The 72,089-nt window shown below is 35.3% G+C and overlaps 6 protein-coding genes and 1 long non-coding RNA gene across 10 annotated transcripts in view; 4 read left to right on the top strand and 3 right to left on the bottom strand.

Moving 5' to 3' along the window:
* Positions 1 to 9,910: 9,910 nt before the first annotated feature.
* Positions 9,911 to 11,743, bottom strand: LOC132301331 (uncharacterized). The gene is made up of 2 exons (XM_059798594.1): positions 11,318 to 11,743; positions 9,911 to 9,970 (listed from the first exon to the last, which is right to left on the bottom strand). The coding sequence occupies exons 1-2, from the start codon at positions 11,741 to 11,743 to the stop codon at positions 9,911 to 9,913; spliced, it is 486 nt and encodes a 161-aa protein (XP_059654577.1).
* Positions 11,744 to 25,921: 14,178 nt separating this feature from the next.
* LOC132298713 (LYR motif-containing protein At3g19508) lies at positions 25,922 to 26,923 on the bottom strand. Its single transcript, XM_059795093.1, has 2 exons — positions 26,495 to 26,923; positions 25,922 to 26,208 (listed from the first exon to the last, which is right to left on the bottom strand). Exons 1-2 carry the CDS (start codon positions 26,702 to 26,704, stop codon positions 26,155 to 26,157), a joined length of 264 nt encoding a protein of 87 aa, XP_059651076.1. The 5' UTR covers positions 26,705 to 26,923; the 3' UTR covers positions 25,922 to 26,154.
* A 789-nt stretch (positions 26,924 to 27,712) lies between these two features.
* LOC132300043 (uncharacterized) lies at positions 27,713 to 35,325 on the top strand. Of its 4 annotated transcripts, none has more exons than XR_009480253.1 (4): positions 27,713 to 28,020; positions 28,199 to 28,350; positions 28,564 to 28,633; positions 34,960 to 35,325. XR_009480253.1 is itself a non-coding variant. In XM_059796971.1 (4 exons), the coding sequence occupies exons 1-3, from the start codon at positions 27,872 to 27,874 to the stop codon at positions 28,584 to 28,586; spliced, it is 282 nt and encodes a 93-aa protein (XP_059652954.1). In that variant the 5' UTR covers positions 27,716 to 27,871; the 3' UTR covers positions 28,587 to 28,633; positions 34,960 to 35,325. The 4 variants fall into 4 exon arrangements, 3 of the variants coding, with proteins under 3 accessions (XP_059652953.1, XP_059652954.1, XP_059652955.1); XM_059796971.1 differs by having other exon boundaries at positions 27,716 to 28,020; positions 28,199 to 28,308; XM_059796970.1 differs by lacking the exon at positions 28,564 to 28,633 and having other exon boundaries at positions 27,714 to 28,020.
* A 7,764-nt stretch (positions 35,326 to 43,089) lies between these two features.
* LOC132300045 (zinc finger protein 7-like) lies at positions 43,090 to 44,354 on the top strand. Its single transcript, XM_059796973.1, has one exon. It carries the CDS (start codon positions 43,395 to 43,397, stop codon positions 43,917 to 43,919), a length of 525 nt encoding a protein of 174 aa, XP_059652956.1. The 5' UTR covers positions 43,090 to 43,394; the 3' UTR covers positions 43,920 to 44,354.
* A 2,187-nt stretch (positions 44,355 to 46,541) lies between these two features.
* Positions 46,542 to 48,615, bottom strand: LOC132300046 (uncharacterized). The gene is made up of 2 exons (XR_009480254.1): positions 48,519 to 48,615; positions 46,542 to 46,738 (listed from the first exon to the last, which is right to left on the bottom strand). It is a non-coding gene; the product is annotated as an uncharacterized LOC132300046 (long non-coding RNA).
* A 7,560-nt stretch (positions 48,616 to 56,175) lies between these two features.
* Positions 56,176 to 58,479, top strand: LOC132300047 (probable indole-3-acetic acid-amido synthetase GH3.1). Its single transcript, XM_059796974.1, has 3 exons — positions 56,176 to 56,609; positions 56,708 to 56,809; positions 56,918 to 58,479. The coding sequence occupies exons 1-3, from the start codon at positions 56,290 to 56,292 to the stop codon at positions 58,290 to 58,292; spliced, it is 1,797 nt and encodes a 598-aa protein (XP_059652957.1). The 5' UTR covers positions 56,176 to 56,289; the 3' UTR covers positions 58,293 to 58,479.
* A 7,156-nt stretch (positions 58,480 to 65,635) lies between these two features.
* Positions 65,636 to 72,089, top strand: part of LOC132300048 (uncharacterized) — an 18,955-nt gene continuing 12,501 nt past the window's right edge. The window contains exons 1-4 of the mRNA XM_059796976.1: positions 65,636 to 65,936; positions 68,702 to 68,907; positions 69,443 to 69,719; positions 71,892 to 71,999. Coding sequence (XP_059652959.1) covers positions 65,730 to 65,936; positions 68,702 to 68,907; positions 69,443 to 69,719; positions 71,892 to 71,999 — 798 coding nt within the window. The 5' untranslated portion in view covers positions 65,636 to 65,729. The remainder of the gene's footprint in view (positions 65,937 to 68,701; positions 68,908 to 69,442; positions 69,720 to 71,891; positions 72,000 to 72,089) is intronic.

Below are 72,089 nucleotides of genomic sequence, written 5' to 3' on the forward strand. Positions count from 1 at the left end.
CAATTGAAATGGAAACATCTATTGACTGTCAAAATCATAATGGGTACACAACATAGAGCTCAAGTAGTCATAATGGAGCCATAGAAGTTTGATTGAACAAGTAGGGATGATTAGAGTTGCACAAGATTGAAGCCACATGAATTATCTGATTCAATTATTATGGGAAACGATGATTGATTAGATTAAAATTGATCCAAGGTGGACAATGTTAGGTTTGTGGTTAGGCAAGTGGTAAACGCTGAATATTGCATATTCGATCCCCTAAATATACGTATGTTAAGACCTAAAGTGATACTTCTATCTATTGTTATACTGATTTATGTTTATTTCATGTTTGTAGGTATTTTCCCAAAGAAACGGTTAAAACCGGGATTTTATGATGAACAGACTGATATCGAAGCTTATAGAGTCGTTGTTGATCATCTGAAGCAAGCTTGGAGTCAAAATGGTGATTTTTGAGAAGTTTAAGTACCACTGCTAGAGCACAAGTTCCATAACTCGAACCTAGAGTCAATTGAAGTAAGAAGGTCAATCAAGGCCAAATAACTCGAGCTGAGACACAAGGTGCTAGAGTCCTTGAAAAGTGCTCGAGCAAAATATCCCTCGGAATATGAAAAGACGCTTCAGAAGTTCCATGTTGCCAGATCTCGAGCCAAAGTCAAAAGGCTTGAGCCTTTTCCCAAAAAGCTCGAGCCGAAGTCCCAAGGCTCAAGCACCAAGTCAATGTGATCGAGCACTGTTAAAGAAGAATCCCAAAAATGTTCTGAGTGTTGATGAAAAAGACGCTTTGAAAATTAATTGAATAAATTTGGCTAAGTATAGAAGTTTGGCTCGAGCACCCTATTAAATAGCTCGATCCTATGCCCAGTAGCTCAAGCCAAAGCTTCTCTGCTCAAGCTATTGTTGTTAAGTCAGAATTTTAAGTTGCGGGATTTATTCTAATTATATCATAATTCATCCCAGACGGCCCTAGATGACCCCAAAAGACCTAAAGCCCATTCAAGCCTTATTAAAAGTCAATTCTTCTATAAAAAGAGGCACACGGCCACATAAAAACTCTGGATTCTCTCTCGTTTTTCTCTTATTTTGGTGGCAGCTTTTAAGGTTTTGAAGAAAAATATTCAAAGGAGTATTTGGTGGTCTATTGAGATGGCTGCTATAACATCAGTGAAGATAATTTTCCTCTCCATGAGTAGCTAAACTCCATCTTAGGGCATTGATGTAACCTAAATTTAATTACTATGGTTTGATTGTTCTATACTTTGGAATTTTCATTATTTATGTATTTTGATTATATGATTATGAGCAATTGACTTAGATTAATTGGGTTTTAATGAAGTACATAATTTTTGAATGATTAATACCTTGTCTTAGATTTAATTGTTCATCAATTATATTTAACCTATTCTTAGTGTACGAGATTGACGGCTAAGGGCTTCTCGGATAATAAGAATAGATATCATGCAATGGTGTTCAAACGTTTTTCGTGAATGAATGTTTTCATAAGCTATGCTTAGGGAAGACAAGTTATACTACAACATTAGTTAGAAGTAGGTAAGTAGATAATTCGTGTCAACCGAAGATAGGTTATTATTAATCGAAATTTATGAAACATCTTTCTTTAAATCTGAATTAAATGAATGTTATTGAGTTTAATTCCATATAATACATAATTGTTGAAATCCCAAGGTTGAACAGTTGATCATAGTATGAGGTTCGTGGTGAAGTCAATTCCTAAGTATTTTATCTCTTGATCTTAATCCTTTTATTTAGTTTATTTTTTGTTTATGTTATTGAATTGCATCATAACAAAACAAATCAAATCTTCATTCTAAATTAAAATAACAATTAATTGAAGACTCGATAAACCACCAAAGTCCTTGAGGTTCGACACCCTCAATATAGCCTTATCCTACAACAATTCGTACTATTGTGAATGGTATTTTATTATTGACAAATAAAAACACAAATCAGCAAGTCCTGGTCTTTAAGGAATTTTTTGTTAGGAAAATCTTGCCCTCTAAGGAATTGTAATCCTTGTCCACCAAAAAATTGAGTTTAGAGCTCTCTAAATAGATGTGATACCCCTCGGATCCGAGACACGGGTTGATCAGGCCCAAGCCCAAACCCGAGGGAATATCAAACAACTAATATTTTAAAAACGAATATAGATGACAAAATGAAATAAGAATAAATAATAAAAGCTGAAAGAGATTAAAATAAAATCCTTTAAAAATAAATACTTAAATCCCAGTAATCCAAAACTTCCAATAGTTTAAACAACTCAGGAATCTATCTCTAGTGGACCCCTAATAATAATCCAAACTGAAATATAAACACTGAAAGAACATCCAGAAATAAGCTATGGAGAGAAGTCCTACGTCTTCGGAAAAGTGAGTAGTAATCTCTACTCGGCACGATCAGGTTAAGTCTGGAACTGACAAGTACTTGAAAAATAGAAGTGGGTCAAGCCCACGAACAAGTTTTATCCTACTACAATCCAAGCAAAGACTCGATACGCATATACATTCTAACCAACTCAACAATATCTATATAGTTCGTATGTATTTATATATCAACACTATAGGACTCTCACTGGACTATGCAGGGGATCTTAACATGAGTAGAAGGCAACATGCAAAGCACACCTAAGTGGGCATAAGTACCTAAGCCTAACAGGGTACACCTCAACCTAGCATATCCAGCTACGCATCCTACTGCATATACGCACCCTAACCGTCGACTCTGAGACTCAAGCTTATATCGCGGTACCATAAAAATATATTTAAAGTCCTGTTCCATCCATCCATAAGAAATCTAGTTGGTCATTCAGCTTGTGTAGCTTCTTTGTCCAAACATAGATATCCAGCAATCCAGTTAGTCATTCAGCTTGTGCAGCTTCTTTGACTTAAGTATAAGTAGGATTTATTTTATAATCCATTCCCTTATTCCGTGTAGGTAGGATGTAGTATTTTGAAACTAATCCAAACCTAGACATGCCACCGTCCCATACCGGTGCATGTATTCCAACAACCAGCAGTTGATAATAAATGTAATTATCAACTATATAGTATATCCAGCAACCGACAGTCAAACATTTAATTGTAAACATCAACTGTTTCATATTAAGCATGCTAAAACTTTGTAATTTAACAGGCCTATTTAATACTACTCCACACAGTACCATGATTGATAATACAAATCATATATGTAACTTTCAATTAAATCCAAGTAAGCATATCAGATTTTACAAATTTACATGCTTAACTTATAATACCACGCAATTGTTCAGGAGTGAATAAAACAGTTAATGTATGTATACATTATTCATCCATTATAGGCATATAATCATTCTGTAGTCCTGCATACTTATAATCCACTACAGAAACATGAACAAAACATAACTCCATTCACAGATAAACTGCTACACATAAGTTGTGTAGTTTAAATCCTTAATCTCCAAGACAGTTTACTAATTTTCTTTAAAATTATGTATGTTCCAACAACAGACATTACTTGGTTTATTACAAATTGTCAAGGTCTCTGAAGATTGAATTTAATCATAGACCACAAGCAAAACTCCCAATTACAGCTCCTAAACACACCTGTAGCATCAGAAACCAGTCCGGAACCAACCCAGAGTGTCAAAAACACAACAGAGAAGGAAGGAGACGTCTCCCCATAAGGGGAGCCGCCTCCCCTTTGAGTGGAGTCCGCTCCACACCATGTGGATCCGCCTCCACCATTCATGGAGTCGGTTCCCCCTTGTGGGGAGCCGCCTCTTTGCCCCTCTGCTCCAAATCTTCTCTAACTTTGTCCCCTCCGGCGACGTCTAGTGCATTCATCCTAAATTTCTAATACTACAACTGGGTAACTTATGTCCCAATGTAATCCATAAATAGTTCAATGCCTTAGTCATTCACCGACAACAATCGGAACAAGAATTATGTAACAAGAAGTTAGAACGATCAGTTTATCCTTCAAGAACACACGCGGTTCTAACTAAATCCACCATGTGAACCAGAGTAATATTAAGGCTTCTCAGAGTGTTATAAACTAACTTAACACGGTATATACCAATTTACATGAATTATCAATCCAGTTACATGTATTATTTTATGCGTTACATATAAAAGATTTTAGAACAAGCAATATAACACAAGGCTACGTTCAGTTTAAAAATAACAGAGTCATGCAAACCAGTTTACTTTTAATCCTTATACATTCCTGGAGTTGTATTAGATATGCAAAGAACACAAGTCAACGGGCTAGAGTTAGGATTAGAACTTGCCTTACACCGACGTCTTCCTAACATCTCCGGCCAATTTTCTGTTTCTTCCCTCTCTATTGCTTCCCAGACTTCTCCAAATTACTCTTTGCCTTTACTATATCTTGAATATAGTTCTTAAACCCTAGGAAGATCATTATTGGTATATTTATAGGCCACGAATCCTAGGTCAATTAAACCCTAACTGACTTACCCGGTCCATAGACCAACCTATGTTGTATAAACATCGACTACTTAAGTTAATTTTATTATAAAGCTAAAATCCTAACCTAATTTAATAACCGAATTATTACAACAATGACCTTAAATGGAATTATACAATTAACAATTTAATTAGCACACAATAATTAGACAATTAAACAAGTCACATAATTCACACAAAACAATAAATCAAATAATTCACATAAAATAATGAAATCAATTTAAATTCAAATATAAAATAAAACTAAAACAAATAATCAATTAAACAACCCAAATTAACAATTAAACAAATAAAAATGCAATAAAAGAAAAATTAAAATGCCGAGACTATCCTTTTTAAAATTAGGAGTATTACCATAGATACCTAGGTTATTGTTGAAAAGTATGAGATTGAGATAGATGTGGCTTCGTGAGGGAAATGATGGTAGGGGTAAACACAAGTTTAGTGGAGTGAACACTGATGGTGAGAAAGAGTCTAGTGGAGTACACAAAGAATAACTCAATCAAGAGTTTGTGTACATGATTTGGGGTTGGAAATTCTCAACCTGTGTAATATTTTTTTGAAATTATAGTGAATCTATTCTCATCCGCGGACGTAACACTGATTTTGGATAAACCACCTAAAACTTGTTTGTGTATGCGTGAAATTATATATTTTGTCTTTTGTTGATTAATATGAACTGTAGGTTGATTGATTTCTCTAAGTTAGAGATTTAAGCTTAGTTAAAAAAAAATTCTTCGACTGACTTAGAAACGCAGTTGAGTAAATTTTCTAAAATGTGAAAATTGAAGCTTTAAAAGTTAAAGTATGCTTGAACATTTTTCAAATAAAATTTATGGCTTTGTAAAACTAAATAATGAATTACTGGCCTAAGTTTAAGAGTTTAAGGACCATCAAATGATATCGCTCAATTTATTGTGGACCTTATAGTTCACTTCACTTGGTCAAGATTGAGTTTTCAAACTTAAATCACTTCAGGAATAATTTTATAATGATTATTTAAAACATAGGAAGCATAGACACTTTTACGATAGCAATGTACCCGCGTATTGAATATGTGTCAGATATTGATATTCTTCAAATATTTGTGAATACGTATCTGATACTTCTTAAACGTATTTATAATTTAAAAATATATTTTTAAATTTCTAACACATATTTAATACTTCTCAAATACTTCAATTGCGTAGCTAATACATTTCAGATACTTCGTAACACATTTTAAACAAGCTTTTCCAACAACAATAACATAATATAATTTATTAAGAAAATTTTAAAACTTATTAAGGTGATGACTAAAAATACATGTTTTATGTATTTTGAAAGAATTCTTACGTTATATTAATGATTGCATTTAGATTCATAATATGACAGGAAATTGATTACAAACAAAATATATTTTTTTGAATATTAAAAATGTACAATCTTTTTTTTTTTTTTTTTCCTATCTCGCCGTGCCTATATTTTAATTTTTTAAAATTTATCGTATCATTCGTATCGTATCTACACTCCATATTCCTATATGTGTTCTTTAGTTTAAAACTCACACAAAGACCATTCTAGACTTTTAATCTTGATCTTCAATATTTGTGCTTCGTAGTTGAAGATGCAAGACATTTTCTTCCCCTTCTCTCTACTCGTACTGTCTATTTATAGACCATTACAAATATAGGGCTCTCATTCTTGGGCTTTCTTCTTTTTGGGCCTGACTTCATCATGTAAGTCCCAGACGTTAGGCCTAACTCACAGTATTGCATTATGGGCTAAGTTTAACTGTTCGGTCAGATCCTTCTTTCGTGGGTGTTGGGCTCATTATGCTACCCTTTTTGCTTGGGCTCGGATCTACCACTCAACCTGGTGCTCTACCCACGGGTCGGGTCTGGTCCAGTCCATCTTTGACATCCTCAATTGCCCCCATAATTACCCCCTAATAAATAAGGGGGTAATTATTATCGGCGGCCAATAATGACGTCGACGACTCAAGAAGATCTCGTGGGACAATGAACGGTCAAATCTAAAACCGATGCTTCGAGATTCCAAAGAAACTCCTCGTTTTCCTGATGCTTCGGCCTTCGGGCCCACTATGTCTTTATAAGTATCAGAGACATTCCTTCAATCTTTTTCTACCGTCGCTATCTTGTATCACTGTTTGCCAAATCTTCGCTTGCTTATTTTTTCAAATCAAATCAAATCTCCTCCGGCGAACCTCTGCGAAAGCTCTTTTTTCCAGCGATCTTGCAGTACTCTTTTGACGTTTTCTCCCTCTGAGGTTAGTTTTGTTTTCCTTTTTCTTTTGGAAGATCTCATTTTCTCCCTTAAAACCCTTATTCATTTTCGCCATGCCTGTAGATTTAGATGTTCTTCGCATGAAACTTCATCTCCCTGTCGATATAGAAATTAGGAACTGCCCTAAAGATGTGAACATCAGGACTGGTGCTGGCCTTCTTCCCAGCGAAGTCTTGTTTACCCTTCTTCAGTTGAATATCATTAGGTTCCCTTTGCATCCTTTCTTTAACTATGTTTTCAACAGACTAGGGATCTCCCCTCTGCAGGTAAATCCAAATTTTTTTAGGATCCTATCCGTTCTGCTACTGCTGACTCGTGACAGAGGTCTGGATCTTGATGTTATAAATCTTCTTCTCTGTTACAAGGTCAGTAAGATCTGACTTGAAGAACCGTTCTACTACCTCTACCCGATTGAAAAGATGTCCATATGTAAAGACACAATCAAGCTTGAAAAGGGTTGGAGAAACAACGTAATAGGGGTTAGGGGGGCCTGGTCTTCTCCAGCTGCAGAGGATTATCCAATCCCGAGCGCCTTTGGTGAGTGTTTTGTCTCTTTATATAAGAAATTCAAAACACATAAGAACGATTGTCCCTACGAAATTTGTGTTCCTCGCTTTTGTACTTTCTTGTGCCGTTCCTTAGGCATTCCTTGTGATGACTTGAGCTATAATGTTTGCAGGGATAGGGATAATTACTTGAAGAAGTACGTTCTGAACGACATTCCTTCTTGCTCAGACCTCCTTACTTCAGACAACCTTATCGCAATTTCAGCCCTCGGCAACACAATGAGCCAGCTCCAGATTCCCTCTTTCGGTAAGAGGAAAAACCCTCCCCGAGTAACTGTTGTTGCTGCTGCGGCAACCTTTTCTCCAGCCTCGGCCTCTTCTTCTGCCACTATTTCCGACACCATTCCGATCGCAGTGGCTGTTGATCCTGCCGCTAGCGTTCCTCCTACCAATCCGAGCACATCTCCTTAGGTTAATATTACTTCTGCTGTTATTGCGGGTGCTCGGATAAAGAGCGAGGCAAAAGGCCTTATCCCGACAGTGCAGCCAACGCTGATGATGCATCTCTTACAAGGAGGATCCGAATCTCTGGGCCGGGCACACTCTTGCATCGCCCAATCAGTTCTCCTGCCCCCTCTGGGCCTGTTACAGCTGTTGTTTCTGCTTCAACTTCTGCTTCTGCTTCTGCAACAGCACCATGGACTCCTCGATTCATCCGAACAGATGGGACATTCGTGAAGCCAAACGAGACCATGTTCAAGGATGGTCAAACCGCTATGGCATATTACAGGAACATGTAGACTCCCAAGGACATTGATGCTGCCAAAGGTCTATCTCAGAAGGAGGTATTCAGCCGTTTTCCCCTATCTGCCATGGAGGTAATTTTTATCTCTTAGTCTGCAAATCTTCACATAATCTTTATGCTTGAGCTCTTCTGACCATGCGATCGGTTTAACTAATGTTCATGTATATCTTTTCAGACCTTGTTCGGTATGATGGCTATGCAGAAGCAGGTGGAAATGGGTAACGCCAAGGTTCGTAAGTTCTCTGACAGCCTCGAGGTGGCCCATAAAGAAAATAACATCCTTGCCACCAAAAACACCGAACTGTTGGCCCAGCTTGGCAAAGTTGAAAAAGAGAGAGACGCTCTGAAAAGGGAAACTGACTTCCTTCAGGATGAAAAGGATGTTCTTCAACTTGAGAAGAGCGTTTGGCAGACCGAGCGCGATTCGCTCAAGGATGAGAAAGCAGAACACTAGCGCCTTCTGGCTGATGAGCAGTCCGCTCGGATGGCCTTCGAGAAGAGGGCCCTGGATGAGTGTGATGCTCTACTCAATACCATCAGCAAGGTGAATGGTGGCATGTTGGCTCTTCACGCTCGATTTTCAAGGGTTGGGGCTCTCAGGTATGCTCAGGGGTACCGAGAGGGTTTCTCCAACCGTGTTCCTACCGAAGGCCAGACCGGTTCCACTCCAGATGAAGTTGATAGGGATCTGGAAATTGACCCTCCAGGAGTCTATGTTGATCCAGACTCCACTCCTGCTGAACACATTTTTAAAGAGTGTCAGGAGATTGCTTCCTCCAGGGTCACTCCGGCTCCCTTTGTCGTTCAGCCTCTGGATGCTCTTCCTCTAACCGCTATGGTCCCTTCCTCAACCGCTACTGAGGTTGGGCTTTAACAGAGTGACTCAGTCATTCATCTCGACTCCCCTCCTCATGAAGATGGGACGACCAATGAAAGTGAAGAGACCCTTCAACGCAATCAGGAGGCTGACGGAACAGATGCAGCTAGCTAGGACTCTTCTTATACTTTAATTTCCTGCTTTTTTGTAATTATGTCATCTGTATATTTCATCTTTTATAACCTCAAAACATATCATGAATGAGATGACAAAAATATTGACTTTATCTGTGCATGGGTGGTAACAACCAGCTTCACATTTATCTATAGCAAATATTTGGCGTTCGGCTTATAGTGCCAGCTACCACTTACTTTGCTTAAGTGTCTGGCGCTCGGCTAGAATGCTACTTGGCTTTTTATTTTTTAGCAAGTGCTTGACGTTCGGCTCATAGTGCCAGTTACCACTTACTTTACTTAAGTGCCTGGCGCTCGGCTAGAATGCCACTTGCCACTTGCCACTTGGCTTTTTATTTTTTAGCAAGTGTTTGGCGTTCGGCTCATAGTGCCAGCTACCACTTACTTTGCTTAAGTGCCTGGCGCTCGGCTAGAATTCCACTTGCCACTTGGCTTTTTATTTTTTAGCAAGTGCTTGGCGTTCGGCTCATAGTGCCAGCTGCCACTTACTTTGCTTAAGCGCCTGGCGCTCGGCTAGAATGCCACTTGCCACTTGGCTTTTTATTTTTTAGCAAGTGCTTGGCGTTCGACTCATAATGCCAGCTGCCACTTAATTTGCTTAAGTGCCTGGCGCTCGGCTAGAATGCCACTTGCCACTTGGCTTTTTATTTTTTAACAAGTACTTGGCGTTGGGCTCATAATGCCAGCTGCCACTTACTTTGCTTAAGTACCTAGCGCTCGACTAGAATGCCACTTGCCACTTGGCTTTTTATTTAGCAAGTGTTTGGCGTTCGGCTCATAGTGCCAGCTGCCATTTACTTCCCTATTTTTACTTAATCAATCTCTTGAAGAGGAATATTACTTTTATAAATCTCAAAAACTTGTACACTCGCCTGTATTCAATTGAAAATGAACAGAATCCAAAATTGAAACTCAACTTTTTATTGATAATACCTCTCAGAGATGCAGCATTCCAAGGCTTGTTAACTAGCCTTCCGGCCATGGTCTCTAGGGTATATGCCCCCTTTTCTATAACTTCTGCAATTCTATATGGGCCTTCCCAAGGTGCCACCATTTTCTTAACCTTTCCTAGCTTCTTCTTTAGAACCAAATCACCTGGTGTAAAGTCTCTGTGCTTTACCTTTTTGTTATGGCTATTTATAAGCGTCTGCTGGTAGGATGCGAGCCTTACTGCCGTTGTATCTCTCTTTTCCTCCAACATATCGAGGTTAAACCTCAACATACTATCGTTATGCTCTCGGCTCCATGCCAAGCTTCGAACAGTCGGAACCAAGTGCTCGACCGGTATAACTGCCTCGGTACCATAAGCCATGGCGAATGGGCTTTCTCCGGTCGGTCACCTTGGGGTCATTCTATAAGCCCATAAGACGTTCGACAGTTCATCTAACCATTTTCCTTTCTTCTCTTCAAGCTTCTTCTTGATGCAAGCAAAGATTGTTCTATTCGTAATTTCTGCTTGTCCAATGGCCTGGGGGTGACTTACTGCCACCAGCTTTTGATTAATTCCATATTCCTCCAATAACTTTCTTACTTGCTTGCTGTCAAGGTTGGTCCCATTATCCATGACGATTGACCTTGGAACACCAAAACGACAAATAATATTACTCCAAATGAACCGTCTCACATGAGTTTGAGTTACGTTCGGGTATGGCTCTACTTCCACCCACTTAGTAAAGTAATTTGTAGTCAGTAGCACATACTTATTCTGAACTCTTGCAGTTGGCAGAGGACCAACCACATCCATCCCCCATTATAGCCATTACGTGCAAGTCCTCAGGTGGTTGGTGGATCAGTGGTCCGAACCTTTGGCACCTATCGCACCTTCTGGATAATTCTTCCGCATCTCACGACATGTTCGGCCAGAAATACCTTTGTGTCATTGCTTTGTGCGCTAAAGACCTTCCTCCTGAATGGTTTCCACATACACCTTCATGAATAGCTCGCAGTATCTGCCGAGCCTCTGTGGGGGTGAGACACTTTAAGTAGGGCCCAGAAAAAGATCTTTTGTATAACTAGTTATGCACTATGGCGTACTTTGCAGCATTCGATTTGATTTTCCTAGCCTCATCTCTTTGATCAGGCAGAGTACCATCCCGGATGTAAGTTATGATCGGATCAATCCAACTTGGCTCATATGGAATAACATTCACTTGCGAAGGATTTGAGCCCGAAGGTTCTTCAAAAATAGATGGCTGGTTTAATATTCCTACTGGAATCACCCTTGCCAATGTTACTCCAGAACCCAAGGCACTACATGCTAGCCGATCGACATCCTCGTTAAGCTCTCTCGGTATTTGGATGAATTCAATTTTTTCAAAGTTTTTGGCTTCCCACATAACAGCAGAATGATATGCTTCCATCGTTTCATCTTTGGTTTCATACTCGCCATTCACCTGCCGAACAATTAACTGTGAGTCACTAAAGACAGTCAAATTCCTAACCTTCAGCTCCTTGGCAAGCTTAAGTCCTGCCAGTAGTGCTTCATACTCCGCTTCATTGTTGGTGGCTCTGAATTCAAGCCAGAGCGCTTGACTTAGGGACGTACTTTTCGGTGTCTGCAGTTTGATCCCAATGCCCGCCCTCATCTGATTTAAGGATCCATCGACAAAAATTTTCCACAAGCAACCACGAAGATCTTCCTCCATGTCCTCTGAATCACATTCCAGTAAAAAATCTGCCACCGCTTGCCCTTTGACTGCCGTTCTGGGTTCATATGTTATATCAAATGAGCTTAACTCTACGGCCCACTTCGTCATCCTTCCTGAAAGGTCTGGTTTGTGCAGGATTATTCTGATAGGGAAAGTGGTTAGAACGATGATAGGATGGGATTCAAAATAATGCTTGAGCTTTCTTTTCGCATGCACTAGCGAGAGTATCACCCGCTCCGCTTTTGAATAACGTCGTTCAGCCTCAATCATCATTTTGATAACATAGAACACTGGATATTGCTTCCCCTCTGCACAATGGATCAAAACGCCACTTGTCACGATGCTGGATACACCGAGGTATAAAAATAGCTTTTCGCCTGGTTCTGGGGCTGACAAGACCAGAAGGTTCTGCATATATTCTTTCAGAGCAGTTAATGCCAGGCGTTGTTCATCCCCCCAAACTTGTCTACCATGGCTTCGTATTGTGTCAAAAAATGGTTTGCAGCGGTCTGACAATTTTGAAATGAACCGGCTCAATGCAGCTATCCGTCCCGTAAATGTTTGCACTTCTTTGACTGTCATCGGTTCGGCATTCTTAGTTAGAGCTCCTGCTTGGGCAGGGCTTGCCTCTATGCCTTTATGATTAACCACGTGTCCCAGGAATTGGCCAGAACTCACGCCGAATGAGCATTTGGTTGGATTGAGCTTCAATCCATATTGTCGCAACATATCAAATACGTCTCGTAGATGCTTCAGATAGTCAACTTTCTTCTTACTTTTTACCACCATGTCATCAATGTAAGCTTCCACGGTCTTCCCTATTTGGCCCTTGAAAATTTTGCTAATAAGTCTTTGGTAAGTTGCTCTGGCGTTCTTTAGTCCGAATGGCATGACTTTGTAGCAATAGGTCCCGCGTTTGGTAACAAAAGAAGTTTTCTCTTCATCAGCATAATCCATGGTGATCTGATTATAACCTGAATAAGCATCTAAAAAGGTTAAACGCTCATACCCAGTACTAGTATCCACCATTTGATCAATTTTCGGCAACGGAAAGCTATCCTTCGAACAGGCTTTGTTCAGATTGGTGAAATCAATGCACACTCGCCATTTCCCATTCTTCTTCTGCACCACAACAACGTTTGACAACCAGTCAGGATAATACACTTCTCTTATAAATCCTGCACTAAGCAGCCTGTCAACCTCCTCAGCTATGATCTGGTTGCGCTCGGGAGCGAACCTCGCTGCTTCTGCTTTACAGGTCTTGCATTGGGATTAACGTTCAAGGAGTGATAGGATACAGAAGGATCAATTCCAGGCATGTCTAGGTGGCTTCATGCAAATACATCGGCGTTTTGAGACAACAAATTAACTAACTCATGTTTCTCCTTCACGGCGAGTCATTCCCCTACTCTGGTTGTTCATTCTGGTCGGAACCGATCGTTCTGCACATCAACCAGGGGTTCTTCGGTCAAGTCCACTAGCTCCGCCTCCCTACTCTGCTTGGGGAGAGGCTCCGGTAATTGCTATCTCGGGCTTGCCGAACAGATGGGAGCTTTTCCTTTTCCAGCATAATTCAGCGTTACTGAATAACATTCCTTAGCTGCGACCTGGTCCCCATGAATGTCAATCACCTTGGCTCCGTCTGGCCCCAGGCACCTCATTATTTGATGCAGAGTGGATGGAACACCTTGAACCCTGTGGATCCAACCTCTGCCCATCAGAAGGTTGTAAGAGGCATGAATCTCGACAACTATAAAGGTCTCTATCAGAACCCTCTCTGCAGCGTGTACTGCTACCTCCACCGTACCGATGGGCTCCACTCGTTTTCCATCAAACCCTAACAAAGGATTTCCAATAGGCTTGAGCTGGTCCGGCTTGATCTCGAGCCGATCAAATGTGTCCCTCGGCATGACGTTTGCACTACTCCAAGGATCAATCAGAACTCTACGGACCAAACATTCGGCTGCTGTCAAACTGACGCCAACGGGTCCTCATGAGGGGTCTGGACACGTAATAGATCTGTTCTGTCAAACTTTATCTGTGCTGATGTGCTCTGTTGGTATAGATTGTTGACACTACCTATCCTCCTCTTCATCCGTGATTGGCGAAGGCGTGTTCAAAGCAGTTCATCCGACTCCTCAGTAGGCTCAGGCCGACCGTGAATTGCATTGATTATTCGAACTGGTTGCGTACTGTGAGAGTTCGACTTCTGATTCCTCTTCACGTGCTCCGTTGGTCGGTTCTGTTCCACCGCCGGGCCTTGAATATAACTTGTGAACTCCCCTCTGGCTATCAGCATCTCTACATGTCTCCTTAAGTTCCTGCATTCATTAGTCTGATGGCCAAAGTCAGAATGAAAGGCACAATGCTTAGACTGATCCCTCTATTTGAGGGGTTGTCTGATCGGTAAAGGAGATCAGAACTTATCTTTATTTTCTTAGTATAGCCTTGCTAAGGTGACTTTCAACGAAGTAACTAGCTCTTCCTCCCTGGGCCTCTTCTCAGATTTCCACGAGGTCTGACGCTGTGGCTGGACCTACTTTTGTCTGATCTTTGCTTTGGTTTTCTCCTCTGTGGATATGAAGGATGTCTTCCGAGCGTTAGCTGCCTCTTCTTCTTCCAAGCGCACAAATCCATCAGCTCTTTCATTAAGTTCATCCATAGTCTTCGGCGTATTCACGATCAAGCTTGTGTGGAATGGAGTGCCACGAGTCATGGCCAGTATAAACGCTTGAATCGCGGTAGAAGGATGACATTCAATCACCATACTCTTAGTTAGGTTAAACCTGGTTAAGAAAGCTTGGAGACGCTCATCCTCATGTTGCTTCATTGTGAATAGGCTCGAAATGTCCTTTGTTGGATGCTTATTTCCATAATATTGGCTTATGAACCGATCACACAAGCTTCGGAAACTATCCACTGAGCCCCTCGGCAGGTTCTTAAACCAATTGAGCGCTGGTCCAGCTAGACTTGTAGGGAAGCACTTGCACATCAAGGAATCATTCTCAGTGTTCAGAGCCATTTTCAACTGGATGTGATACACATGATCAATCGGATCGGTCGTTCCGTCGAACAGAATGAAAATGGGCATGGAAAATTTCCTCGGACTTGGGGCATTCAGAATTTCATCGGTGAACGGTGAATCAACCGTTCAAGCTACTGAACGGAGGGCTTCATTTTCCCTCTGGAACCCCGCGATCGCTCTCTGATCTATAGATCTCCTCTCTGAGCTGCGAAAGTCGAATGTCACTATGGAAGGCCGATAAGTCGGATCGAATGATCTGTCCTCAATAAGTTCCTTATGCCACGGCTGTATTTCTTTGTGACGATCAAACTCTATTGCTTCTCTTCGGCTGGTCGCTTCTTCATGTGGATCGAAAGTCATGGCTTCATTTCGCCTAATCTGCTCATGCCGTGGATCCACATGAGTTGATCCTTCGCGATCATCAACACGACGAGGATTTGGTGGCAAATCGTTTAGCCGGACCTCATCGCGGTGAAGATCTGTCTGATTGTTCCCTACCTCCTCGCCGTGTTGTGCCGCATCGGTACATGCAACTTCTTCTCCTACCGGGAGCGGTTGCGGAATCACCGGAACTTCTTGACGCTGCATTTCAGTCCTTAAATCTACATTCTCTCTCCTGAGAGCTTCGATCATGCTCATCAACTCATCAAGTTTCATCTGCTGGACATTCTCTACCGTATTGGAGTTCTAACCCCCTATCATGATTCCGAAGCGAAGTAAAGGCATGAATCACGAATTCCTAATCAGATCTGAGCATCACCGATGCGAATTCTGTCAGATCTGGACTCAACTTCACCGAATTGTGGTCACCGTTTGCTAGATCTGAGCTTTTCTAGCGTTGAACTCACCGGATCTAACTGCAATTGAACAAATCACAGTTACGTAATTCTGAAGCAAATGCCTCAAAATCAACAATACTCAAGAATCTTCTCTGAACAAACTACAATCTCGCTGATCTGGATTCAACTTCCAGAAATCAAACTCTTTGTTCGCGAATTTGCTTGAATCAACATGATATTGATCAAGCTTGAATCGATCGTCTTCGTCGTTCCCACAGACGGCGCCAATTAAAGATGCAAGAAATTTTCTTCCCCTTCTCTTTACTCGTACTGTCTATTTATAGACTATTACAAATGCTATAACTAACTTATTACATAGGGCTCTCATTCTTGGGTTTTCTTTGGGCCTGACTTCATCATGTAAGTCCCAGACGTTAGGCCTAACTCACAGTATTGCACTATGGGCTGAGTTCAACTGTTCGGTCAGATCTTTCTTTTGTGGATGTTTGGCTCATTATGCTACCCTTTTTGCTTAGGCTTGGATCTACCACTCAGCCTGGTGCTCTACCAGTGGGTCGGGTCTGGTCCAGTCCATCTTTGACATCCTCAGTAGTCCAAAATCGATGACTTTAATGGATAAAGCTTACCAAGAAAGTCCATACCAATCTTTGTGCTATATATTTCTCTATCCAACGAATAACACCATTAATAAATGGAGTTTATGACTTTTGTAATGAGACTGCTCTCTTTATAGTCTCACTCTCCAATTTTTATGTTTTTTTAAATATTTAAATCCTAATCTTACTAAAGTTGAAAACGAGATATAAATTCGGGCTTTTTTGGCATGCACTTTGTTTTAAGCGTTTTGTTTTTGGTTAAAACAGAAACAATATTTTTGTTGTAGGAGTGTTTTGAAAAAAAATTGAAAGTATATTTGAAACGAAATTTTGTTGTGAAAATGTCAAAAACAGAAACATGCAAAATATGGTTTTGGATCATGAAAAGTTGTCAAAATAAGAAAAAACAATTTTTTAGTATTTTGGTTTTAGACCACTATTCACAAAGTGTTTTAGTATTGTGTAAAATAAAACAAAACTGCACCAAACATATTTTTGTTGCCAAAATCAAAGTTATAGCAACCTAAAAACAAAAATAGTAAAAACAAGACGCATGTTAAACAGGACCTCAAATAACAAATAACTGGTCGAGTTAGGATTATGATGACCTCAAGTTTGAATAAAGTAAACTTTTCAAAACCAACTAAAATTAAATTGACAAGAAATTATGTCGTGCATATAAAAATGTTAAAATGCGGGTCATACTCGGACTACCCGATTCACACTGGATTCAGATTGAATCCGAATTAGCTATCTATTAATTCAAACTCAACCCAAATTATATTTTGATATGGGTTTTTCAATATAAAAGCAACTGCCCAAACACAAGTTGTTATTCAGGTTCATAGGCAGAAGTGTAAAACTTCCACAAAGAAACAAAGAATGGATTAGCATTTCTCGTGCATGCATGGCATGTGGGACCACAAGTAGTTGCCAACAAGATCAAAATCAAAAGATATGAGATTGCCAATATGAGAAGTGTCATAAATTTTGAAGAAAATGACGACTATGTCCATTTGTGTCAGATTTCGTTGAGACTTGAAGCAAAATTTTTTAAATTAGACCTTCGTGCATTAATTATATTGGTATTACATTAATAAATTATATTTAAATTTTTTTCTATTAAATAAAATTTGATTAAAAAAACTTGTATTCACTGATAAAAGAACAATTGTATTTATTTGATAATTAATACATTAAAATATATAATTAATATATTAAATATATATATATATATATTTAAGTAATATAATGAGATCAGATTTTTTTCTATTTGGGGCCTTACGTAGCTACGTTAATTGCCTTACAATTGAGTTGTTTGATTTTACTTTACTTGAACTTTCATAAATAAAAATCGAAATAAATGTGGAGCACAAACCTTTTCATTTTTTTCTAAAAGAATGTGGAAACATTCAACGGTGGATTCAATAGGATAGACACAATCCTCAATATTTCAACCGAACAAACTTTAACCGTGGAATGCAGTAGGAAGGACCCACATAAGTCGTCTTTTGTTGCATCTCACTATTTCTACCTTATAGGTTTAACTTTTCGACTTACATATTGAACCTATATAACGTAACTCGTGATATATGGTAGAGTAACTATAAAAAAATAAATAAATTAATTAATTAATCAGTTTTTATTGTTATTTTAATTAATAGTCTCAAATAAAAATTCTTTTTTAGTAAACGATAAGTCATTCTTTGTTGCATTTCACGATTACCATGTGATAGATTTAACGTTCCAACTTAAATGTTGGACCTATATGGCGCAACTCATGTGATATATGGTAGAGTAATGATAAAAAAAAAAATTGATCAGTTTTTGTTATTATTTTAATTAATGGAGTCAAATAAAAACTATGTCGGTAAAAGATAGATCGTTTTTTTGTTACATTTCGCGATTATCATGTGATAATTAGGTTCAACGTTTTGACTTAAATGTTTGACTTATATAGCATAACTCCTGTGATATATGGTAGTGTAACGAAAAAAAAATAAATAAATAAATAAAATAAAATAAAATTAATAATAATAATAATTTGATCATTTTTTGCTATTATTTTAATTAATAGGAGTCAAATAAAAATTATTTGTCAGTAAAAGATAGGTCATCTTTTGTTGCATTTCACGATTACCATGTGATAGGTTCAACGTTTCCACTTAAATGTTGGACCTATATAGCATAACTCATGTGATATATTGTAGAGTAACCATAAAAATTTGATCAGTTTTTGTTGTTATTTTAATTAATAGAGTCAAATATAAATTCTTTGTCAGTAAAAGATAGGTCCATCCTTTGTTGCATTTCTTGACTTAAATGTTGGATTTATATAGCATAACCATGTGAAATATGGTAGTAATGATAAAAAAATTTAATCAGTTTATGTTGTTATTTTAATTAATAGAGTCAAATAAAAAAAAAATTGTTAATAGAAAATAAGTAGTCCTTTATTGCATTTAACAATTACCATGTAATAGGTTCAACATTTCAACTTAAATGTTGAACTTACATAGCATAACTCATGTGATAAATGGTAGAGAGAGAGAGAGAGAGAGAGAGTGATAATAATAATAATTAATTAATGAGTTTTTGTTGTTTTTTTCATTAATAGAGTCAAAAAAAGATTTTTTGTCAGTAAAAGATAGGTTGTCATTTGTTGCATTTCACGATTACTGTGTGATGTGTTTAACATTTCGAATTAAATGTTAGACATATATAGCATAACTCATGTGAAATAAGATACAGTAGCAATTAAAAATTTGATCAAATTTTTGTTGTTATTTTAATTAATACAGTTAAATAAAATTTATTTGTCCGTAAAAGATAGGTCGTCCTTTGTTATATTTCACTATTACCATATGATATGTTCAACATTTTGACTTATTATATGTATGTGAACTTATATAACATAACTCATGTGATACATGATAGAGTAATAATAATTAATAAATTTTTGTTATTATTTTAATTACTCCGTAATAGAGTCAAAAAAAAAAAAAAAAAAAAATTCTTTTATCACTAAAATATAGATCATCATTTATTACTTTATGATTATTCAAGTTTAATGTTTCCACTTAATGTTCCACCTTATATAGTAACTCATGTAATATATGATACAGTCATGACAAAAAAAAAAAAAAAAAAAAAAAAATTCTCAATAAAGATAGCACCACTCACATAAAATTTTAATCGGTATTTATATCATTTTTTTCTTTTATACGGAGTATATTACAGATAAGTTTTTTTTGGAAAGTTATTATTGATAAGTTATGTTAGATCTTACCTGGAGATGACAAGAAAAAGGGACACTGGTCAACCACGTAGCGAGTGAATAGACACGTGGGGAAAATCTTAAGGTTGTTGGGAAAGAGGAAAACAAACACGACAGTCAATAAACGGCCCAACATTTCTCCTTCCATCATCACATGCTTTCGAGTTTCCCCAGTATTTTGTCCATACTTTTGGCGGCAATGATTCACTGTTCATAAACTATTGTAGCCGATTAATTCAATAAAATCAAAGAATAAATTTTTTTTTTTTTTATTTATTTTTTTTTGAGCAATAATTTGGTATTTTCAAATATAACATTAGATGACGTCATTTGATATTTGAGGACCACTAATTGTAGTTGCAGATGTCATTGGCTAAAAAAAAATAGACTATAATTAATATAGTACATTGCACCTATTTGTATGAAGTATTAAAATCTAATTTTGTAAGACAAAATTACCCTCTTATATTGTATTTGGTTACTCACGTGTCAGTAAGAATAAGAAGATCATACTTATTATAGATGTGGCGCAAAAATAGAGTGACAAGTGTCCCATAATATAAAATAAAAGATTCAGAATGCTATCCGCAGAAGCACTTCTCACATGCTTTTATGATGTTTTCTTAAAAAAATAATATGATCAAAATCAAATCTTAATATGATGTTTTCAATGTGCAATATAAACATCATATGAAAAAAAATAATAATAAAGAATAAAAAATAAATTGTAAGGGATTTGCAAATGGGCCTCAACCTTCCACAATCCCTCTGAATGTTGCAGTCAGCTTCTGGCCAAGAACTAGAATTTTCAATACAAATTCTTGATTTGTTAAACATCTCTCGTCCCTTTGTCCCAACCTTGCTTGAATGATTGATTCTTAATTTCTTAACTTATTGTAAGTTCTGAAAGTTTTTTGTTTTGAAATTTGATATAGTAGTTAATATGCATGGGGAAGAAGACTGAATAACAATGTTTCCTTCTCCATAAGGCTTCTCTTCATTAACCAGCATTTATTTCACCTATCCTAATTTGATTCACCCCAATCTGATTCCCCTAATCTAATGTTTTCCGTTGCCACAAATTGATGTTTTCTATGCTCTTCAATAGGGGCTATATGGTGATGGAGAAAAACTGAGGCATTGGACGAGAGGTTAAGCAGCCAAGATTGCCCGAGATCGAGTGAGAGACAAAATAGAATTGGGCAAGTAAGCAGCGTGAGATAGAGACAGACATGTTAGGGTTATGGTAGGGTGGGAAAGAAAAAGATGCATAGCATGATTTGATTTGGATGCTATTGGGTCATATAGCCTCTCAAAATTTTTATTTTTATTATTTTGTATTGTCGGACACTTATCACTTTATTTTGGTGACACGTTGATGGTGAGTATAAACTTCCTACTCATCGGTGAGTAGACAAATATTATCCTTTTATTCTCTCCTCCCGACTGTTTGTATATATATATATATCTTTCTTCTTTCTTATTTTTTTTTTTTTAATTGTCTTTTTAAACTGATTCATTTTTTACTTTAATTTTTTTTTTTTTTTCAAAACCAATAATTTATTCTCTGTTATCATTTGTAATTTATCTATCACTCATTAAATTATATTATCTCTAAAATTTGACTATCTCAAATAATAAAAACTCAATTATACAATTTTACTTCAACTAAAATTCAATAAATGTGATTATCCCATTACCACTATACTTATCTCTCCCTGTGTCTTTACTAAACCATTCACTTTTATTTTTTACAAATAAACTAGAACTCTATTATACAATTTTAAAAAAAATTAATTCTATAATTTACTTTAATTAAAATTTACGTGTTAAAAATTCACTTCTAGAGTATAAATAAATAATATTTAATGTATACAGAAAAAAGAAAATAATGCATTGATACAAAATTAGCTCTATATATATATATATATGCGCTATATAAATAGACACATGTTGGAAGAAGGATAAAGAATAATAGTCAATAAACAAACAAGGGTAATTTCGTCCTACGAAATTAAATTTTAATGCTCCATAAAAATATTAATTATAACTGTTTTTTTAGCCAATTTTAACTGCGACTCTCTAAAGACAGTCCTATTCGTTCTTTCAAATAATTACTTGATAGTATTTGTTTGTCAAAAATGGGAAGATAAAAATTATACGAAGTATATGTGTATCACGTTAGACTACAACGTGAATATCTTAGTGTAAATGTTGCACGGAAAGTCCAAAATTCAGGTAACATAACCTCTTCCACTTCTTTACCATATTCTTAATGTTTAATGTGGTTAAGGATTGGTTAGAAATGGTTAATAAATTGTAAGGATGCATTTGATTACAATACATGCGTGAATGAGTGTGTTGGTTGAAAAGTTACAATCAAGCAGGCATAACCTATTAGAATGGATGTGTTTAGTGGTGAACAACACCATGTGAACTATTACAACCTATTGGAATAGATGTGTCTAGTGGTGAACAGACACCATGTGAACTATTGTAACCCATTGGAATGGACACTATGTGAACCATTGTAACCCATTAGAGTGAATATGTCTAGTGATGAATAGACACCATGTGAACTATTGCAACCAATTAGAGTGATTATGTTCGGTGATGAAGAGACGTATAAATGTTGTGTCCAATGATAAAGAGACACAAATAAATGGCCGTGTTCAATGCTGAAGTGACACACCCAATCCAAAAAGGACTTCTATTTTTATAAGTACCCCCTTGGGCTGCTATTTGGAATTCGTTCAATTCATTTTTTTCTCTCTCCCTCTCTAGACTTCCCAACTCAAGTGGGTTCAAATCATAGGTCAAGTGGTCCGAGCCACTTAGTCCATATTATAATTTCATCGAGCCATATTAAGATTGGTCCAAATTATTTGGTTCGAATTGTACCCAATTTAGCATTTATATAATATAGATGTATTTTTGATTTAGAGAGAGTATTACATAAAGAAGATTCGTCATATCCACGAATTTGTAGTGCTGCTACTAGTGGACGTAAACCATTATTTACTGAGAAACAAACGCCACAAAATCCGTTAATACCATGCAGAACTTAAATTGTCTTAAAGACATTATATCAAATACTAATCTCGGTCCATATTATTTATTTATTATTATTATTTTATTACTTTAATTTGCATATGCAGTTAAATATCGAATTAAATATTTAACTATTTATTTTTTAATTTATTATTAATTATCTAATAACATATTAATATAAGGTTGGTAATATGTTAAATGTTCATATATATATTTCCAACACGTTACTATTTGACCAATTTGACTAAGGCCGACTGTGAATGATTTGTTAACCCCACTCACAAAAATGATGGGTCCCAATACTGACTCTCAGACTGATTCTGCAGGTATCATCACTCAATTACTAATTACCGAGGAGTTCAGGTTCTGTCCACAAATGCCTCCTATCAAGAAACTGGAGTAAATAAAACCTGGATACTTCGCTTTTATGAACAAAGAGGATCAAAATACATTTAACAAATCAACCTATCCTCAAAAAATTTACTATTAACAACTGAACATCAATCAATGCGTGGTGAAAGAGAAATTTTTGCTTGGTCTCAACCAATTATACCACGTAATCCCCAATTATGAAATAATTTCTCGTGGGGTGAATGCAATAAAATTTCCAATAACCAAGACGCAGTTCGGTTTTGCCTAGTGCATCTTTTGAAAACATGAAAGAGAGATGAAAAAGACCATGAAGAAATGATGGTAATAATCAACCAAAAAGACCACGAGATCAGTAGATTTAGTACTCATCCAGATCAAGACTGTGTTACCAGTGAAATATTAAGCCTGTAATTGAAGAGAGTACTCGTTGCTTTAAACCTTCTCATGCGCAAAACGAGTTCTTTGAATTAGAAGTGTGCTGTCTCAATATCATTGTTTAAAACCCTAAAGTCGGAGACACAGGTAAATTGTGAATTCTGCTGAACTCAATCAATTTGTCTAGTATTCACATCGAATATGAATCAATCAAATCAGATAAAATTTCAAGCCAAGCCCACAAGTCCTGTCCAAGTATATTAACGTAATTTGACAAAACGTTCCCAAAGCTCTGAACTAACACTTAAGCAAGTTTAAAACACAATCATCAGATTATTAGTGTTACAATATGAAGGCTAGACCACCTAAAAGAAAAGCTATGGGGGGATAACAATGTAATAGCCCAAGCACATGCAACATCTTGGGTTTTCTATATTACTGTTGCATGTACTTGGGCTATCCCTTGGCTTATATATAGCTATATGTATATAAGCCAAGGGGTAGCCCAAGTACATGCAACAGTAATATAGAAAACCCAAGATTATCCCATGTTTTCACCGCATTAAAATTGCACATAACTTGCTCTGCCATACAAATCTAGAGATGGGAAAGCAATTATCTTATTGGGTAATCAAATCAAAACCTTAAAAAAGAGGAACTGCATAATCCAGTTAAAATTTAATAACAAACACAACTTTGATATTAACACTCAAAAGAAGTTCACTATCAGAAATGGACACCATAACAAATATTGAAATGATTTATCTAACAATACAGATTATGCCAAGCAGACTCAGTGGTTTTCTTTTTTTTTTTTTTTTTGGGGGGGGGGGGGGGGGGGGGGGGTGGGGGGGGTGAAGATATAGGAGATCACCAAATTTACTTGTGCACATTGAGTACTACAGGGAATTAAGATCAACCATAAAACTTGTCTAGCATCCTAGTTTCAAGTAGATAATGGTTCAGCGCCTCTATGGTTGAGAGAGAGATAGAGTCAATTTTGGGCAAGAGGTGATACATACAAGCCTCCTGGAGACTGAACCAAGGATAGTAATTGATCTCCACTTACATTCCCCTAAGTCCACTTCTGTACCCACAGACCACCCCACTCGTGCCAAGATCATGGACACCCTGCCCATCATTCCAAGCAAACAAAAATTTACTTAATTATCTTCTATGCCTTGCCCACCAGCACTTCTATTCGGAAAACCCGCATAACTTTATCATTAATCAACTTTCCAACACTGATTCCTTTTGAGTTCCTCATTGCTTATAATATATTTTGGGAAATAGATAGCTTCCTGTATTAAGAAATTCCCGGATGTTGCAGCACTTTTGGATTTCATTTGATGTAAGATTTAGTTGAAACAACAGGGTTCATCAACCGCAAGTGTACTTTAAATGCAGTAATATAAATTATATAATACAGAGAGTAAAAATAAATAAACAACCAACCACATATAAAGACACCATTTTCGTGGAAAACCCCAACAAGATGTAGTCCAAGTAGATCAAAATCATAAAGAAAGGTAATACAATCCTAGATAGTCAGATTCCAAACATATAGAATCACCTAAGGTAATTCAGATCTAAATCCATACCAAATGTTCCTCCTCGAACTCTGTTGTTATCGATCTATGAATGCACACAGAAAGTAGGAAAAGAAAAGTTATACATGTAAAAGCTTTTACATGAAAAATGTTATACGACGAATATGTTCTACATTTAAATAAACGGAGCGTAGTTTTAGATGAGAATCAAAATTTTAAAAAAAAAAACACTGCAGAACAAAATAGTGTAGCAAAGCCAGTACAAAAATGAGAAACATAAAAAAAGTTAAAAGAAAAAGATAAATATAACATATTCACTCACTCTCCTCTATGGTATACACAAACAACTTCATGTAGAAATATAATCCTGACACATTTGAACCAACTACATAGTTTTAGATGCTGAAACATTCTGACATGCTAATCGATGTCAATGTAGCAAATACTGGCCAGATCAGAGACATCAAGGAAGACATTTTCTGCCAGTGCTTTGAAATGAATGAGTAAACATTACATTTTGCACACAATGCAAGTGCCAATGTATCTATTCAATTTGCAAGCATCGTCTAGAAAACCTATACTACCAGCCGACCTCTAAAGAAGTCCAGGAACAAATTGCAAATGTAATTGTTGTGAAAATGACGAATGCATTAGAATTATAGGAGCAAACTAGAGCATTTCATTGGATTTTGCACCTTTCAATAAGAGAAGTAACTCAACCTGTATTTTCTTATGCAGGTACTTGTAGTACCAGTCCACAAATTATGGATATTTTAAGTCTCAAAGCATTTGTGTTTGATTGATCAGAATTTTAAAATAACACTAAAGAGGTATATAATCAAAGTGTACAAAATTCTATCATTTGAAATATTAGTTAGAAAAAAATTGGTTTTAATCACCGCAAAGTTTGAGGAACACAAATAGATTATTAAAATAAACATCCGATCAACCCTTTTAGTCTCCATCTAACAACACATATAGTCTGCATGTAACAACACTCACCAACTTCCATGGAAAGCTCATAGCTAACTCTATACAATAATACGAAGTTCTATAACAAAGCAGAAAGAAGTCTGCAAATAAAATATAAATCAATCCACCCAAAATGCAGCATCAAAAACACCAAACAGAATTGCAATTTCGTCAATAAAAATCACCAACTTTGTTAACTAAATTCTCAACCATTTCTGGCTAATTTAAACATAATCACCAAACACCATGCAAGAAGTAATCACAGCATATATAGACCAATTCACTGAAACTCGCAGTTATTGAAACAAGAAACAGAGAACTGTAACTCTGTAAGAGGACTATCCTCTTTGGGGAATAACAGCAAACGTTTGGTAGGCACTCTCGCAATCATCAACTGCAGCATATCTCCTTCAGCTTTTCTGCCGCTGCTTCATCCACCGAATACTGCAACCATCATAATAGGAAAAAAAAAAAAAAATCAAACCCATCTGTAAATGAACAGCTTAAATTCCACGCACACACATATATAGAGAAACGTATTCATATTACCATAAATGTTGGGGGAGAGAGAGGGAGAGCGGAATTAACCTTGTTGAGGACCCAGAAAAATCAAATGCATATCTAAATGAACAGCTTAATTCCACGCACACATATATATACATATATATGTATAGAGAGAGACTTATATTCATATTATCATCTATGTGGAGAGAGAGAAAGAGGAATTAACCTTGTTGAGGACCCAGAGGGAATGAGTGTAAGTCCTCTGGAAGAGTTCTTGGAGGGCATTGGGGTCGTTGGCGTCGAAGTCTCTGTAGTTAACGAAGTTCTCTCTGGCGTATTTGGCATAGTAAGGTCTTGTGTCCTTGGGCAGACGCCTCACTAGCCTCAGCACTGCCCCGTAGGCCCTTAAAGCTCTCCGCATTTCTCCTCCAAGCATCGATGATCAAACACACACACACACTCACACAGTGATTCAACTTGAACCCAACCAAACCCGCTGCGATCAAGCTCTGTCGCTCTTCAATGGCTTCTCTTCTTCTCAATTGCTTTTGTTGCATGAACGTAAAATGTTCGGCTCACCAATATGTGGATTTGAAAATGGGCCTCCCGAGTCCAGTAGCCCACATGACTTAGCAGTTGGCCCGTTTTTTAGGGTCCCCAGCTTGGACCAATCCTTATTTTATTTGAAATTTTTATTTATGTGGAACTCACCCTGGAATTATTTTCTATCATAATTTTCAGGGGAAAGAGAACAAACCCCCTAACCTATCAGCCAAAAGCACAAAACTCCCCCTAAATTAAGTATTACCCCCTGAACTTTTTAAAATATGCAATCCAAGGACAAAACCAAAATTTGTCCTTAACGAAGCTACGGAACATGTTAAATTACCAATTTATCCTATAGTATATAGAGCAGTTTTTTTTTGCTTTAGCAACTGATGTTCATGGCGTGTCAATTGTAATCTCAACACCCAATAGTACTGTGACACATCATCTTATCATAGACATTCCCTCGTTAAAGCTCCATGTGTGCAACTCCCTCGAATGGACTAACACTATTTTATATATATATTAAGTAAAATGAGGGTAACGATTTTTAAACAATGAATGTTTCAACAACTTTAGTGGTTTTAAGAGTTCCAAATTTTTTTTATTTTTGTTTTAAAAATCATACATTTGATTACAAATTAGTATAATGATAAAGCTTTCTGTGTCACATTTTAAAGTTAACTTGACAAATTTTGAAATAAGAAACTAATAATACTAATCTTTTATAAGCTTTGATATTACTTCTAAATTATATTGGGATAGGTTTTACTTTTATGTCTAAAAAGAAATTTTAAGAACTTAAAAAAATAAATAATAATAATTTGTTTTCGAAATATTATCAAAAGCCATTTTTTGAAAAAAATATATATATATATTTTTTACTGAATTTTCGGAGACCGAACCAGGTTTGATAAGAGCCACATCAACGAAACGTATACATTTGTTTGAAACACAGAGTCGCTATCCGCTTAAACCCTACACAAAATCCTCACCATTTCGCGCTTCTTCATTCTCTATCACCACCACCTAGAGTGAGAGAGAGACTGTGCTGACAATGGCCTGGCGTGGTTCGCTCTCCAGATCGTTCATCTCCACCGCTAGGGCTTCAACCATCCGCTCTTCGCCGCCACTCCCTCGCCTCCGTCCGCCGCCCCTCGCTGCTCCTCGCCTCCAACCTCGCCGCCTCTCCTTCGCCAATCCCAGGTAATATACAACACAAAATGTCATATAGTTTGTGAAGCTCAGTCGAATATCAAAACATTTTCTAAGATTTAAAACTACATTTTCACAGCAACCAAGTGGACCCTAAAATATCTAGGGTTTTTGGTGATCAATTTTTTTATTTTCTTATTACTGTTGTTCAATCCTTTGTTTCATATAGGAATCTGGGAGAATTAGGATGCGCTCAGTCGCTTTTGCCGCTGCACGGTGCGGTCCGCCTTACATCTCACCTCACAGTCAACGTGCGGGCGTGTTGCGAGCTGTCTCACGGTACCTTCTGCCGAACTTGTCAAGATCGCTAATAGTTTCTTTGTGAGTCTTACTGTGTTTCTAGGACACATGACAAATAAGAAAAGTATTTTTTTTTTTCATTCACAAACCGATGTGCTAGATGACGTATATTTCTGATGGCTGAATATTCATTAATTGTGTCATTTGATTGATGAAATGAGGGGTCAACTAGTTGTGTTTTTGCTAGTTTATGAATTTTGGTTGATAAGAAGGAATTGGGATTGGGATTGATAGGGTGGAATGGAAAAGATGGGTGATTTGCGGCGCTTTCAATCATCGGGAGGCAGGACAATGATGGCGCATTGTATGTTCCTACTTTGTTCATTTCTTTTTCTTAATGTAAATTTGTTTAAAATTATTGATGCTGCATGAATAGATAAAAATACCTAATATAAAATGGATATGAGAATTGAAAAAGACAATGTGACGGTTAGATTGAGTATACCCTCTATAATTTCGCAATTTAAGGCCTGGTTTTGTTTTCGAATTCTAACAAATTTTATTTATTTATTTATTTTTTGTTATAGGTGCATCTATCTTCTTTGTTGTATGCTTTTTATGAGTGAAAGTTGGTTAATGTCTTATAACTAGCTCTATATATCTATCAAGGAAAGAAAAAAAGACAAGGACTCTAATTTTAAACTATTAGCAGTGATGGCTTTATTTACTGCATTGATTTCTTGTTTAAGTTTATACGAGCCAAATTTATATCTTGCTAACTATTTTTGAGGTCTTGGGAAATATGCCTTCAATTCTCTTTGTCCCTTATCCATTTCTAATTTACATGTCTTGTTTTCGTGATTTGAGGATGCCAGTGTGTAGCAATGCTCTCTTTTGTTGGTTTTTGGTATGTACTTTCTATTCTATATTAGCATTTTTTTTAATAACTTCTGCACTATATAGAAGAGGGAAAAAATGCTCCTATATATGCTTTGAAATGTAAATGGCATGTTCTGTTGTAGGTAGATCTAGAATTTGCCTAGTGGGATTGGACACTCGGGAAAATTTGTTTTCACTCATTCTAAGACTTAAAGACAGATTTAAGAAGGAGATATGTTTTATACCTCATTAATTTAAAAAAGCAATTCTTAATTTCGAATAACATAATCCACACTTTATTGAACATGTGTTAACATGTCACTGATGTATTTGAATGTTTTAGTTGACTTTCTTTTGGCATTAAAAAAAGTGTAATGTTATTAAAAATCAGATTAGAGGCTTATATAAAATTTATATGAACTTTGATGATATTTAAAAACCAATAGGAAGGTTTTCTCAATGGAGGGGGCAAGGAAGTAGGAGAAAATCATCAAATTATGTGTGCGCCTGTACATATACATAATCTTTTTACAAACAAACAAACATATGGGTGCATGTCATGTCATTATTATGACCTCTATGTGGCAGTGGTAATCTTATTTATTTTGATAATTCGGCGTCATTGTCATCATTATCATCCTTGCCTTTATCCCATACAAACAGGGTCATCCACATGGATTCTTTTTTTTTTTTTTTTTTTTTTTTTGATAAGTAACCATCCACATGGATTATCATCTTCCACTCTTTTCTGTCTTGCCATATCTTTTACTAGACTTAATTTTAATAAAATCATTTCTTATCACTTCATTCCATGTTAGTTTTGGTTGGCCTCTTTGTCTCTATCTTTTATGCAAATCAATCTACCTCTCCTCATGGGTGCATCTACTGGTTACCATTGAATATGTCCATATCACTAAAGTCTACTCTCTCTTATTTTCTCACTAATAGGCGACACTCTTAATTTCTCCCTCTAGTTATTCCTAATCTCCATCTTAAAATCTGCATTTTTGCCACATGGATGTGTTGTTCGTGTTTCTTTTTTAATGCCCAACATTCCGCACCATATAACATAGCTGGTCTAATGACTGTTCAATATACGTTTCCCTTTAATTTGTTTGGCATCCGTTTATAACATAAAACCCCACTAGCATTCCTCCACTTCGTCCTAACCTATCCCAATTCTACTATTGACCCCATCATCAATCTCCGGATCTTTTTGCACGATTGATCCTAGGTATCGAAAATAATTACTTTGAGTAATATTATTGTCTTGAGTTGTAAGTTGTTATCGCTATATTATCATTTCCTTTAGCACTTCTAAATTTACATTCCATGTATTCCGGTTTTTATTGTTTATTATTTTACAAGTAACAGTGGTAATCATATTATATGAATTTATATGATGTATCAATTACATTTGCATATTACAGTTATAGAGTATTCATATGCCATATATAATATTAGTTTTGTATTTTATTAGCATGTTCTCACTGTCCCAGCATAGTACTTTATATTTTTTGATTTTCCATGTCAACATGACATATAATGTCGTATATGTTTCCTATGTCTGTTCAGTGCTTCTTAGCTCTCATCTAAGTAGCTAACTACTACTCTATTATTTGCATAATTTCTAGCCCTTCAATCAAAACTATCTCGCTCCAACTGTAGTTTCCCTCTAATTTATTAGTTATCTCTAAAGGTGTTCTCTGTGGTTCTGTTTATTGTTGCTCCCTTTTATGGATATCCTGAGATCTGAATGTTTTTGGTTCATTTCTTTCTAGCCACTTCGAAATATGTGGATTATAGGATTATAGGCTAGGGAAGACATATACAATTTAGATCGTGCACGGTTCAACATGGCAAGTTGAAATATAAAATGAAAGTTGTTCTACCACATACTATTTTTGTGTCTAAAGGCGCAATGAAAGCATGCAAGTATCTAATGTAATGTTTGATTACTAGTTGAGTGATAGAAGTAGTGGTAAGGTGGCAGTGATTGGATCGGAATGAGTAGAAATCTATAATGCGATGAATTGGGGCTTTTGAGGCGTCGTCATTATTTAGAAAGGATTTGTTTTAAATTGAAGGTAGTGGATTTGCTGTTGCATCTCTGTTGTCAATCAGATTGTAATTGTTGAAGCTCATAAATGTTGAAGTTTAACTTTTAGAGGCATGCAGTTAGGAAATTCCCTCTTTCAAGATCTGTTTATTTCTTTGATGGCTGGATAAATGCAATAGAATCAAATTACATGCTCAATGTTCAGGTTTTGTCAAAAGCATTATTGTGAGTAAGAGTTCTAGTTTCTCATCTTCTTATAGTTTATGTTGTTCTTAATTTCATTTTTTCTAATATTTTCCCAAGAAACCCTGAGGGGTTTTCATTGTTTTGGGACATTCTTAGGATTTAAAATACATTTTACCACGAATATTACCATGGACATATTGCCAAGAGGTATCTTGAATGGTATCTACTTACCCTCTAAAGAATAGGTGGAGAGTGCAAAGTCTCAATTGGGACAAAATGGATGAGTGTACATTGTAATAGGAGATCCTTTGAAGGGGAGGAGACTCCTATGTGGACATTCAAATTTGATCTACTTAGTTCCTTATTTTTTTTTGGATACACGATTGGTATTGTAAATCTGTGGAGTATATCATGTACTTTTTGGATACCTTGAGGCTATTGCGGATCCTTTGTTCTTTGTGCAATGCATGGGATGCGCTCCCCCCATTTGAGTGCCTTTCTCTGAAGTAAACAGAACATTTATGAACATTTCTGGACGAGAGAATAGTGCAGAAAGCTAGAAAGTAGAAACCTTAACCCAGAATCTACATACCTGCTGGTGATAGGCAGTTCCCCTTCTTTTTGCTTCTTCTTCTTTTTCTTCTTCTTCTTCTTCTTCTTCTTCTTTCCTCTTTGGATTTCAAATGAACATTTTGTTTCCTCCTATCGTTTTGTCTTTTTGTTTTGAACCACAGACTTTCAATATAAACAGAATTTTTTCATGAAACAGCGTGTTTTCGGCTAACAACTAGGACCTCTTTTAAAAAAATAAAAAATACAAACTTGCCCCATGTATCCAAAACGTATCCCCAATGTGTTACTGTTGTATACTAGTTGTGTCTGACTTCAGAAAGGGAAAAAAGAAGAAGAAAGGACACGTCTCATCCGTATTCAACATATTCCAGCTGTCTGATGCAAGGTTGTTCGTATAATTGTTTTGGACTTCCTAGAATTGGATCATGAATTGTAATTCTACCAAACTAATAAAAATACAACTCAAACTAGCTTTGTAAACAAAAATTATCTTTGAAATAAATAGAAAAAAAGCCAAAACACAAGAATATATATAAAAAAAAGTAATTATATAAGAGGGATAGGTTCATATAAAAATATTCAAACAGATTCTTTTAAATTCTTAATTTTTAAATTTAATTTTTTTAATTTCGCTTTGCTGGTTAAAATATGATTGGTTGCATAACAGTTATAATTAACCCTACTACATAACATAGTGCCTCTAATATATCAAGAAAGGTAAGACAGTAAGTTTACAGATTTTAGGTCAAGTGTTTAGACATCTCTTGTCTATCTCTTTGGTATGAGTCTGCGAAATAAGCCGAGACCCAAAGATCAACGGCAGCTCCTCTCATCTTTCTCAGGTAAGCTCTCTTAGTCTCTTGTTCCCTCTCTCTCTCCTCCTCCTCTGCTTCTTCTTCTACTTCACCCGAAACCCTAGCAACTCTTTTTTTTTATATCCTTTTTTCCATTGGGCATCTTATCTCTTCATCGCAGTTGTACTGGAGCTGCTTTGTCGGTCGCGAAAGAGAAGGAACTGTGGCACTGTGCTAATTGATCTAGGGCTTCTTCTACTTCTGACTTTTTCAATATTTATAATTACTATCTGGGCCTCACATCTGTTGGGCCTTTCTATTTAAAAGTGGCCTGTAACCCAACGGACCTCAAAATAATAAGACAACCCAAAACAAGACCACAAACATGGAGTAATTCAGAATCGTTGGGATCGTATAGAATCGTACAATCCCACGATTCTGCACAAGCTACGATTTTTATGCGATTCGGATCGATTTGGGCATGTTGGATCGTTGAATCGTGCGATTATATGAGTTAGAATCGCGATTTTAACAACCATGGTCTGATGCATATCCATGTCAGATGCATGACAAATACTACAATGGCACCCCTAAAAGGAGTATCATGATTTATAAATCTTTATCATTCCAAAGTTCACCAAAATAACATAGAAAATATAGGAAGTTCTATAGTGATTGCCAATTAGGCAGAGAAGAAGCTCATTTGGTGGATTGAGAATTTGTGCTCAAAAACCCTAAAGTTATAGGATGTTAGTAATGTGGCTCTTACGAATCTTTAGATACCTGGGAAATGGTTGTGGAGATTTTTAGAGGAACTTTGTAGCTACAGCATATTGTAATTTATGGCAAATTCCATTTCACCCTTTTACTATGGCAACTCAAACCAGTGGCAGTGGGTCGGGAGACTCATCAAGCTCATTGAGAAGCTATTAGCATGGGCAGGCCTCTCTGCTTCCTACTTTTAATGGGTTAGCATTGTCATCTGGTCGAGTCTATTAGTTTAAAATTAAACTTGATAGTCAAGGTTGGATTGATTTTTTTTCTGGTGTTAACCTGTTCCGAGTTGCACCTGTTAAATGGGGCTCAAGTCGTATGTAATTTTAGGTACCTTTGCTTTTCGTAGTTGGATTTGATAGATATACCAAGTATACTAGTTAGAACCAGGAGTGCTTTTGACATAAAAGAACCATCTGCTCATTCTTAATTAAAATACTAGGAAAAAAAATGCGACTGCATTTGTCCATCGCGGTCTCTCTCTATGTGTGATTGTTTTTTTTGGTTATACTTTACTGGGAGGAAGAGTTGGGTAAGTCTTGAGTGGATGCATGCATGTCTTGTAGAGTATCACTCAGCTTTTCCCGTGAAAGGAAAAGTGGTTCTGTGTTTAAGGAGTGCCTTCACAATTTCATGATTCTAATTGGAAATTACTATGGGAGTTGAGGTGAACGGAAGCTACCTTTTGTTGGCGGCACATTATTAAAGAACTCAGTTGTCAGAAAGAATGTTCCCATTGATGAAATTTGACGAGGATTATGGTTGGAAGAAAAGAGATTGAGTTGTTGGATTTGACTGTCAAGTTAACTATTCTCGTTTAAACAGTTTTGAGCATTGGGTGCTAATTTAACTCTTTTCTTTATGGGAGGATCGGAGGCAAACTCTAACTCATGTTAATGATCAATTGTCCTTACACTTTGACATTTTGTACTTTGACTCTCACTTTCTAGGCTTGATCTTCTATAACCAATTACCATACAAGGGAGAAAGAGTAAGAAATGACAGGGTCTTTTGATGGGCTCCATATGCAACTTCCAGAACTTGGAAGATTGCTTTCTATATACAATCTGTTGGTTTATACTTCTCTCTAGTATTCAGGGACTCTGTTTATCAATTCCGGAATCTTGAAAGGTTGTCTCAAGTGTTATACAAGACTGGCTACTGTTTCTAGAAATTTAATGTGTGTTGTATGCACTATTTTCCACACTCAATTTAGGGTGCAGTAAACTTGTGTATTGTTGGTGTTAACTGCCCCTGAAAATATATTAACATCTCGTTGACTATACTTTTAATATGCAATTACAATTTTTAGTGATCTACGTGCAAATCTTCTGACAATTAGACTGTGGCCACCCAAAATGATCTCAACATCATCTGGCATAATTTCTTATGAACTAAAATTTTGCTTTTCTCGTGTCATTGCAGGTACTTGAACATGCCGTAGTGGGTGCTACAAAAATTTGGGGCAGTCGTAATTAGTAGGGGTATCCTGTGGGAAGTTTGTTTTTGGAGTAGGAAAAACTAATAATAGTACCTCATCTTTTTTGCTTTTGGCAAAAAGAAACTTGGAATTTACCGTCTTTCTGGGCAAGTTGAAAGCTGAAGCTTGAGATATCTTTGTAGGTTCTTTCATTATAATAATCATTCATACTTGATGGTTCTGCAATTTGTAATTGCTTGCTTTTAGTTGTTGAACCTGGTCTGTTCTGGCATCATGCACCTTTGTTGAATTTCGTATGCTGCATTAGATGCAGTTTCTTTCTGATTTATATATGTGATTGAAGAAAACAAGCGTGCTTGTTTTAGTGCCATGGTTTCTTTGACTGCAAAGATACTTCTTTTTAAGGTCCATATTTTTTCTTCGTGTGATCATTCGTTATTAGTGACACAAAGTTGGAATTGTTCAACAGTCACTGGTTGCAACGTGTTTATATTAGTACGGGTTTTCATTTTCTTTTGCCACATTACGTTTTAGATGATACTAATTAGCAAATAGAGGTCTATCCTCCGAATCCCAAAGGAGGGAACTATCATTGATGTAGCCTAGTGCTACTTTCTCACCTCCCAAAATAAAAGGTCAGGAGTACAAGTCTCCGTAGGAGTAAAGTGGACGAGTGTGTTTTTGTACTTGGATGGATTTTGCATTGAAGTGATTTTATATTTGCACGCGAAGCAATAGTTGTCACTAAAAGCACAGGTGCCAATGTTTGTGACATTTTTTTTTTTTTTTTATAAACTGAAAACGACTGTGGGAGCAACATTGAAAGTTAGGTTGATAGCCATAATTTATTGAGTTGGTATCATAATAGTTTATGGTCACTTCTCATTGATTCATTTGGATTTGTTTTGGATTGTTTTGAACTCCATGCGTAAATCCGGATAAAAGCCTTGTTTGATCTGGACTACTTGAGCCACCATAAATGGACACAATTATATTTGTCCCCCCTTAAAAGTGGTTTTCCTATGCATTTGTTATATCATTCGTGCTCAACCTTTCCAAAAACGTTGGGCCATTTTACTTCTATGCAAAATATCATGCCATACCATCAGGATCTTACACGATCCCCATGTCTGTTGGCTTTCCTTTTTATTTTTTATATTATATTTTATTTTGTTTGTACCATTCTGGATTGGCTTTGACGCATTTGAACACATGACCACTCAGTCCATGTCTAGAAACTTTAGGTCAACTCAAACCATTCCATGATGGTTTGAGAACAGTATTCTATTTTTAAAATTGTAAAAAAAAAAAAAAAAAAAAAAAAATCTGTTTGGTTCAGTTTTCTGAAAACTCAGTTATAGAATGATTTGTTTTTAGATTTGTCTTTTATTATTTTCTGAAAACTATTTTCTATTCTCTGAATTTTTTTGAATTGATTTGCAGAGTTACAAACCAAGTAAGTCCGTTGTTACTACGAATAAGATTGTGCATTTTTTATTTCATTTATCTTGGTTGACAGTTGATCCAAGGGGAATTTTCACCTGTGAACTGATCAAGATGGTTTCAAGAATCATAACTCAACTCAACAAAGTTTTTATAATTGTTCTAATTGCGTTCCACCGCTCTTCGACTTCGTGTTCAAGAATTTACGTTAGCGGTCAAGTTATCTATTCTAGCTCTTCTCCTTTATCCGGATTTTTTTTTCTCTCTGTGAGAGTAGTATTCGAACACAGCTCGGAGAACGCGGGATAATGCCTCCTTTTTCAGTACTTAGACCAACACAATTGGGTTGGTTTTAGGAATCATTCAGAAAACAAAAATCTAACCAAAGGAAGTGATGTGAGTACATCTCTTGCAGATAACAGTATTTTGGGGCCACTTAGCAAGTTGTTTACTGTCAATATTGTGGGTGACTATATGGAGAACTGATCCCAAACAAAGTTAAACGAAAACACTTGGCATCTGTCTCAAAAGTGGCCCCCTAGGTGCAATCCTCTTCAACCTTCTTTCTACTTTCCAATTCATGAACTCTGTGTGTGTGTGTGTGTGTGTGTGTGGTGGTGAGAGGGTAAAAGAAGGTTTCTTCCTTTTGATATTCTCAATCACAATCAACAGTCCAAAAGCAGCCTACCAAAAATGTTGGTTTTGGAGATTGTTCTCTTCAGTTCATTAAGGGGAACTAGTTTGAAGCCACCAAGTTTGGGGAAAAAGTTGAAGTTAGTGGCATTCAAAAAGTGTTGTGCTGATCCACTCAGATAGATTGATTACTTTGCATCCTCATCCTTATAACTTGTGCCTCCTGTCCACCATCATCATTTTTATGTATGCACTATTTGATTCTGAGTTATCATTAACACTGTTTGCAATGAGAACGAGAGAGGGAGAGTTACAAATTGGCATTTTTAAAATATAAAATTTCAAAAATACTCTTCTCTTATAATAATGCCCTTATATATAAGAAGAAAAAAAAAAAAAAAAAAAAAAAGAAAAAAAGAAGGACACTTTATTTATTTCACATTTAATTATTTTGTTAATACTCAGTTATAAATGGGTACTTTAATTTTTTCAGCATTCAGACCCCTTGTTTGCTCAAAAATTAAATGCTAGAAATTTTTCAGAACATATAAAGGTTATACACTCTATATGCATACTGTAAGAGTGTTTTTTTTGCCCACGACCCTTCTTGTGCTAATACTATTGTTGCGGTGCGTGCTTACAATGTTAACAATCAACAAATGTGCTGAGTGTGAAACTCTAAAATACATTCAAAGACCGTTAAACAAAAATTTGGGATGAAACAAGTTCGTGGGTTGGAGTAAAGCAGTTGGTTCAAAACTACGTCTGGAGTAGAACAATTGAGTTAAAACAGACGCGTGGGTTGAAGTAAAACAATTAAGTGGCTTTGAATAAGTTAAATAAAATTCGAGGTGAGGTGCATAATGAAATATACTTCAAATGTAATTATCATAAATAATATCAATTTGCATGAAAATATGTGCTAAAGCAATTAATCAGGTAAATTTATTTAAAGTTTATTTTAACTTTATTTAGAGCTTAATTCAAGGAGTTCAATCTTTGTAGGGTCTTGAGTATTTCAAATTGACAATTGAAAAAAAAAAATCGTATTTGAAATTGGTAATATAATCTATTGATAGGGTATCAATCGGGTTTATTGCTCTTAATTGTTTATTGCCATCGGTCTTGTGATCTAAAAATCTTGTCTATTGCGTTCTTGATTATGACTAATTACAGTCTCAATTGAATTCCTTTTAGTTAGACTCACTCTTTAGTTAACTGATAAAAACAATTTCAACTTTGCCTAGCTGACAACTCAACTGACACTTACAACATTATGAGTGTCGGCTGAAGTGTTAGAACCATTGTGACATTGCCGCTTATGTCGCCTATAATTTCTTGTCAGCATCTTTAATCCTATACTTCCAAATTTTTTTTTTTTTTTTCCGGACACTTTATCGTCTGTACTAAAGTAAAACACACATTTACAACAAAGTCTGTACTAAAGTAAGACACACATTTACAACAAACTCCTAGTAGGCTCGAACTCAAAGAGAGGAGAGATTGTGAGTGACACACTTATATTGTGTCCGTATTGAATGCCAATAGTCCCAGGATACTTACAAATATTTGCATTCTTTAATTTGTTGGGTATTCCTTTTAAACGTCCTTTTATTATTATTATTATTAAAAAAATGCCACACCCTTTAAATTTGGAGATATCCTGTGAGTGATATGAGTAGGGACGTGAACCTATCATGTGGTGAAACTCACATCCCAACTCACATATACACGTAATGTATTATTATTATTATTATTAAAAAAAATGACACATCCTTTGAATTCGGAGATATCTTGTGAGTGATATGAGTAAGGACGTGAGCCCAACACACACATACACGTAATGTATTATTATTACTGTTATTTTATTTAAAAGTTAGACTACCTAATATACAACCCACACCATAGGAAAGTCAATTGTAATATTTTAGAAATATATAATTAAAAGAGTAATTTAGTAAGATATATTAATAAAAAACAAATTAATGATATTATTATCAGTTGAAGTGCAATGGATGGTTAAATAATTTTAAACTTGCATCCAATATAGTTCCATAGCGTCGGTTATTGGCTAGAGGGTCATTGGCCATACAATGTTTTAGTTTATTGCATTTATTATAACCATAAGAAATTATTGACTATCTCGAAATAATATTATAAATTCATAAGTAAAAGAGTAGTTATTGTTTGATGTCGAGACAATCAACACATACCACTATTTATAGTTCAAACACTCTGCAGTAAGAGTTACAAACTATACAAATGTCTCCAATTCAAGTGTTGGTAGAATCTACCATCATCTAATATCTAAGATATTTACCATACAAATGTTGCATATTTAATCGCTGATAACTTGGTATAATTCTAGAATTTAATTCTGAAGTGTCCCAATATTTAAGATACATTGAGACCGTTTGAGATTGTTTCTCTATTGTTTAAAATTATTAATTTTTTTTTCAGAATTTGAAACTTTTCAATTTACGTTTTGAGTAGAGGTGAAATATTTTAGGTAGCTTTTTTCCATTAGATAATTTTGTCCTTTTTAGTTTTTATGAAGACAGTTACAACCTTCTTAATAAAGTTGAAATTATCAAATATCGTAACATCACATTAAATGATATTATTGTAAAATTAGTAATAAAAATGTTTAAAAAAAATTGTTACCAAATAAATTAAAAAATAATTTAATTGTAAAAATAACTCATTATAATGTGTCACCAAACACCTAACATTCTTTTTATTCACCAAATTTTTTTTACAGGCTCTATTAATCTAATTTCTAATTGATAATTATGTAGTTATTAAGAGAATTATCACATAGGTGTTTTTTCAACTATCGGATTTAGTTTTTCCGAGTGCTGGATTTCTCTCAGATGAAATCGACTTGGATATAGATATGCTTGAATTCTGTGAAAATCCAGCTAGGGGTGGGTCAAAATGGTGAGAGTCCAAAAACTTGCCTTTCAGGAAAATTAGAAAAAAATGTGCAATATAAATTGAGTAATGATAGGCATCGCGGAAGAGAAAATGTGAAAACTTCTGGAACTTGATTTGGTTAAGCCATATTAGAATTAAAAAAGTCATAGTCCTCTCTTATATGGTATAAATGAAAAGGAAAGAAAAAAAAAATAGTGCCTTTTCTTTCCCCTCACAAATAGGAAACTAAAAACTCTCCAAAATTAGATGGAGAGAGCAAAAGAAAATAGCTAAAAGAAAATTAGAAAAAAGTGTGCATTATAAATTATAAAGTTCTTCAAACCAACTCATTTGGGTACGTAGAAATCTAATTGATTAGTGATATGTATTAGCATTACTATACCTAGTTAGGCAGAATTGTTAGGCCTACTATTCCGATTGGTCATTAATACATTAGACGAGAAAGTAAAAAATCATTCTGATCCCTAAGACAACTCAAACGGCGTTTCCTGACCCCGTTTTTTGTTGTCTCATTTAAAAACAATTTTAATTCTTCATTCTGATCCAGTTATTGAGACAACTCAAACTACGTTTCCTTGTTCTGTTAATCATTTTGTCCTTGTTTTGAATCATTAGGATCATTAGGTTTAGACATTAATTCGGCGATCCTTAATCCTTTCAAAATGGTAACCAATCTAGGCCTAACAATTTTGCTTAACCATTCGGTGCAAGTATTTTTTACTGCAAAAACTTATCCTCTTTACTTTTGCACGTACCATTTTCTATTAAGAAGAAAAAATAAAGGCTCCATATGGATTAATACATTTGATTTTAACAATTTAAGAGTGTAATTTAAAATTAGATTTGATGGCTTAAATTTAAAACTTCAATAGCATGCATAAATAAATTTTGGAAACTTTACACGTGGAATAAAACAAGGTCAATTTTTATTTTTTTTTTATTTTTTTATTTTTTATCGATAATGGTAATGTTAGACCTCTTAAAACATTCCATAATCCGTCAGGAGATAGTTTTCCATCATACATGCACCGGGCCATTATGAAAAAATTCTCTAGGGGTGGCCGAGGGGAATTCCCTACTCCTTTATACAGGTTGATCCTAATTAGATATATATCCTCTGTTTTTAAAATTCTCTGCTACTTTTTGTTTTTTTGTTTTTTTTTCCAACCCTTTTTGGTAATTCTCTATTCTACACACCAAGCCATCTTGTGATTGTTTGATTTGAACATCAAATCCCCTTCACTTCATATCCATCTGTCCATCCAAATGGAGCCTTAAATATCTCTAAATCCACGTCATTGGTAAAATATTCAACTTTTACTTTACTGCACAGGGATTTGCAAGGTACACCATTCCAAAATAGAAATGTCACATAATAATAGAGATGGTCCAACAACTGTATTTTATGTCACAAGATTCATAAACAAGAAATTAGGACAGCTTATTGCCTCCAATCCTTGGGATGTAGTCCCCAACCCCACATCACTGCATACGTATCAGAATCAATATATATATATATATATACATGCCACTACAAAGAAAACATATTTTACTGAGATGTAAAAAGGATTTCTCCAACTGGTGCAAGAATTAAAACCCTAATCGGTGACGAGAATAAACTTTTTTTGCAGCCAGAAACAGCTCCTAATGTTGCCACATATCCATTAATATTAGAAGTGAATTGATGGTGGAAATCTGAGTGTTCTTGAGATCCATCAGTTCAGCACTAACTATTTCAATCGATGATAAGAATCAAAACTGCACTTATTGTTTCAGGAATTATCAAGATAGAAGAGATTAAGTCACTCAAGGGCAAGTTATCCAAAAAAATAGGTCACTCAAAGGCAGCCAATTAGGTCTAACTCAGGGCATGTACCACCTACTGGGGCAAAGGAGCACTTAAAATGACATCTTTGACTTAAAAAAGAGTTTTAGTTCTCTTGTGTGTGCGCGCACAATGTGTTGCACAAGGATGTGATACTTTCTGGCCTTTTGGCTAAGTTCAAGTAAGTATGTGTGTGTGTGTGTGTGTGTGTGTGTGAGAGAGAGAGAGAGAGAGAGAGAGAGAGAGAGAGAGAATAAACAAACAGCCTTTGTGGGGGTCTGAACTCCTATTTTCTTCTACTTTGGTTTCATAACAAAGACTCAGAAAAAGGCACATCTAGCGGCTCCTAATGCACTTGTACTGTACATATACACAACCCACTCCGTGTATGAATGGAATGCCAAAGAAAGCCCAACACGAAGACACTCACATAGATACTCTTGTTCAAACACTATATAAAATTGTTAAGATACCACCCCATCTTGTTTCCTGCTTTTTTATCACCATTATTGGCAATTCTCTGGGCCCACCACTTCCCACAAAACATTATATCAAAGCAGACTTGATCTGAAATAATTCTACCATCACTCACTTCAATCTACATTCCACTTTGAAGCTTATCATTCACTCCCTTCTTCATCGAGGAAACACATCTTCTCTGGTGGGTGCCATCTTGATTATAATTCATACCTACTTGACATGAAAGGGTTTGCTAATTACTGGAATAACCTACCGATACACGAAATGATTAACTTAATTTGAGAATCTGTGGTGGGTGTTTGTCCTCAAGAGATTAGGTAAAAAGACAACGCAATTCAAACTTAATAGTCTAATCAAAAGGCCTAATCCAAATCATCCAGGGATAGAATTTCCACGGTTACGATTTTTGCTCGGACTACTAGGTCTGAGAATCATTATGCTTGGTAGTAGGTAAAAATGTATTACCCTCTTAATCTACTTAGTTTGGCTATGGAATAGGTAAAAATGTCTCACCCTGTTAATCTACTTAGTTTGGCTATGGAACAAGCACATTAACTGTGCTATCATAACTGTTTGGACTCTTTTCCCAACAAGATCAGTTGTCTGATTAGACAGAGTTCATACTTATCGAGTTACAAAACTAAAGTTGAATGATTATTCACTCAATGGATAAGGAAGCATCCTTCATGGCAGGCAGTTAAAATAACTTGAGATTATGACTTGACCACTGATGGATTTGTCAACCATGTATCTTTTTCATGGTTGCTCCAAAGAGAACCATGTAAAGTTGGTTCCATTTGAGGAGAGATAAAAAGGAGAGAGAGAGAGAGAGATGAGGAGTGGGGAATCCTAAGCTTGACACGAGCAACAGTAAAAGATGACGAAAGCATGTCTCCTAGAATGCCAGAACTGAAATAGAATTAAAAAGCCCAATCTCACTACTCCTGACACCTCTTCTCTCCATTTATTATTCTCTCTTCGATCAATCTAGAAGACAAAACCCCATTTAAGAGTCAGCCACATCCACTGCATAAAATCTTCATATCCACTCAGAGAATTGCAGAGAGGTTGTATCTTGTAAGGGGAAAAAAAACAACCAGAATGAATATGAATGATCGCGGTGATCAAAGAAATATAGAAGTTGATCCAGGAGAGTGGCTGAGTTTGAGCCTAGGAAGGAACCTTACCACAACAGTTGGAGACACTCATCCACAATCAAAACCGGTTTCCACCAAGCTTTTCTCATGTAACTTCTGCATGAGGAAGTTCTTCAGTTCGCAAGCATTGGGGGGTCACCAGAATGCCCATAAGAGGGAGAGAGGCGCAGCTCGAAGATATCAGTCCCAGAGGATGATGACGGCGCTGGGATTGCCCATATATACTTCTTCCATGGTCCGCTCACTCGGTGTCCGACCTCACTCACTTGTGCATAAAACAGGTAGAGATGGAACGCCAATCATGACTAGATTCAACGACACTGACACAGGGTTTCGATTTGCATTGACGCCGCCACACACACTGGAAGAAGCACCAGCTAGGATTTGGCCAGGAAGCTTCCGCCTGGATTCACAGCCAGAAGAACAGCCATTAGATCCGTTTAAGCTAGACTTGAATCTCCGGCTCTAACCTGTACATCAGTCTGCCCCACCATGGAATTCTTCATCCACCCTCATCCCCTGCAAATGGTAACAGCTCTTGTTTATTCCTCCGTCAACACGGTTAACCAACCTAAAGGTACAAACAATGTTCTGAAGAGTCGCCAATGGGCTCGCCTTCCCAAATGGGAGGTTGAGTGTTCAAGCCCTACTAGGTTGATTGTGTGCGCGTTTGCTTGAACTTTCAAAAAAAAATAAAGTTCTGAAAAGTCAAAATACTGGATGGATGCTTGTTGCAATACCATAAATGTCTTGGTGCCTGAAATAAATAAGGTGCAGTATACTTATCATCAAGTTTATGAAGGTTCTTTATCATAACTACAGCCTTCGACTATTGTTTCCATTATACTCATCAATACTTCACCAGGCATTACTGTGATATATATAATTTATTTTATTTTTATGTTTTTGTTGGATACAGTAAGAGATATTACTAAAAAGCATCGTCATTTTGACATACTAATTATTTGAAGAAACCAAATACTTCTGAAACAGACATTGAATAATTTGCAAATTTAGCAGGATAAACAGAGTACATAATATAGAAGCAGCCATGTAAACTATGCATTATGAGACTTGAACTCTATTTCGTTTAAAAAAATGTCTAGATATTTCATATAATTGTCTGCAAACTCCAGAAGAGTGAAAATTTATATGTCACGGTAAAATAACTGGTTTACCTATAAGATTTTTTTACACTTTTTTACCCTTTTTACCTACCTAAACTAGGATTTGTACATTATTTCTACCTATAAGATTTATTTTCAAACATTTTTGAAGCATCACCAAATGCTAAACTAGAGATTCAGAGAGAAACTGTTGAATCAAGAGAGTTTCAGTTAAGTGGAAGAAACTGAATACATATGTAAAGTGATTTTAGCAAAAGCAGGAACGCAAATGGGGATAGTGTGCAGATCAGGTGTCAAATAGTATTTGTACTTAGGCTCAATCTTTCATAGAGAGAAGTACTAGACATGACGTTGGGAGGCCTCTGTTGATTGTGTATGAACAAAATACGAGCCCAAAGGCAGGGTAATAAAGAGTTTTAGCTAATGGAGACGTTAATTCTTCCGAGAACAGTAATGCGTAAACCATGTCAAACCAATACCAACCAATATTCAAACTGAACTGATTCAAACTTCTCCTAGAATAGTTTCATGTGAAAAATGAAATTCATGGTGACACTCATAAAATTAAATCATGATGGTCGAAAGACGTGCTTTAAGCATATTGTGTGATTGACGTATACCTCTAAACTGAAAGGTAAAATTATAAGATAATTATAATACTAGACAAGATGTTGGGCAGATAAGAAACAATATGTTCATAAAGTTTAATCGAAATGAGAGACAATTATAATACTAGACAAGATGTTGGGCAAATAAGAAACAATATGTTCGTAAATAAGTCGAGTCGAGTCGAAATGAGTATGTTGAGATAGATATGTAGCAAGACAAAAGGGTAAAAATTTAAATGAGTACATTCACGAGATGGTTAAAGTGGCACTGATTGAGGATAATATGATAAAGCCAACTAAGATGGTCCATCACTCCATCCATATGAAGCAAAAATAACAACTGTATCAACAAAAAAGAGTTACATCATCTAGAGTGAAAGAAATGCTATGGGAAAAAGAAGACTCAAATTAATATAAATTGAGATAGTAAGGAAAAATAAGATAACGTATGACTTAAATACTGAATACTGAATATGGCCTTGAACGGAGCGTAATGGCATAATGGGATTCATGTAACGAACCACGTGTACTTGATACGAGAAGCAGGTTGAGCAGAGTACCTAAACTAAATAAATGATAGGCCATTGTCATTCTATTATGAATAAAATCCTTAGTCTGGATACAAGAAACTAAAGAGCATAGGCATGAATTCATCCCAGGTTAAACTCTGGCCACAGAGAGAGAGAGAGAGACTAACCAAAGAAGAAAAACAATATTTTTAAGGGTACATCTAGGATATTGCTTAATCATTTTGTCACATCTTGCACTAACTCAGGAATTTGCAATTGATATGTGCCGGCCTCAGAAGTGCTCGAATTTACTGCCGAGCATTTTGCTCGCAGCATGAAGCATGCTACCCTGATGGTCATGTAATCAAATTTTCCCCTCAATTTAATAGATATTGCACAATGCTCTAAAGTTCTCCTTTTTCCGTCCACTACTTATTAATATCACAATTTAACCATATATATGATATTATCAGTTCTAAAGGTAAAGTACATGCGATTTTTTCTTTTAAATTCTTGATGCTTTCAGGTTCCTAGTCCTACCTTATCGACATTTAATATAGGTGCCACCAATGGGCATGTTATGTTGTTCCATTTTGCTTCTCTATTGCATCCTAGTCACATCCCACTTCCGTGTTTTCCCAACTTTGAAAGGTTCACAACCTTCGCTTCAGCTTCCACTCCGCACTTCATTGATGTAAAAAATTGTACGAATACGAAAATGAGATATCTTGTAGAAAGTGCTTTTCATGCCGTGCACGGAAGTTCTTTAATACTCTCGAGATTATTCAAAAGAACGACTCACTAATCAAACATAAAAGGTGAAGGAGATCACAATGTATGAAAGAGATTTGACCACAACATAGGAACATTTATGCCTTTTGCATGAAATTTAAGTACAGTTTTGTCCTTTGATATAGTAATGTGTCAAGGACAGCCTTACATGTTATGAAGGACTTTAAGCTTCTGGGTCTTATGCATTATGATGGGAAGCCTCTGGCTTGCAATGCTTAAATCATACGTAGTGGAATCAGAAGGATACGGTATCTGCACAGTTTAAGCAGACCCATCAATGGATTTAAATGAATAAAAAGTTAGTATATAATGAAAGAAAACTCACTCCATTTTTTCATGGATGACTAGATGACTCACTAAAAACAAAGAGGAAAAAAATAAAAACAGTTCAGAATTTAGAAAATCATATAAAGCTAAAATATTCACCATGGTAAAACGTCATTTTCATATCAGTATCTAATTGAAATGTGATGAGGCTCAATAATTATTGTCCGGAATGTGATATTATTTCGATGTCTAACACAAATGGAACAAAAACCTTTCACTCTAACACACACATAATTTGTCATGCACTTGATCCAAGCCCAAAATGAACCCCAAGAGCTTGAACAATCTCAAGCTCGGCTTAGCACTTTCGTAGCCTGTCTTGTTTATGTCAAATCTTGTTAGAGCACATATATAAAAGCACAAATTTGTAGAGGCAAAAATTAGAATTAAGGGAAAGGAATTCAGAGAAAGAAGTCAGATTGCTTCTTGAGGTAGAATTGCACGCACCTTACTCAACAATCTCCTCAACTTTTATAAGAAAAATTTTCCTACTCCGACATAATCACTCATCTTAAGCAGTTTCCTATACAGTTTCTTTTCATGAGTAAGCCTCTAAATTCGAACTCTTGCCTAATAAATTTATATTATACGAAACTGAACTCCGTACATATGAAGGTAATTCCTAGCATAAATTTTTTTTTTTCCCCCTCTTAGTTAGCATTTCCCTCTAGTCAAGTGAGACATCTTTCTAATTAAATGGATTTTAGGACTTTTCCATGCACTTCCACCTGATGTAATAGAAACTCTCCCATGGTTTCTTTTGAGACAAGTCTCATATCACTTATGTGCAATGACGCCCACATACTGGCACGTCTTCTCTTCCTATGCACAGTTTGTACACTCTACCACATTTTTGCAATTCCAAAGAAAAATATATTAAAAATCCCAACAAAATCCGCTTTTTTATTCTTTTGATTTAGTTTAGAGCCGATATTGTGTTCATATAACTAGAAAAATAACCATATAAAGAAAAATATATTAAAAATCCCCACAAGTTTTTTTTCTGGCTCCTTTCATTTATCTCAAATTTCTTAAATTTTTTATAAATTAAGCAAATTATACACACATTTGCTACTTACTGTCTCTTCCCCTTATTAAATTTCACCATGTATAAACTAGATATTTCTGAAGACTACTTTACTTGCCACAAAAATGTCCAACAATGTCATTCTTGATTGTAACTAGAATTTTTTTTTATTTTTTTTATTTTTTTAATTTTTTTCCCGAATGTCATTCTTCAAATGCATTAATCATAAGTTGAAATCAATTTTTAGATTTTTCCTTTCTTTTTCTGGGTAAACATCTAATGTTTGCTCCCAACAACAATGTCTCCAGAAAGCCCAGAACATTAACAAGTTCTGCCCTCATTTGCCATTACTAGTAGATATGCAGAATTATTTTTAGAATTGTGACACAATTTTCTACAATTTCTTTCTGGGAAAATCAAGGAACGGAAAAGAAACAATTTTCTATCAAATTCATAATACTCCGCTATTTTGACATTAAAAAAAAAACATATATATGTGTGTGTGTTTTAGTTTCCTTTGGTCCTAAACATCCTAAACAATAGATTATTCAAAGATTAAAAACTTCGATTTCTCTTACTTTCCCATATTTTCTATGCAACAGAACAAAGCATAAACCCATAAATATATACATATACACGAACGCATGTGCAAGTGAGACAAATGATTAAAAAGCTTACCTTATATTTCTTCAACTTATAGAGAGAGAAATTGAAGACAGAGGAGAGAGAGAGAGGTGTTAAGGACCTAAGGTTGTTGAGCCCAGATGCTTGGATTTACAGCTTCTGCTTTGTGTGTTCCCAAAACAAGATAAAAGAAGAGACTTCGAGAGCTGCAGATGAGTGGGCCGGATCAATCTGGAAAAGCCCAACTCAGCTTGTTCTGGGTTTTCTATGTCCAGTTGGGATTGGGCTCAACTTCACCCATCTAGAAAAGAAATAAGGCTTGGGCTTTAGATAAGCCCGTTCATTTCAATCCCAGTACCCTTTTATTGGGCCTGAGGCCACTTTTAAAACTTCTTCATTATTTCATTACCTAGCTAAAAAATAGGTCACCTAAACAAAAGTAAAAATCAAAAATAAAAATCATATATATAATTCTAAGAAATGTGCCTCATTGGACTCATGGGTGGACTTATTAACAGTTGCCATAGGACTCGAACTCCCATCTACCGTTTCTGAAGGTAAAGAAAATATTATTAGACTTGGGAATGGATTTGTTAAGGGCCCAATGTGGGCAAACGTTCTCACTGAAATTTTTTTATTTACAAAATAATTTATTTGATAATATTGCTTTTTATTTTTCTTATTCAAGTCCGTCTACTCTCGTATAGTTTTCTGAATCCGAAGTGATGTCACTAAAACATAATTTATTAAAATTTTAATTTATTATTTGTACAAAAAAACCTACCTTCATTCATGATTAGATGTATGAAGAAGACTTCATGGTCAAACTTTACTTTCCTTGCACCAACAAACAATGTTGGTGTTAGTCAAATATGGTTTTTCTCAACTGATCCAGAAAGTTCTTACTTCTTATTTAACACATTATTTGCACTTTGGACTGTAAATTATTTACTAATTTGCCATGCAGTGAAGGTTCGAAGAAGCAATAAACAAAGAGGAGAAAAAATCAGTCTCACCAATGGACAAAAGTTAAAAAGTCACACCCAACCCACCGTTTTGTTAGACCTAAAACCAGAGAATTCACAGTTTGACCGGAAAGTAAGCAAGTAAACTATGTGCGCACGTTAGTTATTGCCCACCCTTTTATAACACGTGACGCCGTGGTGCGCATTGCCTCAACATTCACGTGCAACCTTTCCCTCCCTCGGACTTTGACTCGAGGGAAAGAGGAAACGTGCGCCATCAAAATGCAAGTTTCCTCTCTCCTTCCTTAATTCCACGTTTGTTCCACTCGCTGATGGTATATATATATATATATATATATATGTATATGTATACATTGTATAGATATAAACATAATTATTGTGAGGGACCAGTTAGTTCTTTTTAGCTCAAAAAGTAGGGAAAAGAGCATGTCCTTTGAAAGTGGAAAGACTTGTGTTGTGTTTGCTAAACTGTTTGTTTCATAGATCTTTCAATGAGATTTGGATCAACTAATCAAGTTGGGTCAATTTTTAGGGAGGAGACCTAATTGTCGGTTTGAACAGTTTTCGATTTCGGCTCGTTTAGGTCTAATCCGTTCAAGAAAGACAATTAATCTATAAAAAAAAAGATATTTAATGGGACTTGTTAGGCCTAATTTCAAGAAAAAAATATATTTAAGGGATTCATTAGACCTAATTTCAAGAAAAATTGATGTTTCTCACTTGATACATAAGATATTTAAGGGATTCAGTAGACCTAATTTCAAGAAAAATTGATGTTTCTCACTTGATACATAAAGATATTTAAGGATTCATTAGACCTAATTTCAAGAAAAATTGATGTTTCTCACTTGATACATATTAAAGAGATAAAATTCTTTCAACTAGTGTTTTAGGCTTACGGCACAATTCAAAATCATGGATATCGTCTAAACTACTGAGTTCTCACGCCATGAAACCCTAGCATCGGAGTATCCTAACGGATTACCTCAAATATATAATTGTCACCTTTCCCTCTATTATGTTATATCATTAATTTAGAAAATACGACTCAAAATAAATATGTAATACAGACATATAATACGGTAAGAAATACACGCATTGTCACCCAATTTGTCGCGGAAATGAAATTGTTTTTATAAATACTTTACACAACATTTGAAGCTAACTTCTCTATTTCCTTTTGTAGTTACTTTATTCTATGGGTTTATTTGTACTGCACCGTCTATTGCACAATCAATAATGGAAATTGTCACCGTCAAGTAAGACATGTCACTATCTGGTGAGACTCTGGTGCACTGAATCTCTCGAGTACACACGAGATGAACACGTGATGGCTATTCCAAGAAAATGCTGACTATGATCATTATTGTAGTTGTCATAAAAATATCCCAAAATATCTTGAGTTAAATGTTTTATTTTCGTAGTATGTCTAACTAAGATGTGGCCTTTCATAGAGCAAATTGACTTAAACATTGCATACTTAGTGTAGTTAATACATACTTTCTATTAACAAACCCTAGTAGTTGAGAATCCCAACTTTTGGAAACAATATCAAGAGAAGTGATGAGTTTTAGTATGATGTTTGAACAATTCAAAATAAGCAAATTGGTCAGAAGAAGCTATCATGATAGTGACTTAAGCTGAACTAAATGTGCTCAACTTGCTATTTGGCTTTGGATTAGTGGTCCCAATGCCAAATGTGTCACAACAACCAAGAAGTGTGAAGTCCTTTTACTTGTCCCTATGTTCTTCTTGCTTTTGGGTAGGAGTTGTTGAGGTGTCATTATCTCGAAAGCTAATTTTTCTCTAAAAACCTAACCAAATAAGCATACCAAAAGTTGGAAAAATAAGCTCTTATACTCTCCTTCCTATCGAAATTCTTCAATCACCATTTGGCTGTTGAATTTGAGAATACCTCCAAGTGTCGATACAAATTGGTCTTTTAAACCAGCAAGAAACCATGTTGTGAATGTCCGTGCACGCTACCATATCTTTTGTGTCTCAATATCTAAATGATTGTGTAAAATTTATCGAATAATTGACTTTTTGGTTATCGATTTGTAACATCTATAATTCGATACGATTTGCATATCATGTATTACCGACATTTGTTGTTTACTTGTGAGTATGGGACACTACATTTGTGTATTTGAAAATGAGTTTAGCTTTATGCTTCATCTTTTTCTTTTTTATCTTGAAAATTTGAAATGATTTTGTAAAATACTTTTTAATCGTGCATTCGTAGTATCTACAATTCGATACAACTTACATATCATGTATTAACGACATTTGTTGTTTACTTGTGAGTGTGGGACGCTATCTTTATACATTTGAAATTGAGTCTAGCTTTAGGCTTCATTTTCTTTTTTATCTCAAAATTGAAATGATTCGGTGAAATCAAAATCTATCCAACAATTGACTTTTTAATCATAAATTCGTAGTATCTATAATTCGATACGACTTGCATACCATATATTAACAACACTTGTTGTTTACTTGTGAATTTGGGGCGCCAAACTTATACATTTGAAATTGAGTCTAGTTTTAGGCTTCTCTTTTCTTCTTCTTTTTTTCCCGCAATACCCATGTTAAAAAAAAAAAAAAAAAGGCAGAATCAATCTAGGTAGATTCGTAGTATCTACAATTCGATATGACTTGCATGCCATGTATTAAGGACATTTGTTGCTTACTTGTGAGTATGGGACACTCACATTTGATATTGAGTCTAGCTTTAGGCTTCCTCTTGTTTTTTTTTTTACTTTTTCGTTTTCTTAAGTTAGGTTCAATCTCATGACGAGCTTAAAAAATTGAACCCAAGCTTAGCTTGAATGCTTTGAAAGTCAATTGGCTTTGCTTCTTCACTTGTTAAACATGTATACATATATATATATATTGTATTTTATCAATTTATTGTATTGTATTTTCATATTTTAGAGAAAAGGAATAATATATAATATTCATGTTTTCTTAAAAATTATCATGATGATTTTTATGTAAATGGGATTACATCAGTTTAGTCTTCAACTCGACTCATAAAATATTAAAAAAAAACTTATTTATATAAACAAGATTTATTTGCAGTCTCAACAATTGAATCTAATAAGAACAAAAGCTTTGTGCATCAATGTGATAAAGCCGAATGAAAGCGTACAAATATGGAAGAAGATTAAAGTCCTAAAAAATAATAATTTAAAAAAACCAAAATGGAATTAAACTAATGAGATACATAAAATAAAACTATAATATATACATTGCCGGTCATGGAAATATTAAAATAAATGCAGTGTTCAACAAATTCTTATTAATTGTGTAGTCTGCAACATTATTATGGCGGTTAATAAAGTATTTCTGTCATGGTTATAGTCGTTAAGAGCAATTAACAATTACTAATAATTAGTGTTACTAATATTTTATGCAAGCCCACCAGTCATTTAAACAACTTAAGAAATTAACCATGTGAAACCGACTTCAACGCTGGAGTTGGGATTTTAAAAGAGTTAATTTTATATAGAGTAATACTATCATAAGTTGATCATATGACAGTTTCTCATGAGCTCTTTAGAGAAATTTTTAAATGGTTTTGACCTATATGATAAGTGATTGACTAATAATATTACAAAAATTTATATTGAAATTTTTTCAATATATCCATCAAGCGTCAATGAACCAGAATCATTAAATAATTTTTTAAGCTCTTTTATCTTTTGTCTTATTATATGTAAATATTGAACTCCGTATCTAACAATTTGAAAGACGACTATATGAAGATTATAACGTCAAAATTCATTTATAGTATATCGATATCACACAAGATAATCCCAACTGGAAATATGGGGAGCATGCACAAGTCTATATAGGTCAAACCAGTGAGAACGCTGAATCTCAAGAGAGAGAAAAACCTATTTGAGCCGGAGGTATGATGCTCCTTACTCATACAAATAAAAAGAAGTGGATCCCACCACTGTTGTGAGTCATGAGGTGCACCATACCTGCGGCTCAAACAAGTTTTTCTCTCCAAGAGGGGTGATTGACTAAATGTGACATCTCACATCGCTTTGGGAGGGAAATTCGTGACATTTATATGTGTACCCTGAATTACGTAAATGTGTTTTGCAAACCATAAAAACGAAAAGTGTACAAAGCATACAGGATCTACATAGAAATAGGCAACTCGTGACAAAAATGAGTTAAATTATTACATTCTTTCTATCTTTTTATTTTTTATGTTTTTATTTTTTATTTTTCTGTTTATTGTAAATAAGGACAGATCTAGAAATTCATAGCGGGGAATTTATATAGAGGGTTTTTTTTATATATATATATAATTTCAGATGGGGGTAATTATAAAATTTTATGGGCATAAATGCAAAAAAATACAAATTTATAGATGTAAAATATAGAGCCCACTGTACATCCGTGACGGTAAGATCACTTTAATATTAGTTTTGTGACAACTATCGTAAACTCGATCACATAGTAACGTTACTCTTTTATATTTATATTCATGTACATATAATATGTGTGTGTGTGAGAGAGAGAGAGAGAGAGAGATTATACACATAATATATGTGTACATATAATATGTGTGTGTGTGTGTGAGAGAGAGAGAGAGAGATTATGCGCACATAAACTTCATAAATATCAGTACTGAATAGGTGGGAATTGTTCCAACCCACAAATCACGTTTAGTTTTCTGGTCATGGTGGTACAAAATGGACTGTCATTCTTTGAAATATAGTTTTGTTCTTAGGAACATCAAATTGCAACAATTAAGATATAATTAAGTTGATGCAACTTGGTTTTGTCCAACTTGGCGCACTAGATTTTCATTCCTCTGAAGTCAAAATGTTGCTCAGAGATTGTACATGTCTTCGTGTTTGACTCTATTCTAGGAAGGTACATCGTACACATAATAATGCTCAATTATTTGTAATTAATTCACTTCAAAACCATGATTGGCATGGTAAAGTATACAACCCTCCAACAAAGGACATAACTGTCTGTACAATGTTATTACTCTAAATTATTCACCCTATTCCGAAAATGAAATTTTTTAAAAAGGCCTTTAATTTGTTGTTCAAAATTTGCTTAAACCAATCTGATTGAAATCTATGGACATTGCTCCACAATTGATATAATGTCATCGATCTTATTAATCAATTATGTTATTACATAAATAAAAATATATTTATTTTTTAATAATTTTTATCATTAATTACATGTTAACATATAATGAGTGTGCGATGTAACATCATTGTTATCCCAAATGCATGCATTGAAATATTTTTTATAAAATGTGGACAAATTAAATAGGTTTTTGCTCAAATTTCAATACCCTTGTTCTATAACACAAACACACACACACACACACACACAAAAAGATAAATAATTTTGCTCTAAGTTTTGGGGGGAAAAAAGTTAAATAATTCTTTATATATAAAGTATTTATATATTAGTGTTTATAGCTAGCTATATCATGATATTGCACGAAATAAAGAGGATAACGTAAAAATTCTAATCTTATTTATAGTTTCAAATCACAATATTGTTTACACCTTCTTTTTTTCCTCACAGAATTTCCTTTTGTGCAAAAGCGTTTGAATCCTCTTTTGCAGCGGCAGCCCACAGTTTCGTTGTAAGGTGTAGTATCTATTTTTAATAAACTTAAAATCGTATTTCAACATATCGTTTTTTATATTTATAAAACTAATGTGTTATGAAATAATAATTTTAAAACTAAAAATAATGATATTAAATATTTGTTAACACGTTTTAAATATATCAAAACTTAAAATAAATGTATGTAAAACAATATTAAAGTGTGTATAGTAAAAACCCACTACTAAAAGAGGATCCAAAAACTTCTGCAATAAAATTTGAAAGTAGAAAACATTCAACAATATATTTATGTGATGATGATATAAAAAATAATATATGTATATATATATATTGGATGTGTGGAAGACTCACCATAGGTTCGAGGAACTGGCAAGGAAATAAGCATTTACCACCACGTGAGCGCATTTATATTGGAATTTGCAGAGATCCATATGTATCACATTCCGCTCTTAACTTTATTTATGTCCTCGAAAGTTGAACCTCCCTTGTCTTTATTTACTTTCGCTTTTACAGTAGTATTTTACTAAAAAGTCTGAAGACTTTAAAGCACTTAGAAAAATATCACAACACAACCAACCATATAAACAAATTTTTATTAATTTCAGAACATTAACAACTTATTCCGAGAATTTAATATATAACACATTTTATATATGCATGCATATATAAATATATATATATAAAGTGCCACGTCTACAACAGTAGAAATTGTCGAGTTGGACCGCAGCGCGTCCTTGTCCATGACCAACAATTTCACCAGAAAGGAGCCGCGTGTTTGGCTGACGCCACCAGAGTCCAAACCTGCACAGCCTGTAACCTGCTGACGTGTCAGTACCGGGCCCACATGCCTGCTCTTTTTGGCAAACGCGACGTGCAGTGGGGCCCCACTTTGTCCCCTCCTCGCCAAACACTCCTCAAGACAGAAAATATTACAATATTGTCCCACGACCCGTGGTACCTCCCGTCAGCTTCCTTCTAACCTACTTTTTGTCCCTCCACACCATTGGGCCCCACCGTTACATGGCACCTGACGTGGCGTCCACATAAGCACCACTCTATTCCCTCCCCCTATATAAGTCAACCCAATCCCCCAACTCTTCACTCCACAACTCCACCTTCAACTTCTCCTCCTCTCCCTCTCTATCTCACGCTTTCTCTCTCAAAAAATATCAATACATATAACACTTTCTCTCTCTAAAAATTAGTTTCCTCTTCCTACAATGGCAGTGGATTCTGCTCTATCATCGCCACTGGGTCCTCCGGCATGTGAGAAGGACGCGAAGGCGCTTCAGTTCATCGAAGAAATGACGAGAAACGCCGACTCAGTTCAAGAGAACGTGTTGGCGGAGATACTGAGTCGGAACGCCCAGACCGAGTACCTCCAGCGATTCCAACTCGGCGGGTCCACCGATCGTGACACCTTCAAATCCAAACTCCCCATGATTACCTACGAAGATCTTCAACCCGAAATTCAACGCATCGCCAATGGTGATCGCACACCAATCTTGTCAGCTCATCCCATCTCTGAATTCTTAACTAGGTAATTAGTGAGTCAAATCACTCGTTAACTCATCAAAAGAACGATAAACTCAGTTAACTCGGATTTTAACTTAACCTCCAATTTTGATGTTTTTACAGTTCTGGGACTTCAGCTGGTGAGAGAAAACTCATGCCCACCATCAAGGAAGAGTTGAATCGTCGTCAGTTACTATATAGCCTTCTCATGCCTGTAATGAACCTGTAAGTATAGATATAGATATATATATATATATATATTTTCATATACACATGGATAAGACTTTGTTTGGTTTCTGTTTTTACTTATAAAATGTGTTTCTGTTATAACAGCTATGTACCGGGTTTGGATAAAGGCAAAGGACTATACTTCTTGTTTGTGAAGTCTGAATCAAAGACACCGGGTGGGCTTTTGGCCCGACCCGTTCTCACCAGCTACTACAACAGTGACCACTTCAAGACCCGACCGTTCGACCCGTACATGGTCTACACGAGTCCGAATGAGGCAATTCTCTGCCCCGACTCATTCCAAAGCATGTACACTCAGATGCTATGCGGTCTTTTGGAGCGCAAACAAGTCCTTCGGCTCGGTGCTGTGTTTGCCTCCGGGCTTCTCCGAGCCATCCGGTTCCTCCAACTCAACTGGGCAGAGCTCACTCATGACATCCGAACCGGAACATTGAACCCGAAGGTCACCAAGCCTACACTCCGGGAGTATATGGGTCAGATCTTAAAACCCGACCCGGAACTCGCGGAGCTTGTCTCTGGAGAATGCTCGGCGGACAATTGGGACGGAATTATCCCCAGAATTTGGCCTAACACGAAGTATCTCGACGTGATTGTCACCGGTGCAATGGCCCAATACATTCCGACCCTCGATTACTACAGTGGCGGGTTGCCCCTAGCTTGCACCATGTACGCGTCATCGGAATGTTATTTCGGAATCAATCTCAACCCGATGTGCAAGCCTTCAGAAGTCTCATATACCATCATGCCAAACATGGCATACTTTGAGTTTCTCCCCCACGAGCCCAACTCGTCCGGGTTGACTCGTGACTCACCACCCAAACTCGTAGACATGGTCGACGTGGAAGTCGGGAAAGAATACGAGCTCGTGATCACCACCTACGCCGGACTGTACCGATACCGAGTCGGCGACATCCTCCGAGTCACCGGGTTCCACAACTCAGCCCCGCAGTTCCACTTCGTGAGAAGAAAGAACGTGCTACTCAGCATTGACTCGGACAAGACGGACGAGTCCGAGTTACAAAACGCGATCGCCAACGCGTCCAAACTCCTACGTGAGTTCAACACCAGTGTGGTGGAGTACACGAGTTTTGCTGACACAAAGACGATTCCGGGTCACTACGTGATTTACTGGGAGTTGTTAGTGAAGGACTCGGCCAACTCGCCGAGTGAGAAGGTGCTGAATCAGTGTTGTCTAGCAATGGAAGAATCGCTGAACTCAGTGTATCGACAAGGCCGAGTCTCGGATAACTCGATTGGGCCTCTGGAGATACGTGTGGTGAAGAGTGGAACCTTTGAGGAGCTTATGGATTATGCAATCTCGCGAGGGGCGTCTATCAATCAGTATAAGGTGCCGAGGTGTGTTAACTTTACACCAATCATGGAGCTTCTTGATTCAAGGGTGGTCTCGGCGCATTTCAGCCCATCATTGCCACATTGGACACCAGAACGACGTCGGTGACTAGTTAGGGACCGACCATGCAAGTCAATGAAAAAGTTTCTATTCCTTGGTTTTTATTTCTTCTTTCCTTTTCTTTTTTCTCCTTTGTGATTACGTTTTTAATTAATTGTACTTAAATTAGGAGTAAAAGCAGGGTTTGTATGATTCAAGTAATCAACCAGTCAATGGATGTAGCATTTCTGACGCATTGAATATCTTAGTCTTTTTTGAATATATATATATATATCTTACTCTTTCTCCGTTGATTTTTTTTTTTTATCTTCTGAAAATTTAAACGTATGACAATTATGCTCAATCGTACACTCATTTTTCCATCATATCATTTAAAGTTTTGAACTAATTTTGATTAACGAGAATGTTTGTATCTTTTTAGAAATGAGATTAGGAGAGACAATCATGAATCAACTTTAGAAAGGACAAAAAAATAATGAATATTATATAATGAAATAGTTGTTTCCTAAAGTACCCAAGAGTTTATAGTGCATGTGTGTGTGTTTGTGTCTGATTATGAGATAGTTGAATGTTTTCTTTGGACCTCACTAAATTACTAATCTGTCCAACATGTACATCGATAAAAATAAAAAAAATAAAGAATAAAAAGGTTTCCTGAAGGACTAGAGATATCAGTTTTCAAAAATTTAGAAATTAAAAATTTATTTTTAGATAATTATAAAATACAGTTATTAAAAAAATAATTTTTCAAAAATAAATCTAATCGGATACGTTTTCCAATTTTTTTGTTACTCTCAAAAAAATAAAGAATAAAAAGATTTCTTGAAGGATTAGAGTATGTATTTAATTGGTTTATCAAGTGTTAATGGTCTAGGACCATTTAATAATTTCTCTTTTAAGAAAGTAACGTACTCGTATAACATACGTGTTGGGCACCGATATTATACGGATTCTCGCGGATACGTGTCCAATACTTCTTAAACGTGTTCATAATTTTAAAATATATTTTTTAATTTCTAACACGTATCCGATACTTCTTAGGTATTTTGACCATGTATCCAACACTTCTCTAAGTCAGAAACTTCATTACACATTTTTAACAAATATGAACATTAATATGTAGTATAGTATAATTGTTAAAAAAAAGTTTAAATTTTACTAAGTGATGATTGGGGATGCTAGTTTTATGGGTTGTGAAACGAATTTCTATATTATATTAATTATTCCATTTAAATTCATAATATTTTTAAGAAATTGACCAAAAATTAATATACATATATATATATATATAATTTATTAATTTTTTATTACCGTATCATGCCGTACTCGTATCATGTTTTTTTGAGATTTGTCGTATCGCCGTACCTGTATCATGTCGTATTCGTATATGTGCTTCCTAAGTTTTAAGAGTTGCAAACTAAGAAATTGTCCAAAAATTTTAAGCAAGGCATATAAATTGTTTGAACTGAGTTTTCATAAAATAATATCCACCTTTTAGAAATGGTTAACTAAACAATTTTTTTTTCGATTTTCAATCCTTAAAAATTGAACCAAAGTATCTTTACTTGTTATAAAATTTCCCAAATCAAAGCCCTCTATTCAGAAATAATGGGCTATCCACTTACCTTTACTTTTGAAAGTTAGACCTTGGTGGACTTGGGTTTAACTTTGGAAGTCTTTTAACATCATCATGTGAAGTGTCGGCACGTCCATTTTTCTTTAAAGGGATGGATAAGTTTAGGACCAGGTTCAATTAAACCGACCGTAAGGAGAGAAGAAAATGCTTTAGGTCAAACTCAATTAATTTTTTCCATATGGAATAAGCACTTGACCAAAAAGGTTCACTACTTTGACCCTTTATCATTTCTTTTCCAATGAATTTTTTAACCTTCCTTGAAAAAGAAAAAGAAAAAGAAAAAGAAAAATCATCAAATTCTCTCTCTCTCTCTCTCTCTATATATATATATATATGTATCACACACACATACATATAAATGTTTATGTCAAATGAATACTCACTATTTCTTTTTTCTTTTTTCTTTTTCTTTTTATAAAAATAATTACTTTTATTAGAAAATGAGTTATATTATCGATGACTGATAGTACATCCAAACTCCATCATTTTTTTACCATAAGTGAATTTCAATAAAGACAATGCGATAGTTTAACTTATGAGTTATGTGAGTAAGGAATAAAATTATGATGATATAGTGACGTTATGATAATGTCAGTCCTATGTTATAATGTCAGTCCGACTAAGATATAATAATCAGATACATCTGATTTTTAAACTACTTATCACTATTCTTAATTTATTAGACATGGGATTATATTATCGATTTATCCGAATATTCAATGATTTCTCTCGGTACAAACACAAAATTTTTGTACTTTAAATGTTAAAGGTTGGAATGATAACTATGATGTTCATCAACTCCATTCATTTTTACCCTAAGTGAATTTTAATAAAGGTAAGTGTTAGGTACGTGTAAGTTAAACTCATAATATTGACAATGGTAATATTAAGCACGCCAATTTCATCGTAAAAAAGATAAGTGCATGCATCATGCAATCACTTGATTCGATTACTACTTTTAGTATCCAACCTCGAGCAACTTAGATTAATTATAACTAATTTACCCATACTTAATGGAATTAAATCTCTTCCAAATATCATTAGTCATATTTCATATTAATAGAAGATGTAGCAAGTGTTCATTGTGAGTACATGTGTTTTTTTTTATTTTTTTATATATCATATTATGAAGTAGTTGAAAGTTTTGTTTGAACCATATAATCGGTCCAACATGTACATACATGGAACATTGAAAAACAAACAAACATAATAAGTGGTCCTTATGAAAATTTTGTGAAATCTAAGGCCTCCTTTTCTTACTTTTGAAAGTTAGAGCTTTAGTAGAGTTGGGTTTGGGGGGGTTTAATATCATCATGTGAAGTGTCGGTATGGCATTTCTATTTAAGGGATTGATGTACAAGTTGAGGACAGGTTCAGTTAACTAGTTTTTGACCATCATAATTAAATAGAAAAGAAAATTTTCAAGTCAATTAATTTTTTCTATATGGAATAATTAATCACTTGACAAAAAAGGTAATTAACAACTTGATACTTCATCATTGTTTTTCTATGAAATTCTTAACATTTATTTCGTTAAAAAAAAAAGTTAATTTTTTTGGTTGAAAAAAATGGTCCCATTAAATTTACCCATGTTAATGAATACTCACTATTTCCTATGTAACAATATTAATTCTTATTGGATAAGAGAGCACTCAATAATGTCTCACAAGACAATGAAAATGTTACTTTTAAATGTTAAAAGGTTGGGATGATGATCATGGCCATCAACTCTGTCCATTTTTTTACCATTCATCATGAATTTCAATAAAGCTGAGTGTGATGTGTGAATTTAACTCATAATATTGGCTAGAGCATTGTGCACACCGAATTCATCGTACCAAGACATGGTCATCATAAATGGTATCAGAGCCTGACCCAGCTGAAAGTGTAGCCAACGAGGACGTTCAACCCAAAGGGGGGTGATTGTGCCGATCATGTGGACGGGTGCAAAGCACTGACAGGTTATCACACTGGACGAGTTACGAATATGATAGTGTTATCTCCAATTAGTATGGCGGTGGAGTGAGTTGTTATAGAAGGAGGTAATATTGAATTTTTCTCGATCTCGTTTGAAAACCACAACTCATATATTAATTTTTTTTTTTTTAATCTTGATCTACAATTTTATCTCTTCCAAATGTGGTTTGAGTGAATATAATAAATATTGGATTCTACCATAGATCCAGTGATGGACACATTGGCTACAAATTAAAATGTAACTTTCAATATTATTTGTACAATGTATATAACAGCTCTAATGCTAAAACTAATATTTTGCATACTTCCAAAACTAACCACTACATACCAAAAAAAAACGAATAAAAGGATACTGATAGATTCCTTCAAAAGCTAGCTAGGGTGGCCAACATGTATAAAAGTTACTCCCTCTGTTCCGAATTAAATGTCACATTTGGTATTTGTGAGTCACAAATACCAAATGCGATATTTAATTCGAGACAGTTTAAAGTCACAAATATCAAAGGCGGCATTTAATTCGGGACAGAGAGAATATTATTTCAATTAAATATATATTGTAATTAAAGAGAGATTGATTTTACTAAACATTTTTTAACTTGTTCCCTACTTTTTAACCCCACTAATTTGAAATCACATGCTAAATAATTTAATTTCGTTGGGTTGTTAAATCCTCTCTTTTTATAAAGTCACTGCTTAATTATTATTATTTCTGTTTTATGTCAGATCTTAAAATGTTCTTAGTAAGTGTTTCAGGGCAGTCACCTGTGTGTACTTGGACATTTCAAATGCCATTTTTGGACATGAAAAACATGTACATGCAACCACATGAAAAACATGTAGTTTTGTGGGGGCTTCATCACACTTACTTCTAGTGACCATGTGTTTAAGATTATAAGTAATTATTATCATTTTTTATTTTTTTGACCCATTGGGGTGTTAATTCAAGAATATATATGGTGATATATGCACATGGGTTATTTTAATATATATATTGTCATATATATATATATTATCTTGACAAGTAACACACACCTTTTTTTTTTTATAACTTTTGCGAGGATTTGAATCTTCGACTTTCTTTATTATAGTGTAGAAAAAATATCACTCAACACCTTGATATTGATATCGTAAAAGAATTATTGGAGGTACATGTATGTTGCATAATTTATAATTGTGTACCATTAGAAAGTCTACAAGTCTTTTTTTCATCTCAAATAGTTTTGTTATTTCTCCACTATTTTTGTGTTTGGAAAGGAAATCTATCTACCATTTAGTCCCAAGCCCTAACACACTTAATTTTGTAGTTGAAAAAGAACTCTATCTACACTTGGCCCTTACCAAAATGTAATATCTCCTCTTTGTTGAACGTTCAAGTGCTTGTTTGGTTTGTTATTCCATAATTCAAAAAAAAAAAAAAAAAAAAAAAAAATTAAATAATTATAAAAGATAGTTATTTGAACACTAGTTTAAACTAATGTGCTGTTTGATTACTCAATTCAATAGTGCTTAATTCTGAACAGATTAAGCCCTTATCTAATTAAGTGTGTATGGTAGCGTAATTTGAATATCACTGAAAACGGTAAACGCCACTTGAAATATGGTAAAATTTTAAGTGACAGGATCATCACTTATCACTGAATGTTAAATGCTGAAAATTTTTAAAAATATATTTATTTTTTAATTACTACTTAAAATTTCCAATACTTATTTTTCAGTTTTATCAAACAGCACCTAAGTACGAAGAGGATCTCCAAGGGGCAAGGCAAACTTATCTAAGTATGAGGAGGATCTCAAGAGGCAGCAAAAAGTTATATGTATATAAACCTCGAAATCTGTACAAATAAACTTAGATGTTGTTAAATAAAACTAAAAATTTTAATAGTTGAATTTTAAGTAATGAAATTTTTAACTGGTAATTAAAACTAAATATTTTTTTCGATATTTGTTCAACATTTAGTGATAAATATGTCTCAGTGGCTTAAAATTTGATTTAATTTTAAGTAGCGTTTATCATTTTAGTAATACTTAAATCGCATTATCAACATGCTTAATTAAATAAACGCTTAATTCGTTCAGCATTAAGCACTGAATAAAGTTATCAAACAGTCATTATTTCTAACGTGGAGTTCCTCTTTGTGAATAAACCTTTGGGCCCGAGAAAAAACATATTTATGAATAAATCTCTTTTGACGGACGCTTTGCATTAATGCCTTCGAGGAAACATAGAGGGTGTTGGCCTCTACCCATCCTTGCATTTAGAGGAAATTACATCCCCAAATGAAGAGGGGCTCATTCAATTGCTCAGTCCTTTTTGTTCCTTATTTCTACCACCAAAGGAACATGGTATTCCATCAAGTGCCCACTAGAGGTCATGCCTAATTGGACAAGAACAGTAGGACATTACTTGGACCCTCCAATCTTTTTCCAACTTTCAAATTATATAGCTCGTGAATACTACTTATCACTACAGTCTGTCATGGAGATTATGAAAGAAACCCTTTCACTTTTCTTGATGCTCACTATTCGAGCCCCTTTGTCGCGGTTCGGATTTTTCCGTACACTGTTATTCTATGGTAATTTTTAAAAGAATGATCTAATATTCTAAAACTTGAGAAATTTTTATATAATCCCGGCTAGTAACATGCGCAATGTATGCAATTGTGTAAGTTTATTTTATTTATTTTTATATTTTTCTTTGCTGATTTTTATATTTTTCTTTGCTGCTTTTTATTTAGCATCCGCATGTGATTGGTTAGAATTATACAATATTGATTATGTAATAGCACTTGCCTTGATAACTCAATGAATTAGTGCCTCTTATAAATCTTGGAGACATTCATGTAACACACATCTAACACTTCTTGCCTGCCTTGAAAAGAAAAAAAAAAAAAAATGTCTAATAATTTATCCTAAAACCTGACACAAACAAAAGAGGAACTTAAAAAAATCTCTTTTGTTTTTTACCTTCAAAAAAATAAAAAAAAATAGGAAAGTGAATATGCCTCTCTATATTACCATAACAGCCCTCTCTCAAAAAAATGAAGTGATTAATGATTTGTTTGATAGGAAGAAAGTAAAAGAATTGAAGAAAGATAAGAAGGAATGTCTTACTTTACAAATTTTTATCTTTTCAAATATAGAGAAAAGAGACAAAAGAAAAACAAATGTACTATTATAAAATTTTTAAATTAAAGTATAATTTTTCATAAAATATCAAGTAAATTTCACAAATAAAATAGGTGATGAGTGTTGTTAAATACAAAAGAGCGAACTCTGTATTGTATATTGATGTAAAATAAGATGTATAGGTTTATAAAAGAAGGGTTGTGTGTGATCAATAAGTAGACTTATATGTATATATGGTAACTATACATATGCTAAAATCAGGGTGGATTGAATGAAGCTTAAGTTTGAAAATGAGATCTTGAAAGCGGCATGATCTCGCTGATGTCTTCACTAAATGCTTCCGAGAATATATTCTAACATGTGTAATACTAAAAACAATTTAAAACTCACTATTTCATTCTCTCATTTAATTTCATTTCCATTGGAGAGAACTTTTTGGATATCTATAAGTCAAATACAACACTGCACACATTTTTATTCCATTGAAAAGTAATTCAAATCCTTAAAATTGAAGTTACTAGTTGGACTAACCCATTTCTTAGACTCAATTAAACAAATCCTAGCAATTAAAAATCATTGATTTTAGAAAGCCCTCTCTCTGCCTTTCCGCGACGTCGTTTTGCCTGTCTAAATTTGCTGTGTTGCTTTGAATTGCGGCTAGCTGTTGCTCACAGTTAGGTGCCAGCATCTCCGGAGAGAGAGGAGAGAGAAAGTTAGAGAGAGAGCACGGTGGGTGGTCGTCGTTAATGGCAACCCTCGCCTCCTTCCTCTCGCTCTCTCCTTCTCGTCTCCTCCCTTCCCAACGTCCTCGTTCCTCACCTCTCGTAGCTGTATCTCCCCTTCGACCCACAAAAAGCCCTAGAAAGTTCCGAACCCTAAGAACCATTGTCTTGGCTTCGTCCACCTCTTCTTTCGATGAGCTTTTCTCCAACAGTGAAAATTCACGCTCAAAGGTCAGCTTTTCTATTTCAATTTCTCACTTTTATGACCAATTTGTTATGCTAAGCTGCTCAGTTTGCTTCATTTTTAGTAATATTAGATGAGGAACATGCAAATTTTGCTTTCACGTCTTCTAATTTGATTCTTTTTCTTTAGAGAGTGCAAATTGCTTTACTTTTTGTTTCCTAAAAGCAAGATAAGTACTTCCAGTTGTTATAAAGGCAGTGTCTCAGATTCACATTGTTAATATATTTTTTGCTTCATTTAGTATTCTGAGTATAGTTGATAATTGGATACTAAAAACATTGGAAAATTCGTTTGGCTGACAGTTTTATGAATACTATTCTTTGAAAACGAAGTTAAAAAATGTCTGGATTTAGAGAACAATCTTTTTTAGTTTTTTGAAAATTATTCTCTCTTTTTAGAGGTTTAGAATTTTTTTCTGGAGAACTGAACCAAACAGGCCCTAAAATTTTGAATCTTGAATTTATCGTTGTTTGGGACCTGAGAAGACAATAACATGCATTCAACCATGACTAACACCATTAGTTGGCTTGTCAAGGTCAGAGAAAAGCCGTGAAGCAACAAAAAAGCATAACAGATAGAATTTTATCTGCTGTCAATGATCTTTGGGCAACCAAATGGAGGTTCAAGTGAATTTAGTTAACCCAAAATTAAAATAACGATTAATGCTTAACCTGCCAGAAATCTTTAAAATTCATTCTGGGGTGTGTGCCGCTGGTAATCTTTTAGTAAATTGCTGAAGAATAACTGAATCAACCCACAATATAATATCAGGACCCAGTGACCAACCTCACTTATTAGGATCACACATGCATCCTTTCTCACCATTCAGATTCTAAGATCATATCATAGTAATAATGTATTTCTCCGTCTCAACCACATTCTTGTTTGGCTTTTCCTTTCACTCCTGAAGCACTTCCAACTTGAGTTAAATGAATCCTCCTTCTGAATGCAAATGGGTAAATCATCTATGATGAGTTTTCATTATCTCGCCCTCAACTGGTGCCCCTTCTAACTCTAAATCATGTAGCTATTTATCATTTGGTTTTTTCTTCTATCTTCATAATCTATCTTATTATGCTCATGGCTGCACAAATTTTATATTAGTATGGTTTATCAACAACCAAACATTTTATATAATAATGCATGCTGGCTTTATTTAATGAAGCTAACTATACATCCTATCAAAAATAGAAACACTATCTATATTATTTACAAATCCAAAAGAGACTCTAAATACAGATGACTTCTTTATCTCATTAAATGGACAAGAGACTAAGAAACCCTACAATTTATGCATCTGCTCCTCTCCTCCTTTAAAAGATCCCCTCTCTCTCTGCATACATCACATCAAGTTCGGTGGGACCATGTACTAATTTGGATCCTTCCACCCTCCAACCAGCGAACACCTTGACCACAATTTTGGAAGACACTCTTTCTAGTAATGCCCAAACCCCTAGCAACTCCACATTGGATAAACATTGCCTCCTTACACACATGAACACCTGTTGGACATAATATTACTTCCCCTTTATGTAGTCAACCATCAGAATCTTCACATGTGTACTCATCCAAACATAAAAGCCACCTAATAAGACACGGGTACAACACGATACGGACATGGCGATATGGTAAATCTCAAAAAAATAGGGCAGATACGTCAAAAAAATAAAATAATAATAATAATAATTTTTAATCGCTAATTTGGAGCTTAGGGCTAGATGTTTATTATTTTTATTTTTATAATGTTATATTATTTTTCTACTTAACCCATAATATATTTAATATTGCATTGAATCCCATTTTTCCAAAAAATTAAAAATGCAAAACCACCCTGCCTTGTAAGTGCCTAAAATGCGTCCAAGAAAAAATAAAATATTTAAATTTCAGGACACTTACTAGTCGTGTCCGACACTGCCACGGCACCCCTAGTTGAAGTTTCGGTGCTTTCTAGAAAGCCACCTTATTAGGCAATTTAATACTCCAAATCCCCTCTACATGGAAATGGTATCCTAAGACCCTCACCACCAAACAACCCCCCCCCCCCCCCCCCCCCCCCCGCGCGGGCGGGGCGGCATATGCTTTGCAACACAAACCCAACTTTGATGTGCTCCCCCTAATGTTGTCTACCCCCCTTCTCACACTAAACTTGCTTTATAAGAGTTCAAACAACACCATCAGCTCTTCTTTTTCTTAATTGTGAATGAACCTGCAAAACTTGACTTCCAAAGACACTGCTTTTGGAATCCAATAGATCAGAGAGAGAATCTGCCACCAGCACCCCTGTCATTAACAATTCCAAATGATCTGGGAGAAAGCTTGCTCATTATAGCCTTCTCACCATCTCCCATGCTAGTCTTGTCCTTTTCTACTCTGTGTTGGTGCGCTACCCTTGTTTTCTCTAAAATCCCTTGACATCAGAAAAATGCTGCATGAGGTTGAAGGGAAAACTAGGTCTCTCTCTCTCTCTCTATACATATATATATATATATATTTGGGTTTTTTCCTCCTACCTGTGAGATTTCTCCCCGCTCTTGTAATATTTTTTCTACTACTTGCGCATCAAGACAACACCTTGCCTAATCAAGCTAATATTTAGAATTGTCAGTCATTTAAATACTGGATCACAAATGACAGAAGTGTGAATTTGCTTATAATTAAATTCTTGCAGCATGTTGGTTCATGAATAAAAAATCATGAAATGGAAAATAATGATTTTGCATTTGAAATAACATCAGAATATTTCTTCTTTCAGAAATCAGTTCTTTCAGATTTGATACAAGAGATTGAGCCTTTGGATGTGAGCCTAATTCAAAAGGATGTTCCGCCAACTACAGTGGATGCTATGAAGAGGACTATATCAAGCATGTTGGGTTTACTTCCATCCAACCAGTTTCAAGTTTTAATTGAAGCTTTATGGGAACCCCTTTCTAAGTTACTGGTTTCTTCAATGATAACTGGGTATGTTTGTTTGCTGGGTTATGTATACAACTCTTGTTCATGCTTTTACTAGTCTTCTGGTTACCATTAGGATTTAAGATAAGAAAAGTAGATTGGAGATCTTGCAATTATTTTGTTTGCTGGGTTATGTATACAACTCTTGTTCATGCTTTTACTAGTCTTCTGGTTACCATTAGGATCTAAGATAAGAAAAGTAGATTGGAGATCTTGCAATTATTTTGGGCACGGGTGGTAGCCCTATGAATCCAACTTTTTTGTTCTTCCACTATATCATCCTGCAAAACCTATATGGCGTCTCCCCTTCTAGTTAAAAATAATATATCAGCGCACATTGGTTAGAGGACAAAAACTTTTATTACAGACAGTTACAATGCTAGATATAATATGAATACATCTGTAGCACATGCTCTCTCTCTCTCTCTCTCTCCCACACCCCCCCCCCCCCCCCCCCCCCCCCCCCCCACCCACGGCCGACCTTCTTTTTCTTTCGTTCCTTACCATTGGATAAATTCTAGGTAGTCTTCTTATATTGCAGGTATACCTTGAGGAATGCTGAATATAGGCTTTGTCTTGAAAGGAACCTTGATATATATGAAGGAAGCACTGAAAAACATAAAACAGAAGATTCAAAGCTTGAAGCACAAGGAATGATGTCTGACAATGAAAGGAAATCCACACCATCTGGAGAAAATGAGCTACTAAAATCTGTAAATACATCTGAGAATATTGGGATTCAAGGTCTTGGAGAAATCACTCCTGAAGCTCAACAATATATTTTAAAGTTGCAGTCTCATTTATCTTCTGTGAAAAAGGTATGAAATAGTGCTTCATGTAATAGAGAGATTTGTTTCTTCCACTCGAAAGAATGTGTTAATTTTTACAGTAGATTGACTCAGATTAATTACAGATATAATTTACACTGGATCTCGTAGCCAATTTAGAAGCACTAGAACTTCTCAACATATGCTTTTTTCAGTTAAACTTTTTACATTGGCATTTTGGTTATTTATGTCACTCCTAAATTTGTTATAGGTCGTTCCATTATGAGTTTTTGCCTGAGTGTTTTGTGGGAGCATATTACTGGACAGCATCCTTACAGATAAGATTAATGAAAGGTGAAATGTGTTTTTTTGGGTCTTTCTGGAGCACATCACTGGGATGAACCTCACATGAGCCACTGTAGACGCGAAGACCCTGACCTATGAAACAATGAAAAAACAAACAAAAAGTCGGGGAGAAATCAACTATAATATTTTACACAGGCTTGCCTTTGGACTTGTAAAGTAGGAAAAAACAATGAAAAAACAAACAAAAAGGAATATAACCCACCAAGATCTCAAAAACAAATTCTCTCCCCATCTCTTGCAACATATCTGGCATAAGGTAAAACTGAAACAACTCCTGGAGGATAAATTCCAAGAACGTCTTTTTATCATAGTAATTCGATTTGTGGGGATCCAGATGATTTCTAGCGATGAAAGTTTGATCCTAGTGGTAAGTTTGAGGTGGTATCATATTTTTATCATTATAATGGATTGCTCTTTTGACGACCGGGAGCTGGAGGCAGTTAATGCTCCCTTTGAGTTGATTCATAGTACTTCGATTTGTGGGGATCCAGATGATTTCTAGGTTTGATCCTAGTGGTAAGTTTGAGGTGATATCGTATTATTATAAGATATTAGCAGGCAAATACATGGGAATTAGTTTCCCTACCAAGAATTCTTTGGTGTGTCAAAGTGCTTTCCCGGGTTTCTTTCTTTGTATGGCCCTTTGGATGTGATTTTGACTGTAGATTATTTGGGGAGTGAAGGAAGAATGCTTTTGATTTTGTGTTGTATGTATAGGATGGTAAAGGAAACCACTATATGGGTATACATTTGAGGATGTAGATATGCCAATCGTTAAACTAAAATCTATGGGGTTCCCAGAGTCTTTTCACGCTTATCTTGATATTATTGTGATTTGTGTTTTACCATGGGAGCTTAGGGTGCTTGCACATGGGTTCTTCCTGCTTTGACATTATATGCACTTGAAGAAACTTCTAAGGGGAAATATTCAAGTGAAAAGGTCTTGTATAAATGTATTCATACAACTTCCTTTGTCATTCTTAAACTCAATGGGTCCATGTGGTTCCCTATTTTCAAGGGGCACGGGGATTACTGAAGTATGAAGCTGTTGATAATGCAGAAATCACTATATTATCTGGTATCATGAGGTGGAGCATTTTGTTGGCACCCACGAGTAGAGACATTAGTTTGGTTTTATTGCATGTTTCTTCCTTTATTCAAAATAAATATCCAATTGACTTGTAAAAAAATAAAAATAAATAAATGCACCAACGGAGGAGGGTAGATTTTTATTGGGTTTAAATGGTGAATACTTGAAATTAGTTGCTAATTAATATAATGTAAAGCACCAAGCCATCAAGTAGGATGAGAAGGATAAATTTGTTACATAACCCACAATGAAGACGTGGAAAGTTCATATTTCATTTGAATATTGGTTGAAAATTTTCCATTTGTGTTAGGAACTTTCTTGATCCACTACCGTTTCTTTTCAGGTGAAAATGGTATAAAAGAATTATGTATAAAATGTGGGGAAGGTTAAGTTGATTGATACTGCAGTTTAGTAAAAAATACACTTGTCTATTAGCAAAAAAATGGAAAAAAAAAAAAAAAAATGGTGGGAAAAAATTCAAATAGAGCATCATCTTTTCTACAGCAAAAGAGAATTGTATAATAAATTACAAGTACTTTTCATTTATTCCTGGATAATCTTTTGATTGAATCTGTTAGCATATTTCATTGGAACTCGCTATCTCCTTTGTTTAACAATGAAAATCTTATGCCTTTTAGCTTTGGAGCTACGATGGTTTCACTGCATTATTTTCTTGCCTCTCAAGTTTTTTTTTTTCTTTTTCTGCAATGGGCTTGCAGTAATGGTTACTTATGATACCAATATGTCTTCTGTTTCTCTTATTCCAGGAGCTTCATGAAGTTAAGCGGAAGACTGCAGCTCTTCAAATGCAACGGTTTGTGGGGGAAGAAAAGAATGATTTACTGGATTACCTAAGATCACTACAACCGGAAAAGGTTAGCCGTAAACTATAGAACACATTGAAGTTGGTTTTCTCTTAGTAAAGAAGTGCTTTGGTACTACAAGATGCTCTTGTGCTGTCTGTT

Source organism: Cornus florida, unplaced genomic scaffold (assembly GCF_030987335.1).
Source record: "Cornus florida cultivar Cherokee Brave unplaced genomic scaffold, ASM3098733v1 CherokeeBrave_3.0.0_Hap2_Chr03, whole genome shotgun sequence".
NCBI classification, from domain to species: Eukaryota; Viridiplantae; Streptophyta; class Magnoliopsida; order Cornales; family Cornaceae; genus Cornus; species Cornus florida.

Coding starts and splice junctions, on each gene's coding strand:
- LOC132301331 (XM_059798594.1), bottom strand. CDS start 11,743: ATGGAGGAAGATCTTCGTGGTTGCTTGTGGAAAATTTTTGTCGATGGA. Junction 9,971..11,317: donor CTGGAGTAACATTGGCAAGG/GTGATTCCAGTA, acceptor AATTGAATACAG/GCGAGTGTACAAGTTTTTGA.
- LOC132298713 (XM_059795093.1), bottom strand. CDS start 26,704: ATGCTTGGAGGAGAAATGCGGAGAGCTTTAAGGGCCTACGGGGCAGTG. Junction 26,209..26,494: donor CCCTCTGGGTCCTCAACAAG/GTTAATTCCTCT, acceptor TGATGGTTGCAG/TATTCGGTGGATGAAGCAGC.
- LOC132300043 (XM_059796970.1), top strand. CDS start 27,872: ATGGCCTGGCGTGGTTCGCTCTCCAGATCGTTCATCTCCACCGCTAGG. Junction 28,021..28,198: donor CTCTCCTTCGCCAATCCCAG/GTAATATACAAC, acceptor TGTTTCATATAG/GAATCTGGGAGAATTAGGAT.
- LOC132300045 (XM_059796973.1), top strand. CDS start 43,395: ATGAATATGAATGATCGCGGTGATCAAAGAAATATAGAAGTTGATCCA.
- LOC132300047 (XM_059796974.1), top strand. CDS start 56,290: ATGGCAGTGGATTCTGCTCTATCATCGCCACTGGGTCCTCCGGCATGT. Junction 56,610..56,707: donor ATCTCTGAATTCTTAACTAG/GTAATTAGTGAG, acceptor ATGTTTTTACAG/TTCTGGGACTTCAGCTGGTG. Junction 56,810..56,917: donor CTCATGCCTGTAATGAACCT/GTAAGTATAGAT, acceptor CTGTTATAACAG/CTATGTACCGGGTTTGGATA.